This window comes from Lycium ferocissimum, chromosome 5 (assembly GCF_029784015.1).
Source record: "Lycium ferocissimum isolate CSIRO_LF1 chromosome 5, AGI_CSIRO_Lferr_CH_V1, whole genome shotgun sequence".
Taxonomy (NCBI): domain Eukaryota; kingdom Viridiplantae; phylum Streptophyta; class Magnoliopsida; order Solanales; family Solanaceae; genus Lycium; species Lycium ferocissimum.
The window spans coordinates 22,745,080-22,817,168 of record NC_081346.1 but is presented as its reverse complement, the minus strand read 5'-3'; the positions used below and the strand labels follow the sequence as shown (position 1 = coordinate 22,817,168).

General features: G+C 34.3%; 4 protein-coding genes and 1 non-coding gene across 6 annotated transcripts; 4 read left to right on the top strand and 1 right to left on the bottom strand.

Moving 5' to 3' along the window:
- Nucleotides 1-14,658: 14,658 nt before the first annotated feature.
- On the top strand, nt 14,659-17,240 carry LOC132056527 (scarecrow-like protein 8). The gene has a single exon (XM_059448768.1). It carries the CDS (start codon nt 14,883-14,885, stop codon nt 16,818-16,820), a length of 1,938 nt encoding a protein of 645 aa, XP_059304751.1. The 5' UTR covers nt 14,659-14,882; the 3' UTR covers nt 16,821-17,240.
- Nucleotides 17,241-34,507: 17,267 nt separating this feature from the next.
- Nucleotides 34,508-39,275, top strand: LOC132057657 (uncharacterized). Its single transcript, XM_059450277.1, has 3 exons — nt 34,508-34,573; nt 38,267-38,317; nt 38,433-39,275. Exons 1-3 carry the CDS (start codon nt 34,508-34,510, stop codon nt 39,273-39,275), a joined length of 960 nt encoding a protein of 319 aa, XP_059306260.1.
- An 8,494-nt stretch (nt 39,276-47,769) lies between these two features.
- Nucleotides 47,770-47,853, bottom strand: TRNAL-CAA (transfer RNA leucine (anticodon CAA)). The gene has a single exon. It is a non-coding gene; the product is annotated as a tRNA-Leu (tRNA).
- A 1,046-nt stretch (nt 47,854-48,899) lies between these two features.
- LOC132056526 (uncharacterized) lies at nt 48,900-51,678 on the top strand. Of its 2 annotated transcripts, none has more exons than XM_059448766.1 (5): nt 48,900-49,062; nt 50,383-50,465; nt 50,557-50,970; nt 51,063-51,121; nt 51,221-51,678. In XM_059448766.1, the coding sequence occupies exons 2-5, from the start codon at nt 50,423-50,425 to the stop codon at nt 51,443-51,445; spliced, it is 741 nt and encodes a 246-aa protein (XP_059304749.1). In that variant the 5' UTR covers nt 48,900-49,062; nt 50,383-50,422; the 3' UTR covers nt 51,446-51,678. The 2 variants fall into 2 exon arrangements, with proteins under 2 accessions (XP_059304749.1, XP_059304750.1); XM_059448767.1 differs by having other exon boundaries at nt 48,927-49,108.
- A 14,706-nt stretch (nt 51,679-66,384) lies between these two features.
- Nucleotides 66,385-71,080, top strand: LOC132057656 (uncharacterized). The gene is made up of 5 exons (XM_059450276.1): nt 66,385-66,463; nt 66,779-66,840; nt 67,426-67,710; nt 67,791-69,814; nt 70,028-71,080. Exons 1-5 carry the CDS (start codon nt 66,385-66,387, stop codon nt 70,836-70,838), a joined length of 3,261 nt encoding a protein of 1,086 aa, XP_059306259.1. The 3' UTR covers nt 70,839-71,080.
- The last annotated feature ends 1,009 nt before the right edge of the window (nt 71,081-72,089 follow it).

The following is a 72,089-nucleotide window of genomic DNA, read 5'->3' as shown; positions in this document are numbered from 1 at the left end:
CATTGTTAAAATGAAGATTGTTGGTGTAATTCATGAGTTTTGGAAGAAAGAAATGTGTTAGTATTGTTATGTTGAGTTGGGAGATTTCGGGTAAGGGTGGTGTGGTTGGATTGTTTGAAATATTGTGTGAATGGTTTAAAGTGTCCTTGAATATTGTTTGAATGATTTCGGATTAGTAATTGAACGTGTGAATATTGGTGTTAGTTTGATTTTATGCGGTTGAATTGAATATAAGTGAATGTCGTCGCATTATGTGAAAGAAGGTTGTTGATGTTAGAATGCGTTTTGAATTAATGGTTGACGTTGTTAGAATGTTTGTTGGTATTGTTGTTGATGAAATTGGCAGTTTAATTCTCGGGGTGGTGCATTTATAGGAGAAGTGCTGCCCAAATTTTTGTAGAATTGAGTGCTAGTTGGAATTGAATTCCTAAATGTCTTCAACTAATGTTCGATATCTATTGACGTTGTGTAGACCTTGGAGAGCCGAGACTTGAGTTGGATTAGCTTAGGGAGCGACCGAGGTATGTAAAGCTCACCCTTTCTTCTTTTGGCATGTCTTAGTGTAAATAGGCTATGACACGAGCTTCGAGGTAATTCCACTCCTAGATTTCGAGTACGTTATGTTTCATATTCGCTTATTGATGTTAGCATTCTTAATATGGTCATGCTATGGTCTTTATGCCCTTTACATGAATGGATTTCAAAAATTGCCTAAAAGTTTTGCCTTCAAAAAGAGTTTTGTTCCTAAACGACACCGAAACTACGAACGTCTGTAACTTTCGTAGGTGGAACCGGATTGCTTTGAAACGTCCGTAGAGGGTTTGGTAACGCATAATGATGTTAACTTTTATGGGCGGGCCCGGATTGGTTGATGCATATTCGGGGTTCCCGAGGTTTACTTTTGTATAATCCTAACAACTTGTTTTTTTGAAAGAACCTAACACGATTTTCCGTTTGGACTTTCGAGCGTCGGCTACTTACTATTTCATTGAGTCTATGATGATGATTTATGTGCATGTGGTCTCTCACTACTTCTACGGTCGTGCGGTGTTGCTATTTCCTTCACTGCGTCCCGGGCCAGGGCATGTATTCGTGCATTACTTACCGCGTCCCTCACTAGAGGGCCGGGGCATGTTATGTTTGCATATGTTCAAGATGATTTTCTATTTATGTCACTCAGACAACTTATGATTCTGAAATACATGATTTATGTTTCAAGGTAAGCTTTATGAGATTCTGGTTATTGTACTACCTTTCTGTTTTCTTTAGTTCCGTACGGTTCGATTCTTTCGTGTTTCATGCTTTACATGCTCAGTACATATTCCGTACTGACCCCCTTTCTTCGGGGGCTGCGTTTCATGCCGCGCAGGTACATATACTCGTTTGGGTGAGCCGCCAGCTTAGGATCCCTACTCAGCCATTGTGGAGAGCTCCCTTGTCCGAAGCCCGTGTTTTGGTACAGCCTCTTCTGTTATACATTCGTACATATTTGTTCAGGGTACGGCGGGGCCCTGTCCCGTCATATGATTCTGTTATTACTCGTAGAGGTCTGTAGACATGTATGTGGGTTATGGGTAGTATTGTTCGGTCGTGTGTGTTCTGTATATTTTCAGGCTATGTGTATGACATGTATATATATATGTATGTGTGATGTCGTGCCTTTCTGTACGCATAAGTTCTTGTTCTGTTTGCTACGATCTGATTATAATTAATAGGTGGGTACGAGTGTCCAGCTCGGGCACTAGTCACGGCCTACGGGGCTGGGTCGTGACACATACGATCAACCTCATCAAATTAGTAGTTCGATCAACTAGTCCTTACCAAGACGGAACGAGTTATATGAATATATCACTAACTAGAATATCAATACCACCAAAGGCATACCATGTCAATACTACCAAGGACATATATCGTGGGGTTGACATAATACAATAATGTCAATAAGTCAACATTTTCTGATTCTATCGAAATTTTCTGATTTGTGAACCAGAAACCAATATCTGTTACTATTGTTGGCATATCCTACGAAAACACAATTAACAGTTTTCGGTCCTATTTTTACCCTGTTAAGTTTGGGAACTTGCACTTTAGCCAAACACCCACACACTTTGAAGTAGTTCAAGTTGGGCTTTCTTCCTTTCCATTTTCATATCGAATAAATTGTGTTTTCTATAGGCACTCGATTGAGTATTTTGGTAGTCATAAGGCTAGCTTCCCACCACAAGTTCTACGGGAAACAAGAACTTATTAACAAGGCATTCATTATTATCAATGATTAAATGAACGTAATATTTATCAAACAATAGACAACGGGTAGCCTTTCACCAACATCCATGTCAATACAGATAATTGTATTTTAATAGACACGTATTTTCATGAAAAGTCACGACATTTCTAGTGACACCCTTTCATAAAAGAACATAACTCTTCTGAACAAGTATATATAACCATATCAAAGATCCTTTAAAGATTTGGTTTGTTTGGCGTAATATACAAAAATGACATCATTTTTCATATCTCTTGTTATTCTGAATTAAACACTCAGTCTGATATTGACTTTATCATAAGTCAGGAAGCCCCCACATTTCAGATATTTTAAGTACACTTTTCTTGGGAAACTCAAAATTAAAGGGCATGTGAAGAATTTCTCTCCATAACAACAAATCAAAATGCACATTAATGATCCAAAGTCAACATGCAAATAAAAAATACTCTCAATCATTTCTATGTTAGAATCTTATTAACCAAACTTCATGCTAAGCAATCATTCTCTACTGTTGACAAATATTTTGCATCAAGCAACAACTTTTATTTCCATCAAGCCATTTCAGTTATCTTGCAATGATATGACACAAAATACGACACAAAATAGTTTTCTTAGTAGCAAACGGTTTGAGCAATTTTCTTGAGGTGTCTTTACCTCATGATTGATTTCATTTGCTAGATAATAGCAAGAATGACTTGACATAGTTCTCCAGTATCAAATGCCAAAATAACATCTTGTCAAATTGGAACACTGAAATTAGTTACTAAAAGCATCAGGCCATCATTTTTTTTTTATGGTTCTACCACTTATGATTCAACCTTTCTATTTTATCAAATAGATTCAAGAAAATTCTTGTATTACCCGGATAAAAGTAAGGAACTTGTTAGAAACTTACCAAATTTTGCTAATAATTCCATGATATATTTTCCATTCTACATGGTCAAAATACCCTTCACATGAGACACATTTGAAATGGATAAAAAAATATTACCCACTATCAGTATACTTAATTGAGATGGTAGCCTTTACATAAGTATGAAACAAAATGCCTATTGTTCATTTCACTTTTAATTGCCGCTGCAATTTTGTCACACATATTCAACTTCCATCCATCACTGATCACTCTCTGTAAATGTGATGAACTACTCTGTCCAGACATTTAACCCCAAAGATAGTGGTTGTCTAGGAATCAAAGAAGATGTTTCATTCTTCTTCATCTTAAAGAATAGTTCTTGATAGATTTACAAAAATTGGCATACACCTAAAAACAAAATAATTTATTTTTTCAAAAGATTTTTAGGAAATTCGTTTACACTTTGAGACAAATAATATATACATATTACTTTCATTATCTCTAGAACAACTTCCAAGTATTAATGTAAGCCTAATACATGTCTTACTACCTTGAAAATAATATTCGACATATTTCAAGCATGCTGCCAAATTATATACCAACTAATTGATTTTGTGGCACGCAAATAGAATATATTTTGAGATCATCAAATAATATACGTCTACCCTAACATCTATAAAAACTAAATTTCATAAATCATAAAGAGTAGAAAATTAAAAGACGAGCAGAGTAAAGAAACTAGAACCCGATTTTTGCTGCTTTCTTCTTGAATTGATTCATCCTTGAAGAAAAGCAAATGTTTTTGTGACATGTGCTCCATTTGCACGAACTTTAAACCAGAGGGACGATAAATTTTCCAAATTTGATGAAATATTTTTTTTCCTCACCACAAATTGATCTGCACTTTTATATTAATATATGTACGTGCCTTTTGAAAACACAAATTTTGTTAGACCAAATAACAACTCCCCTTTGTAACAAGTCATGAAGACCCCTTATCACAATTAATTAATTCTCAATTTTCAAACCCTTGAATTCATGACCGAAGAGTCCACAGGACTCACATTTTCTTTACTTTCCTCTTATGTAAAGAGAAGTATTCTCTCCAAATGTGCAGTAAACGCACGAATGACATGCAGGAGTACTCTATGTCAATTACCCACTTTAATGGTTAGATTGATCATGGAGAAACATGATACCCAAACAAAACAAAAGATACACGCCTGACACCTTTTTCTCAAACGACACAATCAGTTGGTAATTCAACCAGTGCCATCAACGTAATTTGTTGGTGTCATAAAATTAATTCGACGATGTGGCTGGCCAATCAACATCATGTACAATAATTAATGCAACAATGAAGAAACTTGTTCCATGGCCGAACAGTTTTGTTTGATTTTTATCTACATGTTTTCTTAATCAAAGAATAAACTGGCGAAGTTTTAATAGCTTCAAACCGAATAATCTTTAACACAAACAGATTTAATAATTGTGAAGTTTTATCCTCTTCAAACCGAATAAACAACCAACAAAGATTTTATATGTACAAGCCAATTAAAAGTTACTAAATCGGTAAAGTTTTTATCTTCTTTAAACCGAATAGTAACTTGGAGTAGAAAATCACGCAGATTTTAATCTCCAAACAGGGGATAGAAAACCACAAATGATTTTGGTCTCCAAAAAGAGTACCGTTTTATCTTATGAAAATAGTGCTTTTTTATCTCTGAAAAGTATTTTTTTTCTTCTGAAAAGAGTAACTTTCTTTTCCAATCTTATCAAGAGTCTCCAAAATCGGGGTAGAAACCACTGAAAAAATACTTTTATTTCTGAAAGAATACTTTTATAACTCAGAAAAGAGTACTTTTATTTCAAAAATAAAATAAAATTACTTTCTTCTTTGTCAAAAGAGTAAGATTCTAGTAGATTTTTTTTTGCTGAAAGATTCTAGTAGATTAATAGAATACAGAATATATATATATATATATATATATATATATATATATATATAAATAAATAAAAAATAGTAATTTCCTTAAGATTGTTGTCAATCTGTATTCGGGGGGGGGGGGGGGGAAAGGGATGAAACAATCTAACCCAGAATTTGAAAAAAAAGGAAAATAAATTCGAGCCCACTGAATTCACAGTGTTTCCGTAAGGAAATTATTCCCCTCATGTACCCTAGGTTATGGAATATATCCTCCCAGGATAGAACCAATTAACTCACCAGCGTAGCGGTACCTCAAACCCCGGTGAACGGCGAACGCAAAAGACGGAAGAAATCACACAGAGAAAATTATTTGAAGTGCAGAAAAGAAAGAAGAAGTTGATCAGAATTTTTCAACCGAAACATCTTACGGAAATGAAGTATAGTAAAGGAATGAAAAGGTGTGAGATCTTTTCCATGAAAAGGTGTAAAGAACTATTTCCCATTCGCACCTATTCATAAAAGCCTAACATTTTATATTTCTATGATAATGTATATTGTTCTCAATTAACATTATCCTATATGTTCTGATTAGCTTTCCGTTTGTTGATGTTGATATATATGGCCAAACAAGCATTATACTCGACCAAAAGGTTTAAGGTTAAAGTGTCCCAAACATTTACAGAAGAGAACGAATTTTCATAAAAATATGCTAATTATGTTACCTCTGCATTTCTTTGTTGCAACTAGCAGGAATACTAGGAAATTACAACCAGTACAATTAAATTACTAATTTCGAGAGAACTTAAGGGTATTGTCCTAGTGATAATGAAGTGTGTATAGAACCATGAAATTTCAGATTTGAATTTCTGCAGAGATAGAAAAGACAGGTATTCAATGAAATACTTCTTCCGTCTCATATTACTTGTCCACTTTCCTCTTACACATTCTTTAAGAACTCATAAATAAAAATGTATTTTCACTACATTACTTTTATCTGTCTCTAATTAATTACGGTCTAATCAATATTGATTACTTTGAAAAACAATTAATGTTAAGGGCAAAATAGGAAAAACTTAATTAATTCTATCTTGATTTTGTAAATGGACAAATATTTTGAGACGAATATTTATAGTAATGTGGACAACTAATATGGAACGGAGGAAGTACTGTAACTGTGTAAGAGCCCGTTTGGATTGGCTTATAAGCTGTTTTCAGCTTTTTTTAAATGTTTGGCTGGCCAGCTTAAAGCCATTTTGTGCTTAAAATAAGCCTAAAAAAATAATTAGGCCCGTTTGGCTTAACTTATCTAAAGCAGTTTATAAGTTGAAAACGAACATAAGTCAAAAAAAAAAAAAAAAAAAATTGGGCTACCCCAACTTTTTTTTTTTTTTTTTTTGACTTATAAGCTGTTTTTAGCTTATAAACTATTTTTTTTAAGCCCATCCAAACAGGCTCTAAGTCCAAATGTAATAAAAAGGTCCATGCTGCCAAAGCTCAGAAAGACACCTAAAAAGCTTCTCCTTTTTTTTTTTTTACATTTTGATGGTGCATGTTTTTCTTTTTCCGGTTTTGTTGTAGTGGTGGTTGGGGTTGGTTGCGGGGGGGCGGGGGGGGGGAGGAGGCAGATACTATCTTACACAGTTATACTAGTTAGTTTGAATGATCAACAGTTAGGCTTGACTTTCTTCACATTTTACCCTCTATGAATTTAAAAAAAAAAAAGAACACGGAAGAAACAAGCAGAGTATATTGCAAGGAATACTGCCGCTTGCTTTATCATTTGACAACTTCATTGAGCGGATAATTGACTTTGAACCGAAGCAACTGAAACATATTCAAAGCTTCTATTATTATAGAGTAGTATTTGTTTCTGATCCGATGTCCTATATTTATTCTAAGATTTGACTAAACTTAAATTACATCAGAACATTTTACTTCAAAAGTAAACTACTTGCCGCCAAAATCGACTCTTTCGTAAGGTTTTGAAGGTTTCTACAATGTTTTTCACTAAGCTCGATACGTAAAGCAAAGGGACGCGTGTCAGTGCAATTGAAGAAGGCTGTGAGATGAGGAAGAGTTAACAGTGACTTCACAGTAATTTTAGAAAATATAACATAGAATGTGATGGAATCTAGTGGCAGATATAGCTTTAGCGCTAGATAATTGAATCCGTAGTTTTAAAGTTCTTAATACATAATTCACTAAAAACTTCAAAAATTAAATCCATTGAAATAAAATTTTAGGTTCGTTTTTTCTTGAAATTATAATTACTAGCTAAATATTTCGAGTTCAAATTATGAAAATAAATTTTTTTTTTTTGTTTCTTATTATTCCATAGAGGAATAGGAAAAACAATTTTGAGATAAAATGTGAATTTTACTTTGTGTTTGGTGAAAAAGATTATTCCAATACAGCTTAATTCAGAATTATTTATACCAAATATTTTGGTATTATTTGTTGGAAAGATTAGTATCTCAAAAGGAATGTCCATCATTTGTTGTTAGAAAACTTTTAAAGTAATACTGTATTATTTTTATATTTACTTATTTTTTAGTAAATTATTTTATTATGTACAATGGACTCGAACTAGCCGTTAACTAACTGTTGGAGAGACATCTATACATACACTACTTTGGTGAACTCAAATGAAATATAATTTTTCATATCTACTATGTTCTTTCTTCTATCTCCACTAATCTGGGTTCTTTCTTGAAATATTTGTTTCTACTCTCAGCTATGAAATAGTTTGTTAAATCGATCCCGATGATATGCCTAATAATACTATTCATTTGTGAGGACGAAATATCGTTAAAGACAGCCTCAAGCTATGCTATCTCTATTCTCCAAAATATTATTTATCTAACATTATTTATATACCATATTCAATTTGAAATAAAACAACCAAATTATAAATGCACCTTTTAAAAACATTTCTCCTAAAGCCCTTTAATAGGTCTAGAACAAAAGTTGAAAATAAAAATTTATAACATAAAATTGAACAAATGTTTCATATTATACCCCTTTATCTTATTTTTATTCAATAACCAAACATCTATTAAAGTTAGTTTATTCATTATAATTAATTTCTTGTATGAGAATCCTCTTCCTAAATATAACTAGTTTGACCTTAGACGTTTGAATATGAATGCTTGGAAAAAATTATGGGAGAGTTCAAACGTAGGGGCACTGTAGAAGCACGTATTAAAGGAGGAATTTGGGGGATTAGAGTGTAATTGTCTTTTGGGTTTTGACAAAAGGCGTCTCTATAAACTGTTGTGTTCAGGTCACTCCCCCGCGGACACCACGCGCTGCATCCTCCACATTCCCACTTACTTATCTTAGGCTTTTTTGTAATTAAAAATTGGAATTCCAATTTCATTCTAATTTGTCCTTTCCTCTAAATCTTTTTCTTTCCAAAATTTGAATAGGAAATTGATCCCAAACCGGTTCAATCAAATACTCCTTCCATCTCATAGTAAGTGTCACTTTAGCTAAAAAAATTATACCATAATAAGTGTCATCTTAGGAAATCAAGACATAAATTGACTAGTTTTTTCTAATTCTACCCTTAGATAAAAAATGACAAGTTAAAGTAACATCTAAATGATGATTGAAAAATTCACATAGCAATTTGGTATTGTTGACTTCCCAATGTCAAAAGGTTTGCTACTTGTGCATGCTCTAATCAAGAGAAAAACATAATTTATTTTTATTATATAAGGGTAATTAAGTAAACTTCACATTACATTATTGGTTTCTTAATCTGCGTGTTTTTGGCTAAGTTGACACTTATTATGGGACGGAGGGAGTATCCGAGAGGAATGTGCACACTTCTCTGTTTTGGCTCTAACTATAATTAATTCTTAGCTTTTGAGCCGAGGGTTTATCGGATACAATCTTTGTATTGAAAAAAAAAATCGTACAATACAATTGGATCTATGCTATAGTGACACGTGTCAAGGGGGATGAATCGGGTCCAAGTCAGCACTCGGTGCCCGCAAAGGTATTCACATGTCTCTGGAGTCTCTCTAGGATGCATAGCCCAGGGAGTTCGTGAATATGATAACGTGTTGGTTGAAGAGGCCAACGGTCAACTGTTACATGAAGACTTTGCGCTTCCCACGGGGGTATTAATGGGCATTTTTGTCATCTTTATTGTCCATCATTACTATAACATTAATTTGTAATATTAATAGGGGCATAATACGTGGTATGTGTACCCCTGCGTCCAAGTATAAATAGGGTCTCTCATTTCTATAACAGCCCAACCCACTAGTGATATTGTCCGCTTTAGGCCTAAGCCCGCACGGCTTTAAAATGTGTCACTAGGGTGTAAGGCCTATTTACTTATATAGCCAGCATCTCTCTTGTGTTTTGCCGATGTGGGACTTTCCTCCTAAGTTGGGGTATCACATACACCCCCTCTTATGGACTTAGAGTCCTAGCTGAGGTTTGCCCTATCGTATGAGATTTGCCTAGACTCAGCATTGAGGTTTGCCCTGCTTACTCGAGATTTGCCTAAACTCAGTTGAACTGTGACCCACCATCGACAAGGCTAACACAAGAGTGGCTTTGATACCATCTTTAACAGTCCAGCCCACTAGTGATATTGTCCGCTTTGGGCCTACGCCCACACGGTTTTAAAACGGGTCACTAGGGTGTAAGACTTGCTTACTTATATAGCCAACATCTCTCTTGTCTTTTGTCGATGTGGGACCTCCCTCCTAAACGGGGTGTCACATACAATACACACTTGATACTTGCACTATTTTCTAGTTTCTTATTTTAATTCAACTTATCGATGCTATAGCTGATAGCTTGCCCGAATACTCTAGCTCAAAGCTTCTCCAAGGCTCAAACTATTATAACTCTTTACTTTCGATTACATTTCATTTATATTAAATTTAATTGTAGATTATCTTGCTATTCTGGTCACTTTGATCTACGTGTCCTTGACCACGTATACAAATTCAATTGTACCAATTTACAGGTAAATAGTTTGGTGCCCACCATAAGGCCTGACAGTACTGGTATCGCAATGACCCTGTCTTTTAGACTAATCCTAATGAATTCTATTGTCTTTAGCACCAAATTAAGGTATGTCACAAGTTAATAACAACCCAATCAAATATTCCATGTACAAAATCGGACGCTACGAGAGCGGCTGTGAGGATTGGAAAAATAATGGAAATAAAGAAATCAGGCGCATGCATACATATATATGAAGGAAAAGGAAAGGGGCAATACAATAACAACAAAGTGTCCAGGCTTGCGTGTGTTACCCCAGGCTTCCGGAAAAGGATCCGGAGAGGCATGATGAAGAAAATATGTAAGGATCATGACAAACCTATCACACCAGCCGCGGTCAAAGTCATCCTTGGCATTGGTAATCAATCCACAATCGAGGAGAGTAGAGTTGCATCAGGTGGTCAATAGTGAAGGCCATTACAGCACAATCAGCCAAATGCTGAACATAGTAAATAGTTCTCTATAATTGAAGAGAAAGTTGGCTGAGGCAAACCTTGTACAGCGGAAAAAGTTCTCCACGATTGGTGGGACGTGAAGCGTGAATCCTATAGTAAAAGAATAAGTATGGATCATGGTAACGCCTTCAACGTGTTGCGTCATTCGGCCCTTTTTACCCACTTGAAAAGCCATGACTTCGACACCCTAGTTGCAATCCATTTAGACTTGCGGAAGTTTTTTGCCGGTGATCAGGGAACTGATTTCGCCTTCGAATTCGTGGTTATTATCGATTCAAAAATCCCCTAGGTATGCACAATTGAGAGGTAGGAAGTTGGGAACCCAAGTTAATTTCTTAGGTGATTGAAGATACGTAGGCTTTCCCTTGCCTGTGCTGAATGCTCCTTTCCTTGTCCCTTAGAATGACGAGAGAGGGAGGAAGACATGGGCGATAGTTGGGGGAAGCCATGGTCAGAGTAAGGTTTTCTTACAAAAGGAAGAAGGTATTTAATTTTTTACCAAAGGAGTGAGTGCGTAGAAGGAAAGAAGTAATTTGGTAAAGAATAGAAGATATTAGGGGGATCTTGGGTTTATATATGGTAGAAAATTATTTACGTTCGAAAAACAAAGAGTCGCTTATTATTATGAAACGTCAAGCATCGCCATTGTCAGTGAAAGCATGTAGTGGCAACCCTGGTAATTGTTGCATCGAGTGAAGAGATGGGACGTTTCGTTTCCCGCCAAAAGAAACGTATATGAACCTTTCCACTTTTCGGTCACGCCTATTCGAGTCCCCAAAAAAGTGGGGGGGACTATCTGTATTGGGAAAAATTCGTAGAATACAACTGGACCTATGCCATACTGACACGTCTCAAGGGGGATGAATCGGGTCCAAGTCAGCACTCGGTGCCTCCGGAGGTATTCGCAGATCTCCGGAGTCTCACTAGGATACATGATCCCAGGGAGTTCGTGAATATGATAAGGCACCGGTTGAAGAGGCAAACGATCAACCGTTACATGAGGACTTTACGCCTCCCACGGGGTATTAATAGGCATTATTGTCATCTTTATTGTCGCCAATCATTACTATAGCATTAATTTGTAATATTAATAGGGGCATAAAACGTGGAATGTGTAACCGGAGTCCAAGTATAAATAGGGCCTCTCATTTCATTGTAAGATCAACTAAGGAATATATACAATACACAATTGATACTTGCACTACTTTTCTAGTTTCTTGTTTCAATTCAGCTTATCGATACTGCAACTGATAGCTTGCCCGAAGGCTCTAGCTCAAAGTTTTTTCAAGGCTCAGGCTATTCTAAGTCTTTAGTTTCGATTACATTTAGTTTATTTTAAATTCAATTGCAGATTATCTTGTTATTCTTGTCACTTTAATCCACGTGTCCTTAATCACGTATACAAATTTAACTGTACCAATTTACGGGTAAACAACCTTTCTACCCCATAAGATAGAGGTAAGGTCTGCGTACATCCTACCCTCTCAGACCCCACTTGTGAAATTACATTGGGTATATTATTATTGTTTTAAGATTACATAGATAGAAGTTTGTCCGTTCGGGTATATCAAAGCATTTTAATTTCAACTTGTTAGATATTACTTGTGACCAAATAAAATACGAGAAAGTCGCTTGATATGATTTGATCATCTTCTACGTCGACCTAAAATGTAGTGATTCATAGGTTTGAAACTATGCGAGTGAAGGTGTTAAAAGAGACAAGTAAATCTAAAATTGCATTGAATTTGTTTTTATTTCGAAAGACCTGCAATTTTTAAAAACTAGTTAGCAAAAAAATATGACACAATGAAAGAAAAAAATCACATAGGTGACATGTATGAGAACGTATTTTAGTCTTATTAATCAGTACATTAATTTTGGACATGTTTCTTTCTATAAGTATTATTTGGTATAATAAGGTCATATTTAATTGATAAATATGATTCGTATGACATTATATAGTCTATCCCCAATTGTTTGGGACTGAACTATTGTTATTATAACAGTTATTATTTGTGAATTAGTTTCATATAGAAGTCCCTTGATTATAAGGTTTTATGTTGTTTATCATCATTATTATGCTGAAACCACTTATATACAAAGAATAAACATAATTTATTCCTTCTTTAAACTTTATGACATGAAAACAGTGTGTTTCCCTCAATGTCAATAGATTTCATGCTGCCCCCGCTAATGCAGAATAATCTAACAAGCCCAACAATTTTAGAAGCAAATTGCGTTTTAGTGTTGTCATTGAACAACATATTGTACTCCTTTAATCCCAATATATGTGATACAAATTCGTTTTCAGTCTATCACAAAAGATAATACATTTTATAGTAAGAAATATTATAATTTTAAAATTCTTATGTTACTCTTAATGAAATAAGTTATAAACAACATATATGTCTAAAGCTAGTATTAGACACAAATTTAAATTTTATTTATTTAATTTTTTAAATTTCGTATCCAATGAAATAGTATCAAGTAAGTTAGGATGAATTGAGTAATAAACTCAGTTCATTACAATGATAAAGGTGCTATGCAGCTAGTGACATGCATGTTAAAACATGATAGCTACTTGACTTGTACCGTCTACCTATTTGATACTTTAATCTGCTTTGTGATTTGACAACTGCTGTTCATTTCAATGAACAAAATTAAATTCTATTTACCATTATTATATTAAAAATATCAAATATGAATGTCACTGTAATTACTCTCACTCACCTGAGTTTGTACATCCAATGGTAAAATTACAATACGAGTAAGTTTCAAAATAGGGTGTTAACCACTATAGGATGGGACCATAAAAAATAATCATATACTCCCTCCGTTTCAACTGGGCACGATATTTAAGAAAGAGGGAAGACTTTTAAAATTTATGGTTCAAAATAAGTCTTGAAAATTTGTGTGGCTGTAAATCATTCATAAAGTGAATTTGTTTCTAAATTAGGAAAGAGGTCATTCATTTTGACACGGATTAAAAAAAAATTAAATAAATTGAAATAGATGGAGTATAAAAAACATTTTAAACACAGCCACCCTTCATTTCTGCTTTTTTGTTATTCTTTTGCGGGGTTTTTAAAAAGACCTTTTGGGTTAAATTTAGTGTTGGAACCTTGGACATGATTAATTAACAACTTTGTCAGTTACACTGACTACTTTAACATCATTCCAGATTCTCAGTTTCTTTGCCCTTCTATGCGTGTTACCCACGTCCTTTGAGGCGCGCGTGTTTCATGTGTCCCTATCCGGCCCCATCTCCAAAGACATTTGAAAGTTCAGCAAATAAGCCGGACATCTACCTTAACATCCAACCGTACATCATTTCTAGGATCAAATTAAAAGGCCTTAATCAGAAGATCGATGGCTGATAATGAAAGTGCACATACAAATACCACCAAACACAAGGAATTTGAAATTAAGTATTCCCTCCGGTCCAAAATATTTTTTCACACTGTTTAAAAAAATACTAACTTTAAAAAAAAAAAAAATATTTTGAGTAAAATGATAATCGCTGTTTCAAAATAAGTGATATTTTACTTTTTCATTTTATATCAAAAATAAATAGCGTTTTATATAATCAAGAAAGAATTTGCTTTTTTCTTCTAACCCTTATTTTAATAAATGGTTTTACACTATTAGGGGTCGTCTTTTTGCTAGTCGAAATAGTAATCCCGGGACTAATTTATCCCATATAGTGGGATTATTTTATAATCTAAAAGATGGTATAAAATAATATATAATGGAAAGAAGGTATAAGGTGCTTTTTTTTTATATCACGTTTGGTACTATAAATTTATTCTTATTTTATATTATACCAAATGGTTAAAATTACACTATATCTTGAACCAAACGACCACTTAAAGTACTACTAGTTCTTTTTCCAAGGCAATTTAGTAAGGGCATGAGAGTAAAATACTTTCTATATTCTAAGAGTGAGTAAATTTTTAAAGGTGTATCCATGTTAAAAACTAAACGGAAAGTCTTACTTATTTATTGCCTTACGTAATTAAGGATGAATGTGAATAAAATTATTTTTTTCTTAATCTTCTAAGTAGACACTTATTTTGTACAAAAATAAAAGGGCTATACGAGTGAGTAAGGCACACAAAAGACCACAAAACCAGAGGACTGAATAGCCGGTTGATTCAAAACTACCCAACTTATAATCATTACAAGAATCAATCAAATAGCTTAATACAAGCTACCCCCCTCTCTCTCTCTCTCTCCCCCTCTCCTCTCCCTCTATAAGGAAACTACCTTTTCCCCCTGTAATGCAGAATTTTGATAAAGATCCAAACTTTCTGCAATTGTAGTTTTGAGGTTTCTTTTAACAGATCGAAAAAGATGTCATCAGGTTTTTCCGGTGATTTCTATAGTGCCAATACTGGAAGATCCACCATGATGCCTATGAATAATAACAACTCTTTAAGGCCTCAGGCTCAAGTACAACTTCCTTATTCTTCACAACTATCTGGAATTTTACCCGACCCGGTTACTCAGATCGTTCATCAAGGGAGACCCAATTTGATTGGGAAACGATCTCTTGCTGAGTTTCAACAACAACAACAACAATTTCAATACCTACAACGACAACAGCACCAACAACAACAAAATCAACAACAACTACAATTTCTACAACAACAACAGCAACAGCAGCAACAAGGGCTTGGGTTTTATCTACGTAACGTAAAACCAAGAAGTTACCAGCAGTCTTCTCTTATCTCCCCTGTAGATTTTTCTGTTGCTGCTGCTGCTGCTGCTTCCTCAATTTCATCGAATTCAAATGCTTCCACGCGCCACCCTCTTCAACTCAGGTCACAGTCAGGGTTTTTAACTCCTAATATCCAGAATTATTCCTCTGGGGTTTCTGTTTCATCGCTAAATCCGGTTCAAAACAGAGCAACCATGGGAGTCCAAGAATTGTTGTCACAGGAATCAGAGAAAAAGATGATGAATTGTCTTCAAGAAATCGAAAAACAGCTCTTAGACGACGACGACGACGACGAAGGGGATACAGTTTCAGTTGTTACAAACAACGAGTGGTCGGAGACAATACAGAATCTTATAACCCCTTCTCAGAACCAAAACCAAAATCAGAAACTTGCTTCACTATCACCATCCTCATCAACATCTTCATGTGCTTCTTCAACAGAATCTCCACCATTAACTTGTCCCAAACAATCCATAATAGAAGCTGCTACAGCAATATCCGAAGGAAAAAACGATGTTGCAGTGGAGATCCTCACGCGCCTGTCACAGGTTGCTAACGTTAGAGGCTCATCCGACCAAAGGCTAACAGCATACATGGTTTCAGCTTTACGGTCGCGCGTGAACCCCACGGATTACCCACCGCCAGTCATGGAGTTGCAGAGCAGAGAACACACGGATACAATAACACAGAAGCTGTACGAGGTATCTCCATGTTTTAAGCTAGGTTTCATGGCAGCAAATCTAGCAATTCTTGAAGCTGTAGCAGACCACAACAAGCTTCACGTCATTGATTTTGACATAGGCCAAGGTGGACAATACGTGCATTTATTGCATGCACTTGCTGCAAAGAAATCAGATAAACCAACAATCCTAAAGATCACAGCTTTCACTGAAAAAATAAGCGGAGTTGACGAGAGAATCAGTTCTATCGGATTAGGTCTGAAATCTACAGCGAACACAGTTGGCGTTTGCTTAGATTTCAACGTAATGGCATGTAAGGTTACTGAGTTAACCAGGGAAAAACTTGGGGTTGAGCCAAACGAGGCATTAGCAGTGAATTTCGCATTCAAATTATACAGATTACCCGACGAGAGCGTAACAACGGATAATCAAAGAGACGAGCTTCTCAGGCGCGTGAAGGGTTTATCACCGAACGTGGTAACGGTGGTAGAGCAAGAAATGAACGGCAACACAGCCCCGTTTCTGGCGCGTGTGAACGAAGCGTGTGGGCATTACGGCGCGTTATTCGACTCGCTAGACGCGACTGTGTCCAGGGATAATACTGAACGAGTCAGGATAGAGGAAGGACTGAGTCGCAAAATGGCTAACTCGGTAGCGTGCGAAGGGAGGGACCGCGTTGAAAGATGCGAAGTGTTTGGCAAGTGGCGGGCCCGAATGAGCATGGCCGGGTTCGGGCCGAGGCCCGTTAGTCAACTCATTGCAAACTCACTGCGGTCCAAGCTTAACTCAGGAACACGTGGCAACCCAGGCTTCACTGTGAATGAACAAAGTGGTGGTATCTGTTTTGGTTGGATGGGACGAACACTCACCGTCGCATCTGCTTGGCGTTAACTTTGTCGTTATTCACATTTAAAGTGTTTCTCTTCTCTAATTAGTATAATAATTAGCTTATTAATATTAATCTTCAATGTGATTTGCTGTATTAAGGGGTTTTTAAATTTTGGTTATTGTTATTATCAATTCATGGAAATTCAGAAGAAGAAGTAATGGATGATGTCCCACATTCGAAAAAAGGCATGAATATTAATATTAATATTTAGATTCCTTTTTGTAAATATTGTGTTAGTGCATGTATCGCTGTGGAAGCATTTTTATTTTTTCGGTTTTTGGCAGAATGCAGACTTTGTGTTTGTGTAAACGAATGGCTTTAGATGTTGAAAACTTTGGGTCCACCAGTTTAGATTATTTTGCTAGAGTCATATGGTTAGTTGGGTGAAGTACGTGTATTAATGAATTTGGTTCTATGGTGCATCTTGCATTTCTTTATTCTTCTTCTTTTTAATTTTTTTTCCTTACGTGTTGTTGGTGTTGGTGTTACTTTTAACTAATTGAGCATCTAAGGAGGTTCACGTGTAAGTATTGTTTATCAGATTGGCCAGTTGCCACCGAACATTTTGCCAAAGGGGTTTGTTTCTCATTCACGCATGTATAATTATTGGGTGCCAATATACCAAATTAACAATTAAGCAAGCCAGTTTCATGTGAACTAGTCTTGCTTCATCTTTCTCCATAAGATTGCACCTAATTTTTGTAATCACCCTACTTAGGACGGATTACTATTAAAGTAAAATTAAGGGAAGGGTATCATGATCAATAACTAACTGCCTGAATATTTTCAGGATTTAATAAATACATGATTAGAGTAACAAAAATGCAATAATTTTGTTGTATTTTACCATATTATAGCAGGTTATGTGTTTTTATTTTACAAGTTACTAATCTCACTTATTATGAACGATTATATGTTGCACTAGTAGTATAGGTAAGTTCATGTTGTGCCGTTCATGTTTTTGTCGTCGACATCCCACGAGATATGTTCAACTAATCACGAGGCGTCGTAGTGAGATGGATGACACCGCTCCATCCTTAATCAAATACTTCATGTTCAAACCTTGAAAAATAAAAGAACCTTGATAAGGAACGTTTCCTCCTTTATTAGGCTTTATGTGGCTCTAATTTGAATTAGTTAATGCCAAATTAGGTAGTTGAGAAACCAAAAGAAGTTAAAAGCAAGCAAGAAAAGATCCATGTTCTATTACCACCTTAACAGTTGAGCTCATGAAATGTGTGTGTGCTTTTTTTAAGTATTATTATTATGTGCTGGTATAGTTTATATGGAATTTGAGTTCACTATTTTTGTTTATTTTAGTGATCTAGAGAAATCTAGGGTATGGTAGCTTGAAGGGTGAAGGCAAGTTGATCTGCAAGAAAAGAAAAGTATGGACTAATGGAATCCACGAGGCAAAGCAAAAAAATTTTGTGGTGAAAATATCAATTGGAGGGGGGAAATTAAGGACACCACAGAGAAGAGTTAAGGTTAAGCTCAGATAGACATAAACACACTCTGAGTGGGACCAGACCCCATTAGGTTTTGAAAAGTCGAATTGATCTGCACATACCCTCTATGCCAATAGAAAACTTTAGCCTTCATCCATGAGATCGGGGTATCACTACCAATAGGGGCCCGCTTCCGCCTCTCACAACGGACTCGACACCAATCATGATGGGGCTAATAAATAAAATAAGGAGCGGAAAGCCAGTTTACTCTAAGGAGAGAAGCGCATATTTCTTTTAGATTAAAATAGAACCAAATTGTTATCTAAAGGAAAAAAAGACTAACATCTTCAATTGTTATCTGAGAAAACGCGACATAAGACTTGACTTTGATTTTTGCTTTGTATTAAACAAAATATTCACGACATTGCTCTGTCGAAATGGTTTCCTACTTAACAAATAATTGAAAACTACCAACCAACACTGCCAAATCCTAATTCCTTTACCTCATTTTCGAATAAGATATTCAGTCCGTTTAAACAAAAATTACTGTTTATATTTGATAATTTTTTGTTTATAATATTCCATATACTTTCTCTAATCCATGCTAAGTGATTTTAGCCTTTCAATTTTGGTTCACAATAAGCATTTTTTTTTAATACCTAAAAAGTCTTTCAATACTTCTTAATTAATGTTGAGAAGAGATAAAGGATAATTTAAGTAAATAACTTCTTAATTATGTTATTAATTAATTTTTTTAATGGATGTGTTAAGACCCTTAAAAATCACTTATTGTGGACCAGAGGGAGCTACGTGTTTAAGATAACAAGATTTAATGAATATTGTGAAACATTATACACATCTTAATTTAAAACATAAGATTTTAAAAATAAAACTTTCTAAGATTTTATATCAAATCAAACTAAAATACGTAAAATGAAGCAGAGGAAGTAGCATTTATGTACTCTAGCATGAGATTAGGTTTTTCATTAGCTTGATGGTATATGAGTAAAACCCGGCCTTATCGACCAGCTCGAGGGAAAGAAGGTCATGATAGAGCAATGTAGGGACCAATATGATCTCATTGAGGAGTGGACTTGATCAGCATAACTCAAGATATCTGAAACTAGAATCTTTTTTTCATTGTACTAGATTTAGAATTTAAACTTAGAACACCTTCAACCAATATGAAATCAGAAATTCTAATAATAGAACTATTAAAAGAACAAAAAAAAGTTGGGAGTTTCAAACTTGTGACACCAAAAACAATTTTGAACTATTGATTTAAGTAATTGGAAATACCTCGAATCTGTCATTGAGAGGAAAAGGATTAAATCATTTTAAGAAATAAAGTTTTTGATCGGAATACGAATCAAACTGAAGGACCTGGTAAAAAAGCCAAAATAAGTGATTTTAGCCCTTATAAAAAGAAAGCCGATTCTTGAACCCCTTTCACGCTCATGTCACGTCGAGGTACTGCAGAAAAAAAAAACAACAAAATCCGATCCAATTTATCGTAATTGATCATGTTAGTTAACCGTATTCTGAAACACAGAAAAAAATCATTGGCTTATCAAATTATCTATCTAACCGTGAACAAGATTCAACTTAATTTTTTTTTGTCACTACATTAACAAACTTCTCTTATATCAAGGAATTTATGAATTTACATATACGCATATGAAATTTGTTTTTATCATATTCACATAGTTAATTTTTTGATGAAGGAACCCCCCCTATTCACATGTGGCTCTGACACCGGGTCTAATTTTAAGGGGTCATTTGGTAGAGTGTTAAAAATAGTACTGAATATGGTGTATTAGTAATGCTGAGATTAAGTATGTTGGATTATTTCTTATTCGTTGTTTGGTTTGGTGTATTAAGGGTAGATTTGTCTTTAACCGTGCTTATTCATGTATTCATAACCCTTATATTCCGAATACTGTGGTTTGTTATGTATAAGAATAGTACTGAATATGGTGTATAACTAATACAACGTAGGTGGAAAAACACTATCAAACAAGGGATTAACATATGTTAGCTAATATATGTCTTATTTTCTCTAATACATCCTACTAAACGACCCCTTGGTTTTTTTAAGTATTGGATACATTATACTTTTGAAATTATAATTTTAAAATTTATATTTAATTGAAATTATACTTGTTTGGCATTGAAACTAGCGAATATGGCAGCATACTTCCCTGTTTCTGCATTTTACGCAACTAAGAAAGATGTATAATTCCCTTTCAGATGTCATAGACTGTCACATTAAGCCTGCTGAGAATGCACCTATCGCTATGGTTCTAAAAACAATTTGAGAATTGAAACATCATACGATTAATAATTACAATGATATGCAATGTTAATTTCCTTTCAAATGAAACACAATGAACACTAGCAGCACTATCTCTTTTTTTCACTTAGCTTGAAAGTGTCAAGTATGGGCAAGCAAGAATTGGAGACAAGAGTACAATTTGCAGGCCATAAAGTAAAAAACTTTAGCCTACTACAGTTGCAAGCAATTGATAATTTGACAAAAAGTAAGTTTCCAGGATTTATAGAGGAGGTCCCCCACTTGATTAATTCCAATATTCCCCACCCACCCATCGTGGATAATAGTGATATCATCAGCAGTTCAGCACAGAGACTATATACTATACTAAATAATAAAATCGTAAATGCATATAAGTATTTCTCATAGATTTGGGATGAGGATAAAAACTGTAGAAACTCAAGTACAAATTGGAAATGAGAAATAAATGATATCCGTGCAATGAATTTATGAGATTCACAGACAACTCAGCAGACTAGAGCATTATGGAAGAATACACGGTTACTGTAATAATGTCTGTTAGAAAGGGAGAGAATATTATGAAACATAAATGGCTTTTAAGATGAAATTCAATGATCCAATTCTCTTTTATAGAAAATCAGTTTTTGCCTGGGGAAAGAGATTAATTTTGCATGGTTGAGACTCACCTTAGGAATATAATGGTTGATTTTATAGATGGTCGCTTACCTTTTGTTTTATTGTATTAAAATTATTAAGTAATTTTTTGTAATATTAAAATGAGGTAGCTTTGCTCAAATGCCATATAAAGTCACTAAATTATTTTATTTACAAAAATTCATCCAACTTTGCTTGAGATTCAGAACGAGTCACTAAACAATTTTTTTTTTTTGTAACGAAAAAGTTATTTAACTTTAATTACTTAAGTATCGTATAAACTATTTCTTTATTTTCTCTTAATAATTTTCTATGATACTTAGACAAAGTTGAGTGACGTTTTAGTTATAAAAAATAATTTAGTATATTTCGTAAAAGTTGAGTAATTTTTTGTTATGAAAACAATTTAGTAACTTTAATTGCAATAAACCGAGAATTGAGTACTGATCATCTGTGTAATCAATTCTCAAAATAATTGGCAAAGTAATTTACGTACCTTAAAATTGTTTCAAACTTTGACTAAATTAAGTACTCCCTCCGTCTCAAAATATTTGTCGTCCTTACCAAAAATACTTGTCTCAAAATATTTGTCATTTTATTTAACCATGACAAAATTAAGTAACTTTTTCCCAATTTACCCTTGTATTAATTAGCAACATTTAAGAGGTTCTCACCATTAATGAAGTAGAAATTTATTGAGGAGAGATATGTTAAGAGGGTAAAATAGTGAAAATGCTACCCTTATAAATGCTTTCTTAAGGGGCGTGCAAATGAAAAATGCAACAAATATTTTGAGACTGAGGGAGTATGTTAAACACACTGCATAGATAAGTTGTTTGACGCAAACTTGCAAACGAGATTAATTTCAGATCCTTTTTTCCGTTGTAATTATACCTTTTACGCTTTATAATTTAAATTCGCGTCGTGTAGGATCAATCAAAGAGGAAACATTCCCTAACAAGATTTTTTTACATTCATATGGTTCAAATCGGAACTCTAATTAAGGGTGAATAGATCTTATTCATCCCATCATAACCCTAGATTGTCCTTGAACAAGACTTGAACCTTGAGAACCGGGAAAAAACATGTTTTTAGAATAAAAAAGTGTAGTCCACTTTTAGGGGATCAAAAAGTTAAGGTCTCATAACATGATTAGTTTCCCATCTCTCTTTTCCAAAACTTCTTTTAAAAAATCTAAGTTTGTTGATTCTCCTGAGTTATTTATGATTAACCTGTGTTCTGTAGCTGATCAAATAGACGTCCTAACATTAACGTATCTTAGTAAACAGCTTTTGAAATTCAAACCTACCTCCACTCAATATCAAAAACAAAAAAAGGATATCGAAACAATAGGACGAACAGTTTACGTTGAAATCCTTCTTTTGGGGTGGTCTTTAAATTTTGCCCCTCATATTTGAAATCTTTAAATTTTGCGCTCTTCTATTAAAACCCAGGCTCCGGGTTTGAACCCCACACAAATCAAAATTTTAAAAAAAATTCGCAAGGCGAGTTTAAATTTCGCTATGCCCCCACCGCATACACTTGTGAAGGAATTACCAAAGTTATGCGGACCGCATACTTATGCCTTATGGGCGATTGCGTAAGTATGCGGGTCCCAAGATAACTTTGGTGATTCCTTCACAAGTTTATGCCGGGTCCGGCATAAAAGTTTGCCCATTAAAAGTATGCCCCCACCGGCATAAACTTGTTAAGGAATTACCAAAATTATGTCGGATCCGGCATAAATTTGGTAATTCCTTAACAAGAGTATGCCGGGTTCGGCATACATGCGACCCAAACCTTGCCTTGCAATTTTTTTTTAAATTTATGCTTGAGTGGGGGTTCGAACTCAGAACCTCATGATTTCTGCTTGAACGCTCAGAGTTGCAATGCGAAGGGCAAAAATTAAAGACCAGCAATATGGGGGCATAATTTAAAGACCACAAACATGAGGGGCAAAATTTAAAGACCACCCCAAAAGAAGGGCAATCCGCGCAAAAAAATGAAATCCTTGCCTTTTAAAAGTTGAAACTTCTATCTGGGCCCATGCTGAGATAGACCAATTGGGCTTTAAGCCCACCATGGCTACATCATCCAAAGAAAGAGCTTTTCATCGAAGATGGAAAGCTATATCTCATTTAGTGGCTTACCCAATGAGAATTCAGATTAGTTGGATGAATAGCTTTAGATACTGAATGATTAAATTAGAAAGAAAAAATCAGTTTCTATTTTTTTATAATCTTAATTCTCATACAAATATTGGGGAAGATATATTACTGCAAGAAATATTATGTCTCTTTTTTATTTTTATTTTATTTTTATTTTATTTTTGTTTCTTACTTGATGTACATTACCCACTTTGGGGCTCAGATAATCTAAATTTGTGCAAGGAAATCCCATTTCGGGAGGTAAAGCATTCCCTATCAAAGACGGGCTTCAGTCCTAAAGCTCGAACCCAAGAATTCTGGCTAATGATGGAGGGTTAGTTACCATCTCACCACAACCTTTAGGGGTCGTTTGGTAGCTAGTTAGAACTATGCAAGCATTAGTAATACATGAATTAGTTATGAGAGAATCTATGTATTATTTTATGCAGGTATTAGTTATGGAGGGTTTAGTTATTTATATATTAGCTATCCCACCTTTTGCCCTGCATAAAATAATACACAGATTCTTTCATAAATTATACATGTATTAGTTATGCGGGTTTCTAAACTGCAAAATAAACATCGTACTAATTTTATACATGAATAACTCACCTCATAGCTACCAAACAAAGCGTTACTTATCCATGTGAATAACTTGCTCCTAATATCAACCAAACGTCAGCGGTGAAGTATTTTAGATATTTATTAAGAATCCCATAAGATTTTCTATTTAGTGTGAATTATTTCATGACATGAATTGACAGCCCACTATTTATAATGTCTTAACATTTGTTGGGAAGGGAAAGCAAAGGAAAATAAATGTTCTCTTTATGAAATTTAATGACGAGTTCGTATAAACCCTTACTGGAATAGTGGAATTTACATCAAAGAAACCCTGATATGAATGCACCACATTTTTCCTATATTTATTGATACCTGTTTTTGCTCAGAGGAAATAGGATGGCAATAAGACATATTTGCATTGTTGAGAACTTTGACACTTATAGGACATTAAAAGCAAACTAAGTGACCGTAAATACTTTATCTCTCAGTCAATTTGGGATGTTAAATTAAATTTGAATGCATGTCTTGCTACTTCTTGTTTACTGACTCAAAAATCTTTCTTTCGCCTCATCCTCAATGCAAGTACACTCAATCATGAGATTAGAGTTTTTTTTATTTTTATTTTTTTATTTATTCTGTGTCCAATAACTATTTTGGCTCCCTAACTAATCCATTTTCACTTTGTAAGGCATACTAAAAGGGAAAGCGTGTCCTACCAAAATTTTCAAGACTCAATTCGAGACTTCTAATTAAAGGTGAAAAATTCTATTCATCCCACCACAATTTCAAGTGATAATGAGAATTGAGCTTCTTAATACATGCACAAACTACATTTTAGTAAAACATTTTCTAGATTTTTTCAGTTATACTTTTCCTTTTAATCTCTTTCCTGCTTCATCGTAATAGGTGTGGAACTCTAAGAAGTGAGTATAACCAGCTTTAGAATTTACTGAAGAGCAATTCGCACGATTGCCCCATTTTGGGGTGGTCTTTAATTTTTGTCCCTCAAAGGAAATGTCTTTAATTTTGGCTTTCGTCATTTTAAGTAATAAAAAAGTGGCCAAAAATATCTCTGAGATTCTGGGCTCGAACCCCAGCAGAGTAAAAAAAATCATAAGGCAAGATTTCACCGCAAACTATGAGCAGAGTAAAAAAAATTATAAGGCAAGATTTCACAGCAAACTATGCCTATTCTGGCAAAAGTTATGCCTTAAAGGATAGTTCTATATGATCTGTAGTATCCTAGAGAACTATGCCTTATGCCTTGTCTGATATAGTTCTGTAAATATTAAGTTATCCTATAGAACTATGGCACAAGGCATAGTTTCTATGTAGTTTTATAGAAATTAAGTTATACTACAAAACTATGCCGGAAAAGGAACTACATAGAAACGATGCCTTAAGGCATAACTTTTGCCCGAATAGGCATAGTTTGCCATGAAATCTTGTCTTGCGATTTTTTTTTTTTGGGCCTTTGCTGGGGTTCGAACCCAAATCTCTGGTTTCATAGACTAGTGAATAAGGATACTTTGACCCACAAATTTTCATTAAATGAGAAGTAGGGTCAAAAATCAAAGACCACCGATTTGAGGGGGAAAAATTAAAGACCAGTCCATATGAAGGACAATCCGCGCAATTTTTTGTTGGGTCATTCGCACAAACTTCCTTATTCTGGGATGGTCTTTAATTTTTGTCTCTCAAATTGCTAGTCTTTAATTTTTTCCCAAGTGCCCGAAAATACCCCTGAGATTCTGGGTTCGAATCCCAGCAGAGTATAAAAAAAATTCGTAAGGCAGAATTTCGTAGCAAATTAGGCCTATTCGGGCTTAAGGCCTAACTTTTGAAGAATTTCAGCAGAATGAGAAAAAAAAAATTATAAGGCAAGTTATGCCTTAAGGCATAACTTTTGCCTTAGGCATAGCTTAGAACTACAGAAGTTATGCCTTATAAGGCCTAACTTTCGCGAAACCTTGCCTTGCGAAATTATTTTTTTTTCACTGAGCCGCGGTTCGAACTCAGGACCTCTCGGTATTTTCGATCACTTTTTTGGGTGAAGGCCAAAAATTAAAAACCAGCAATTTGAGGGACAAAAATTAAAGACCAACGTGCTTGAAGGACAATCCGCGCCAAAAAATGTTTTTTGTTTATTGAAGTTTTACTTTCAGCCCATCAGCAAAATTCTACACTCTAATTGGGCTTTTGATGTGGATATCCCCCAAGATGCTGGAGATTAGAGTCCAAAGATTTATTAGTGCTCTTAACTGCCTCGGGGGCAATTTGCAGGATTGTCCTTCGCTGGGGGGTGGTCTTTAATTTTTGGCCCTCAAGTTGGTGGTCTTTAATTTTTGGCCCTCAAGACCACCAATTTGAAGGGAAAAAATAAAAGACCACCCCCAAATGAAGGGCAATCTGTGCAAAAAAAAGCTGCCTCGATCCCCAAATTGAACCAACAATTCGCAGGAATGCCCTTATTTTGGGGTGGTCTTTAATTTTTGTCCTTTGCTAGAACCTCTTGGTTTCTGGTTCGAACCCACGTCAGTCAAAGTTAAAAAAAAAATTAGCAAGGTAGAGTTTGGATTCGCAAGACAGAGTTTTGTCTGCAAGCAGAGATTTGCTACCTTTAGGTAGAGTTTGAAACTCTACTAACTTTGACCCGAACAGGCCTAACTTTACTATAAAATTCTACCTTGCAAAATTGTCTTTTTTTTTTTTTTTTTACTGAACTGGGGTTCGAACTCCAAACTTCATGGTATTAAGCAAAATGGACAAAAATTAAAGACCGCTAATTTGAGGGACAAAAATTAAAGACCAGTGCATTTGAAGGCCACTCCGCACAAAAATTTGAAACTGAACAAGGTACCTTCGCCCAAGTGCTTGGGTCAAAATGCAAAACAGAATGGGTCATTTGCACTTTGTCCCTATTTTGTGCTGATCTTTAATTTTTGTCCTTCAAATGGGCTAGTCTTTAACTTTTGTCCTTCAAAATTGAACTTATATCTATGGGAATATAAGTTACGCATTATAATATTCACAAGTTATGTCAGTGCCCTTAAACAACTTATGCCCCTATATGCATAAGTTTGATTTTGAAGGTCAAAATTAAAGACCAGCCCATTTGAAGGCCAAAAATTAAAGACCAGTCCAATTGAAGGGAAAAAAATTAAAAAGACCAGTCCATTTGAAGGGCAAACCGTGCAATTACTTGAGGCAGAAGTTCATATCCGGGTCATACGCACACATATCCCTATCTCGGGGTGGTTTTTAATTTTTGTCCCTCAAATTTGTGGTCTTTAATGTTTTTCCCTTCAACAGTTTTGGCGCGGTATAGTTTAGATTTCGCTCGATAAAGTTTACAGTTAGCTTGGCATATGTATCATAATATCACACAAGTTATGCCTGACACGAAAATACTTCCAACATTCAACATAATATGAAAAATGGCATAAGTTTAGATTTTGCTCGGCAACGTTTACATTTCGTTCGGCGTATGTATCATAACATCCCACAAGTTAAGCCGCAAAAACTTTCAACACTCAACATAATTTGAAAGTTTTTAAACAACTTATGCCGCATAACTTAATTCCTATAAAACTTATGCCGAGCAAGGCAAAAGTTTGATTTCCGAAGATAAAAAATATTATAGAACTTATGCCGAACGAAGTTGTTTTCGGATATTTTCATTAAAATAGTTTTAGCGTACGTGCATTGCACGTGTGTATCACATATATACTTATAAGAAGAAGGAAAAAAAATGCTAAAATAGGGCAAAAGCTTTGCAAAAAGTCGAAGTTGTAGACTTCAAAAATTATGCGACTTGACTTTTGATTACTTTAACGCGAATCATTTTTTTAATCAACTCAAATATAATTTCTGTTAGAAACCCAAATCCTATTATATTTGAAAGTAAAATCTTTTAACGGAGTTATCATATACTTAAAACACATTCAAAGTACTAAATGTGATCAAGGACTAAATGTAAGATATATTAAAATAATACAATTTATTATTCAAGAACAAAATTTACCATAATGCTATTTTCGAGTATCCCGAACTGAAAGGTTTGCGAAGATCTATCAAAACAAAAAATACGAGATAATTTGAAAAGATCGACAAATACTACAAAAGTTAATATTTAATTTTAAAATTTCATAAGATGTAGCGCATAACATACAATTTACCAATGAAGGCAAAGAATACACTATAGAAGTATAAGTATTACAGAGTCCTTAAGTATCTAAAAGATGAATAATTAAAAAAAAATTAGATGACAATATCATCTTAAGATAACAAACCTTTGGATGAGCTCAAGAGGAAAATATCGTCTTTGTGAAGTCTGCTATCAACCATGAACCAAATAACAACCTTTTACTGAAATATATAACTTCGTCTCCTATCAACCATCAACCGTGAGCCACATGTTAATCCCCATTTAATAAGGTCATTAATGTGGTAGGCATCCTTAAAGATTAAAATAATGTATGGCAGTTTTTTTATTTAAGGTTTAAACTTTTGAAAAGAAGTTATCCGTCTAGTTGATGATGGAAAAATCATTCAATTATGTAAAATTGTAAATTAGAACAATAGCGATAACATGAGTCGTAGTGAAAGTAAAATTAAGTTGGAGCTTAAATACTTCTATTATTATTAGTTGGACTCCAAAATCATACATATTGGGTAGTCCTAAATATGGGACTATTATATAAGGAAAAGTAACATGGAAGTAATTATAACTATGCTACATAATATAAATAAGTAAATTCTTTTTATCAGGTAAAATCTTATTTGATTTTGTCCTAAATTTTACGATTTCCTACGTAGTTCGAATAAGGAAAGACTTAATAATCAAAATTTTAGTAGCTTTCAAAGTCATAAATAGTAGGAAAATAATTAAATTACGATTTTAACCAATATGAAACTATTTTTACAGGGTTAAAAAGGCGAATGACATTTCGCTGAGGTGCTTCGTGCTTTCGCCTTTTTTACCTTTCATAATTGCAATTTATATTAGACAAAATAGTAATTTAATTATTATCCAATATTTAGGAATTTGAAAATCAACTAAAATTTTGATAATTAAGTCTTTCCTCATTTGAAATATGTAGAAACTAATAATATTTAGGAATTTAGAATACGTGCCTTGCACGTGTAGCAGAGCTACTATTGCAAAATTTATATTTAAAAGTAATGATCTTTTAAGATATGAAACTTAAGAACATTTAATTAACTTATAAATAAAATTTAAAGCTCGCAAAAGTGCAGATTTTAGACGCCAAAAAGGTTCCTAGAATGATAAAACAATCATGATAGCAATGTCTCACCTTTAAAATTACAACTTACTTCTAATAAATTATACGAACTTGAAACCTTACCAAAAAAGGTATTGAGACAGACAAAGGTAGTAAGGAAATTTTGTGGCTTACTACATTTTAGATTGCACGTCTTGAACATGCTAATATGAGATGAACTTGAGCTAGCTACTGCAAAAATTGCTCCAGCTAAAAGTTCAAGCACTATGGTTTTGCTATGATCCACTCCATGTCCGTTGAAGCGTTCATCTACCTAAAAAAGAAAAGACAAATGATTATATAATTCTTGAATTGCATATACCTAGGTTGACGCCTTCATATCCCGGGAAGGTTCCTTATATAGGTTCAGAAGTGGTGCAAGAGACGTAAAGAGAATCCAAGAAGATGAATAATTGTAGTTGAACAAAAGGACTCCTATATGATATATATGTTGCATGTACAACTAATAATAGAAGTTACAAAGATGTATATATGTAATCTATACTTCGACATACCTCTGACACAGGATTCACGCAGTGGACTTACAGACTCATCGTCATCTACTCATCATTAACCTTCGAAAATTTCCTCCTAGCTTTAATTGCAGTAGATTGACAAAATATATGGTTATATCGATCGCATCACCAAAATGTTGTCAGGATAATAAAATAACATCCACTGCAGGTTAGGAGAAAGCTTAACATATATCAAGCAAAAAATTCTCAATTAGGAACATAGTAAAATTAAACATGATACTAAACTTACAATTTTTAAAGCTAAACCAAGGCTTTATAAAACTTTGAAATTCTACCAATTCGGCAGTAACCATGAGCTCCTGAGTTTTGATTTCAATTCAATTATCTTCACTTTTTTCTTTACCTGCTTGCGATTGATTTTGCGATTGAAAATCTATTGATTTCTTGATGTGGAAGACTTTCTATTGTCGGACATTTATTGTTCCCGGTGAATTTCATCAAATAATGAGTAGGAATTGGAGACCATCACGTTTTCCTTTAATTTCATTGTATGTATCAAACTTAAACCTATTAATGAATATAAGGAAAATTAATGAATATAAGGAAAAAATAAAATTTAATAAATAAAAAGACCACCTACGTGCAATTAGGACTCCCACTTACTTTAAATAAGGAAAGAACGATATTCAATAAAACACTAATACCTATGAGGTATATAATTGCCGTCAAAAAGTGTTTGCACTTTGTATTAGGACATATATGACATAATTAAATAATAATTTTATAAAAATAGTAAATGACTATTTTTTCTATTGTAGAGTTTTTCAATGAAGAACAAAAAATTCAATTAACATTTCTAAGATCCTTCGTGCTTTTAATATAGTACTAGTCTCTATGAACGTGTCTCGCACGTTATCTCCTGTCAATCATAACAAATGTTAGATAGTGTTATTTGAAATTATATATTATTTATTTTATGTGATACAAAAATTTGATCATATTCACTTATTACTTTGTCTCTTACATAAATACATGACACTGACATACATAAGAAGTAATGAACTTGACAACAAAATATGTGCTACGACAAGGTCATTTGTTATTAATGTATCTAAATATTCTTTCTGGTAGTAATTATTAGTATCATCTTTTGTTGTGTCGAAACTAAAATATAATGAGCTTTCACCATGAAGCTTGGCAATCAACAGATTTATTTTTGTTAGCTACGATAGCTCTTTATGTCATGTAACTTTGCACCACTTTTATTTTCCTTTAATAATGAAACATTTCCCTTAGCGATTTTCACCCCTAATATCAACATTAGTCTTGATAATCAATTGTTCTAAGAGAAGGACCAAATCATCTTTTGTTGTGTGCTCTTCTTCATTTCGACAGGAAGCAAGAATAATTGAATACTGGAGTTGTTCTTGCTCTCATATTTCTTGATAGCTGATATATACATTTTCATTTGAAGTCATAAGTATGATTTACCAAGCTAGCATTTATGGTCTACCTATTGTCGGTTGTTGATTATTTTTTCACCAAACGACACATTGACATCCATTATATCTCTGAAGTTCCCGCCAACTGTTTCGATCGTCTTATGCTTTGCCATAGGCGCTTTATCTCATATTCTCAATTTTGCTTTTCTTTTCAATTTGTCACTACCATTCTGCTTTGAAATATTTGTGATTGTTGTTTCAATTGTTTTAAGACGTATGTCGAATCTAGAGTGAGTTGTACGATCCCCTGGTAAAATTATTGTTTCTACACCGCTTGTTACTATTTCTAACACCGTCATGCCTCTTGATATGACATTTGCAAGTAATGCACGATATATGAGGTTTTTCCGGTTCCTCTGGGCAATTTATAAAGAAAAATCGTGCTCTACCAGAATCGACTCTTTGTCGTATAGTCTTAAAAGATAGCTCTTGTTTAGGGTTTAGATTGTGCAGTAAAACATGTTTTACCTATTCTTCGATTCTCTTCATTCTAAGGTAACATTATCATCTTGACCTTGATCAAGTTTAGCTAGAATATGTTTTTTTAGCACTCTTGTCCATGCTATGTAGGAAATAATTAATGCTCATCAGTGTGCACTGTCGTTGAGTGTTAGCTGAACTATCATGTAACCTTCTAAAGTCGTTTGACAAATCTTCATAATATGTATCCCACGGCTTTCTTATGTTAGGTGAATTATAGCATTGTAATTCAACTATGCTGATGAAATAGTTGCAAATAAATTTCAGAGAGTTGATGACCTTTTGAAGAAAACAGCCTCGCGTAAGCATTTAGAAATGTTGTTATTTGATTGTTATAGCCCTCTTTCTCTTCAACTTCCTTAAGTGTTTGGTACTCTCTTCCATTAAAAGTGAGTAAGTCTTCAAATGAAAAGAGTCTATTACAAACTCTCACGTTTAGAAAAGATATATAAAGCTTAGCGTAAAGTTCAATTGATAAAAAGTTAATTGTGAATATAAAAGATTTTTGATATAATACTATATTGATAAGTTTACCCTTTTACGTCACAAAATACTATGAATAATTTCTCATTTATCAATCCTTGTTGTATTTCACTATATTTTTATTTTAAGTTAGATCACTCAATAAAGTCATAGTTCTACGATCAATCCTAATCAAATTTGACAATTCGCATATGTATTAGTTACGTTAAATTAAAATTCTATTTATCTTTAGTTACTTAAGATAAACATTAAATATCTTATGTCCAAAATCATATGTGTATATATATTATAAAGCAAAGTTCAATCTACTTGGCTTAAAAATTATATTGTTTAATTGTTACTCTGATACCTCATTCACCGGTTAGTTAAGTAATTTGTTAATACTATCATATTTGTGTTGCACTCCGTACTTTCGTACGTTAAGTTTCTTCATGAGCTGGTTGCTATAGATTCGGAAGCGGAATTATTTTGGAGGATATGTGAGATTAGACGTGTTCATCTTGAGTATACGAGGGTTTAAGTCCATGCTTAGTATGTGTTGAGAGGATTAGAAGTTGAACGAATCGACGAGAATATGTTTCGGAAAATTGGGTTTTACGGTTGAGTATACGGACCGTATAATTTTTACGGTCCGTAAAAGTGATTGACCCCCACCGTAAATCGATTGCAGTGGGGGTGAGCCACTGATGTGATTTTACGTTCTAATTATACGGACCATATAAGTTTTACGGTCCGTCAAAGTGGATCGTAAATTTAAGTCGGTGCCTTTCGTACGCCCTCATTTTTATTTCAATTCCCCTCATTTCCTCAGACTCCAAACACCTCTAGAAACTTCTCCAACATAGATAATCAACCCCAAGTGAAACCAAGGATTAAAAGTGAGAATCAAGTGCTAAAGGGTTCCAAAGAATTGTTGAAGCTTGTTCCTCCTTCTTATAGAAGCTTTGGAGGATACTTCAAGGTGAAGTAGTTTTGGAATTGAAGTGTTCTTGAGCTCTTGAGGTAAGATTCTATCTTATTTCCATGATTATGAGTTTATGTGATAGTTATGCTAGGGTTTGAAAGAAAGAAATTGGAGTAAAGGTTCAAACATGAACTTGATGTTATTTTGAGTTGTAATCTAATTTGAGCCATGATTGTTAGTGTGTTTTGAGCAAAAATCATGTCGTGGGGATAATAGTTGATGTTAAGCATGTGTTGAGGTTGTTGTACAAGTATATACTGGGCTTCTTAATTGTATATCTTTAAATGTTGTGGATATGAGTTTAAAGAAGATCATATGAGGTTATTGTGTTGATTGTTGGTTGTGAGCTTTGTGGTGATGATTAAGAAATAGGGGAAATGCTGCCTGTCTCACTCTAGAATCGAGTTATCATTGATATACGTGAAATACTAGCGCCATCTAAGTTGAATATGTATTCCTTTGTTATAGGATTGGCGCCCTAGTTGTGATAATCTTGTTGTTGGATTGCTTGGACGACTTGAGGTATGTTAAGGTTAATTTTCCTTCTTTTGGCATGATCCTTATGAATAGAACGTACATGTAACGTTATTCCATAATGATTCTACTCTTAGTAGCTAGGGATGCTCTATGTTGATTCATGTTCTAGAGTATTGTTTCCATTAAGTCCTTCTATTTCAGTAAGGTTCATAGAGTCAATTATTGATGGAAATGCTTTCTCATAATGATGTTCGGAGGTGTAACGACTTTCCGTCACTCCGACAGATTCAGGATGTACTCTTGTCATATTCACATTGCATTTATATATATATATATATATATATATATATATATATATATATATATATATATATATATAGAGAGAGAGAGAGAGAGAGAGAGAGAGAGAGAGAGACCTATGACCCCTCAGGCATTACATACGCGTATATTATGTATTATATATATGTATGGGGTATGGAGAAGGTGACGACGTTATATACACACTACCACCTGATCGCTGACCATCTGATGATGATGATGATGATGATAATGCCCACAAAGGCCGATATGATACGATGGGATGCCCACAGAGGCTTGACAGGCGTTATATACGCATATAAATGAGTATTTATGTATATCATTGGCCCACAGAGGCAGTTCACACATACAGGTTGCTTACATTTCATCCTATGTTCTTTTATGTCTTTTTCATATTAATTTCATGTCTTACATACTCAGTACTTTGTCCGTACTGACGTTCTTTCTGGGGGCGCTGCGTTTCATGCCCGCAGGTACAGATAGACAGGTTGACGATCCGCCCCCGTAGCTTGCCGTTCAGCTGATAGTGGAGCACTCTTCTTGTTTCGGAGTTGTTGTTGTACTTTTGGTACGTTATTCTTTTGATGTGCATACGGGTATGGAGGGGCTCTGTCCCGACCCTATTATGCCAGCTACTCCAGTAGAGGCTTGTAGACAGTCATGGGTTAGTAGACGCTGTATGGTCCCTCCGGTTTATATTTTTGATGCATAGTATTTCATGATGGCCTTGTCGGCTTGCACAGTTCTTGTCCAGCTTAGTCATATAGTATGTTACGGGCTCTTCCCTTTTTTAATATTTCTCTCATGATTTAGCAGATCTCCATTTGATGACCCTCGAGGTCCACTCTTGTTTATGATTATGATATGAGAGTATGATTAGCGGTGCTCGGTAGGTAGGCCCCAGGTGCCCGTCATGGCCTTCCAGTTTTGATCGTGACAATTTGTTTCAAATGTACTGGATAAAGGTATGTCTATAATGTAAACTTGAGAAAATTAACCGTATTAAATTTAAGCGTGGATTAAGGCGTGACTATAAAACATCAACAACTTATTATTTCTAATGTATGCTTAAGTAGTCTGGCTATGTCGAATAGGAGAATGCAACAATTTGAACTCACGTATTAATGCTTTATTAAGGATTTCTAATTTTTTTGTCTTTAATAATAATGTTCATAAAGTAATAGGATTTAGATTTTTGGGTTTAAGAATTATGTTAAAAAAGTAATAGGGTTACATATGGCCTAACGTGTATATATCAAGAAGTATGTCCAAAAAGTAACAGGATTACATGTGGTCTAATTCCAGTTAGTATCATTTTCTCATAGGTTTTTGTATTCAATATTTTAAGGATATTTTGGTCAACCAATATAGAAGTAGTATTTAAAGACTATATTTCCCAAAATAGTCAATAGAAATATTGTAGAATTAGACTTAAAGGGTATAAAAGTCGCTCAATATTTAAAGAATATTTTGATCAACCAACATTTATATTTATGCTTTTAAAATAATATAGATAGATGAGCAACAGAGGCAAAAATTGAAGACCACATATATGAGGGGCAAAATTAAAGACCAGTGCGTTTGAAGGGAAATCCGTGCAAAAACTTCGTTCATAATAGATAGTCCACATCCACGACGCTCCTTAGGTCCCACAAATCCCTCTAGCTCAACAAACGATAAAACGAAAGAAAAGAACGTCGTTCGTCGTAGAAAGAATAATGTCATAAAATGAGAGCAAGCAAGAAATATAAATAAAGCAAATAAAGAGATACATAGGATAAAAGTGAAAAGATGCTTTTACGCTCTTCCAAGTGTGTCATGCATCACATCATATGCCTCCATTTATACTACTCCACATAGAGGGCGGTTACAAAAGATTGCCATAAACATGACATTAACCGTTGAAATCATGGAGAAAGATCAACGGGAAATATTATGGAGGTGTGGAATGTTATCTACATATTGGAGAAGAGTAATTGTGTTACTCCTTGAAGAGTTAATGGACATCCATCATATTCAAATATTTCATAACAAACAACAATATTCGGTACAATCTGATATATAAATGATTTCAGAATATAAGATAATAACAATTTAAAACAACATTTAACATAAATTTCGATTAGACGTACCCAAAAACAGTCTGAAAGAGTTAACAAGAAAAATTTAGAATCTTAAATGTACGTCTCAAGCTACAAATAATATATGCATTTAATCACAAGAACGATAAATTAGAACCCAAAATATAAGGATTAAAGTAGAAGATTACCTCAAGAAATTTCAATTCTTGAAAATAAGTAATCTAAAATTGAACACAAACCAAGAGGTCTCATCCTTTCAAGAAACTTTTCTAATCCCAAAATATACAAAACTACCCTAAACGTGTTTATGAAGTATATATAGATATTACATAAGTTGAAAAAGACAAAACTCCTCGTCATCGATTTAGTGTGGCATGCTGACTTAGATCAATCAGAGACCTTATGTGGTATGCCTGATGTACTCAGGTGTGGCGCACTGACTCGTATTCTTTAACTTTTTTTTTTTTTTTTTTTTTTTTTTTTTAATTTGCTTCAATTAACATTGTACATCTCAGCTTGTTTATAACTATCCTCGAGCCTTCAAAACATGAAAGTCATTAAACACGCTCTTGATCTTAGCACAAGTCAATGGTCAACCAAACATCTTGAATCATTTGCTATACGCTCTGTAATAACCGAACAATCCAGATTTGAATTATTATTCGAAGTACAAGAATCGACGCTTCAATTTTTGGTAAGCACTTGACAATTATTTCTTACTAGATTCTTAGTTAATAAATTGTATACATTCACAAAACTACTTAAAATTGTAGTTGAAAAAAGAAAAAGGAAATTGCTTGTTCAAACACTAACATAATCAAAAACAAATTGCAAAAAAGAAATAATAAGCCACTTGACTTGTAATCTATAGGTCCATTAAAGCGGGCCTCATAACATAACTAATTTTCCCGGGCAATTTGCAGGATTAGCCTTCGCTGGGGGGTCATTAATCTTTGTCCTTCAAAATAGTGGTCTTTAACTTTTGCCTATGCAAATTCTACCTTTGGGCCTTAAAGACAGAATTTGCATGGGTTTTGCGATTTTTTTTTCTTGAAAAGTTCGAATCCATAATCTCAGCAGACAGTATTAGAAGGCAAGAAACTTAAAGACCACCAATTTGAAGGACAAAAATTAAAGACCACCCCAAATGAAGGACAATCCACGCAAAAAAAAAAAAAAAAAAAGGATTGGGGTTGTTGCATTAATTATGTCTAAATATTAATTTGGAAAAAGGGTCATATTCACCCTTCTAAAATGATTCAAATATACCCCTACTCTGTTAGGGTTGTTCTAGGTGGAAGCCAAATCCTACGTACATAACACTGACATTGTGGTGAAGTGGATGCCACGTGATATGCTACCTCACCACCCTCACTCATTTTAGCCCCTCCCCTACACTTTTTCTTCCATCACTAGTACCTTCTCCCCCTCTACCACCACTGCCACAATTAATAGCACGAGGACAACCACCATTTTCATTGGTGTTCAATAAAGTTTGATTTGTACTTCCTTTAGATTGATAATGTGTAAATTAATATCAAGAATAAGCTTGTGATCCTCTAACTTGAGCAGGTATGGGATCAAAATTGAAGAAATCTAGCATGGATTATGAAAATAGATATTCTAATGAATTATGAAACAAAAGTGAGGGAGAAATGGAGGAATTTCAAGTTGCATTAATTATGTATCGAACTCAAACTACAATACAGAGAGAACAATCCAATTTGAGAATAACCCACTTTCCTTTGGTGGTCAACATGCTATTGATTGTGTTGCAGCTGTTAGCAGAAAAAGTGAGATGCCAAGCCTCTTTCACCCTCATCATAATGTTAGTATCGCTTGTGAAGAAGTAAAGTTGATTTTTTGGAGGTACAAAAAAACCTAGATACTTAGTAAAGGATCTAGAATAGTCTAGTGTAGGATCTTGGATAATTATCTTAAAGAAAAATCTAGATATTCTAGAGTAGTGTTAGAAGATAAGGCTAACTAGATATTTTGTAGATATATCTCTAGATAATTCTATCTAGAACCATCCCTAGACAAGTATAAATAGGGGTGACCTTGAACATTTGTAATCAACCCAAGTTAACCCATAAAAACCCAATACAAATCCAATTCATAGCCAATTCAAGAAAGTCTTCTTCCATAACCAAATTCTCCTTTTCATAGCTTCCTCTTCTTTAGTTGAATCTTCCGATCTTAGTTAACGATTTTGGGCTAGCAGAAGGTCTCCTCGATTTACTTTTCTTCTGCTATATTTCTCTACATGGTATCAGAGCCATAGCCATAGATTGGCTGCTGGGTTTTGTTTCAAGATCGGGTTAGTGGTAGATTCAACTGGTTTCTTTAAATGGATTTGAGCGGCCGTGTTAATGGACGGGATGGAGTTGTTGAATCGGTCCAATTACAAGGTATGGAAGACATGTACGGAGTCATACTCAGGGCGAGGATTTGTGGGATGTTGTGAATGGGAGTTACACAAGTCCTCCAACTGACGGACCGAAAAATAGCAGCGCATACAAGAAGTGGAAGCAGATTAATGTGAAAGCGGAGTTCATCCTAAAGAGGTCCATTTCTCACAACTTGTTTGATCATATTATTAGGTGCAAATCAGCTACGAGATATGGAGGACCCTCGATCGGCCGTTCAACAAGAAGGATGAAGCTTCCATTACGTATATTAGAGAATGAATTGGCGAACACCACTCAAGGTAATCTATCTATTGCTGAGTACTTTTTGAAGATTAAGAATTTATGTTCAGAGATCTCTTTATTAAATCCCGACGAGGCTATCTCTGAAGCACGAATGAAAAGAACTATCATTCGTGGTTTGAAGTCAGAATATATTCCTTTTGTTACATCAATTCAAGGATGGGCTCAACAACCATCCTTGAAGGAGTTTGAGAATTTGTTGTCATCACAGGAGCTACTAGCCAAACAGATGGCTGGCGTATCGATCAAAAAAGGGGAAGGAAATGCTCTTGCAGCTAACCGAAGAAATCTTAAAGTAAGGCAAGAGCAAAGTAGCTCAAGAGAGATGGCGTATTCTCAATTCCAAAAAGGTTTAAGCTCTCCAAGACAGAAGGAGGAGTTTTCTAATTATGGTAAGAAGTCTATTAAATGTTACCGATGTGGTCAAATAGGACACATAAAAAGATATTGCCGAATAAAAGAGACCAATATGGCTCAAGTTGAGAAAGTTGCTGAAGAAGAAGAAGACTCAAGGTGTCAGAAGCTGAGACTCGAGACTCGAGCAAGAGATACCTTAGCTTTCTCTCAATTTTGAAAGACCGGATCATGAATTCGAGAGATAATACGGTCCATCACGTGGAGAAAGAATGCATTGGTGTCATCAACAAAAGCAAGAATATTCCAAGACGTTCGATCGGTGACGTGGCAGCTGCCATCGAGGAAGTCAACGAAGCAGATCCTGAAATTGGTAATAAAAGTCTGGACGTGGAGGATGTTGAAGTAGATCCTGAGCATGAAGTTTCTAAAACTATATATGACAATGATGACCATTCTGGAGAAAGCATTGAGGGAGTTATAGTGGAAGTTGAAGTCTCTGGTCAATCATCTGCCATATGTAGTCAATCACTAGCTCGAGATCAAATGCTCGGAAGCCGACAACAAATAAAGGAAGAGGTTGACCTCAAGGCTCAATTTCATATGGAGACACAAATGACATGATTTTTGGAAAGCTCTGAAGTCGCCAAACAATTTATCGAGGAGTCGGAAAGGAAACGAGCGGTGGATCCTATGTTAGTGTCGAGTCTTCGGGCGGTATTCATGGTCAGATCGTCATCGACTCAGATGGTTCTCCAGATAACACAATTGTCAAGGAGCTAAGAGAAAGGGGGAGTCTGGAAACTCAAGACCGTAAAACTCAGTATAGAGATGATTCACGTGATTCGCAAAGGCCAAAAAGAAATATTGTTAAGCCATTGCTATAACGATGAAAAATTTGTTACGTATTCATGCTTGACCAATTAATGGCGGAAAACCTTCGTCATTTGAAGAAGCAAAAGGAGACAGGAAAGTATGTCTGAGATCTTCACCAGGGCACACCTAAAATCTTCGTCTGAGTTCTTCTACAACAAGCTTGGGGTAGTTTCCAAAAAATTACTTTAAGGGGGAGTATGAAGAAGTAAAGTTGATTTTTTGGAGGTACAAAAAATCCTAGATACTTAGTAAAGGATCTAGAATAGTCTAATGTAGGATCTTGGATAATTATCTTAAAGAAAAATCTAAATATTCTAGAGTAGTGTTAGAAGATAAGGCTAACTAGATATTTTGTAGATATATCTAGATAATTCTATCTAGAACCATCCCTAGACAAGTATAAATAGGGGTGACCTTGAACATTTGTAATCAACCCAAGTTAACCCGTAAAAACCCAATACAAATCCAACTCATAGCCAATTCAAGAAAGTCTTCTTCCATAACCAAATTCTCCTTTTCATAGCTTTGTCTTCTTTAGTTGAATCTTCCAATCTTAGTTAACGATCTTCGGCTAGCAGAAGGTCTCCGCGATTTACTTTTCTTCTGCTATATTTCTCTACATCGCTTAGGATTTGTCTTTCACCTAGGGCAACCCTAACATACGAGGGTTATATTTAAACCAGTTTGATAACCTCAAAGTATTTCCTTTTTGCATAGTAGAGTGGTGAATTTGACCCTTTTCCTTGTTAATTTTGATACGATATATCTATCAAAACCCCTATCAATAATTGTCTAAGCAAACAATTTTTGAAAGTCAAAAACCACATTCAGCTCAATATCCAAAACTCTTACAAACTCATTTTTTTTGGTTCCGTATATAAACTTGCTTTTGACCAATCATATAAACTAGTGAACTTGCCGCGCTTCGCGCGGTTATGACTGATTTCGTTATATTTATGATTTTTTTTCTAATGTTCAATTTTTTAGAATAATTAAGATAGGTTGTTTCACCTATTTTTTTTTATCTTCTCATTCTCTTATATCATGTTTGGTTTGACGAAGTGAAAGGGAATTTAACGGAGAAAAATTTCATTGATTAATTTTCTTTACATAAAATATCTATAATTAACCTTTTTAGCTGTTTGACAAAAATTGCAATAAAGGTTAGATATGTTCTCATTTCGGTCTAATTTTTAAGTAATATAAAAAATTATATAGTTAGATACGTTTTCACCAGGAACATGGTATCTATTCATGTAACTGTATGTTATTTGATCTAAACTTATTTAAAGCAAGTTTTGATGCTAAGATCCCTTGCTTTTAAGGTTTGAACCTTTTTTGTTTGATTAATGCTTCATTAGCACATTTTAGTTAATTGAGATTTGTTTGGGAGAGGATAGCTTATGAGTTGATTTTGGTATGTTATTTGTCCAATGAAAGACAATTTGGTGATATTCTCATAATAAGTTATTGGTCCCTTCAAGTTATAAGGTGCATAAAATTTAAAAAAAAATCTCTAAAAGTTACAACTTATTTTGTTGGCAAGAAAACCAAAATGCTTTTATTAGAGATCAAAACAAAACATTCTAAATGAAAAAAATAACTTGCCGTTGTTGGGGTAAAAGTCTATTAAAAGACAAAGTAATTTTACAAATTCAATTAATAAATTTCTCCTATAGAAATATTTTAAAAAAAAGTGTCCAAAAGCTAATAGAACTACACCTCTATCTTTGAAAACATGATTAAGGGGTGAAACAAACATCTATCCTTATATTCGTTTCAAATAATTACTGATCCTTGTTTTAATACAGATTACAGCAACATTATCTTTCGTTCTTCCTTTTCATCCGTTTTTTTTCTTCCTTCTCTTTTTGCTTACTTTCTTCTTAGTTCTTATCTACCAATTAGTCACCAAAGTATGAAGTCACTGCTTTAAATATAGGAAAATTTCTTTTCCTTAAAAAAATCGTACTAAATATTCTATATTTACAAATCTCATAAAATTCATGTTTACCAATTTACAATTTTCACCACGTTTTTTGCATATAAATCCGCAAAAGAAACGACGTATAGAAAATAAATCTACAAAGTTCAACTGAAAGAGAAAAGAGAAAATAAATTAGAAAATTAAGCGAAACTAAAATGCGAGACTCCATATTCATGAAGTACAGAATACTAAGGATTAATGACATATAACAACTCACACACATACCAAAATATTTCTGCGGAAGAATCCAATGCTACCACGCATCTCCACGACTCCACCTTTCTACTTCCACCGACATGACCACTTTTGTCATCTTCATCGCCTCATTATATAAAGTCGTCATTGTTTTGTCCATTTGATCGGGGTCTCTCCTCATCTACGTTCTTCAGAGTTGATATCTTGCAATTTTCCTTTCTTTCTATTTTTAATGATTCACTTCTTTCCTCTGCGCTACATATACTACCGAGATCTTCTATTTTCTCCATTTCATTCCCTTCCTCAAAGAACACTATAAAAATGCTTTTTTCTATTTTGCTTACTTATATACGTTGTCATAGCTATAAAATATTCGTCCTCAAAACAAAAACAGTTTGGGATGATGAAATGTCCTAAGAAGTGTTGTCTTTATATGTTTCATTTTCCTGAATGTTTTCCTCTTTTAATGTGCTTAAACACGTAACGTTCATACGTGTAAATTCTAATAATAAAGCAATTAATGGTAGAAATTTAAGGTAAGAAATGATTAGAGGGTAACGTACATGAGTCTTCATTTAGTCTTAACAGAAATAATCTGTTCATTCACTTCTTTTTTGAAAAATATATACTACTACTAACTTAAAAATAAGTAAAAATAAGTAGGAAGTGGTGACCCTTTGTCTTCACCCGTTTGTTGACATATTAAAGATCTTATTTAGGGGACTTTAATTATAATTAATAAGGGAAAATAAAAAGAATCAGATTATTTGGATATTTTGGAGCAAAATGAGAAGGTGAAAATTTCAAAAAAAGGAGAAAAAAGATAAATAGGAATGGTGATCATAGAAAGGTGCCACATCACCTTATTTATGCCTAGCTTTATATTATTACTATATAGAAGCATGGGTCTCAACCCATGCTTCATCGTCCGTTAAGCGCTAAAAAAAAAAAAAAGTATGGTCCCCATATTAAACACCAACCAATATTAAAAAATAAAAAAAACACCAACCAATATTAAAAAATAAAAAAAAAGTAAAAAAAGTGGAACCCACCATCTCTAAACTCATGAGAAAAAAAAAGTGGACCCCATATTAACAAAATCAAGCTATATAAAAAAAAAAGTGAATCCCATATTAAAAATACAAACAATGTCAAAAAAAAAAAGTGCAGACTTTGTATTCGTAGCAAACACTAATGTATTAAAGTTATAGATACGGGGTACAAACTACAATGTTATATTAATCGTGTTTTGAACATAGTATCCCATATTGACAAAATCAAGCAATATAAAAAAAAAAAAGTGAATCCCATATTAAAAAAACAAACAATGTCAAAAAAAAAAAGTGCATTTTGTATTCGTAGCAAACACTAATATAATAAAGTTTTAGATACGAAAGACAAACTACAATGTTATATTAATCGTGTTTTGAACATATATATATATATATATATATATATATATACGTGCATAAAAATAGTGCAAACTAATAATGTCCAAAAGGGTGGGCCCATACTAAACAACACCAAGCAATATAAAAAAAAAAAAAAAAAAAAAAACTGTATAAAGCAGGTTTAGTACCATGCTTCGTTGTCCGTTGTCCCTTTAAAAAAAATAAAAAGGGTGGGCCCCATACTAAATAACACCGAGCAATAAAAAAAAAGCGGAACTCACCATCTCCAAACTCATAGGAAAAAATAAAGTGGACCCCATATTAACAAAATCAAGCAATATTAAAAAAAAAAAAAGTGAACCGCATATTAAAAAAAAATATAATGTTAAAAAAAAAAGTGTAGACTTTGTATTCGTAGCAAACACTAATATAATAAAGTTTTATATACGGAGCACAAACTACAATGTTATATTAATCGTGTTTTGAACATAGTATATGTATATATATTATATGCATAAAATTAGTGCAAACTAATAATGTCCAAAAAAAAAAAAAAGTGCACCCCATAAAGGGTGGACCCCATACTAAACAACATCAAACAATATAAAAAATAAAAAAAATAAAAAAAGTGGAACCCACCATCTCCAAGCTCACGGTAAAAAAAAGTGGACCCATATTAACAAAATCAAGCAATATTTAAAAAAAAAAAAAAAAAAAAGTGAACCCCATATTAAAAAAAATAATGTAAAAAAAAAAGTGCAGACTTTGTATTCGTAGTAAATACTAATATAATAAAGTTTTAGATACGGAGTACAAACTACAATGTTATATTAATCGTGTTTTGAACATATATATATATATATATATATATATATATATATATATATATATATATATATATATATATATATATAAAAAAAAAAATGCACCTCATATTAACAAATCAAACAATATTCATGTAATTTTCAAAGTATCTCATTAAGTCAATAATGATGGATTCATTGCCACGTGCGTATCAATCCATTAGTGAAAGAAATGAAATCGCTTTTCTTCAAAAGGTTAAGTAGTCAAACCATACAATTTTCTTTCTTTTTTTATATTAGCCTGAGATCTAATCTAGTTATTAAACTGTTGTAGTTGTTATTCCGCCATGTCATTTATTTGTTATGTTTACTAAAATAAATATACTTAAAATATTTATATTTTAAAATAAGATAGAATTTAATTACTTTTTTATTTTTATTCTTACTCTAATAAATGTGAAAAGAAATTAATGTCGTAAAAAAAAAATATATCAAATAATGAATAAGGTAAATTAGTCAAATTATAATTCTAATCGACGTTTTCTTAAAAAACCATGCAAAAGACAATATGACAAGTAAAATGAGTTAAACCGAGAATATTTACCAAAAATTAAAAAATAGTATTTCTTCATTTAAACAGAAAATCAATTTCTACTTTGTTTCGTTTTAAACATGTAAAATTAATTTAATAATTTGAATTAGAATTATCCAAATCGAATTTGATAAAAAATAATAAGTATTTTACACCTTTAAATTAATCGAATTAAAATTGAAAGTATCAACTGATGCTTAAATATTGCTATTATTTTATCTCAAAGAGAGGAAAATAGTTTCCTTTTAAACAAGTCTTCTCTTTTAAAAAATAATAATAAATTTGCCGATTTTGTATTCGTAGCAAACATTAATATAATAAAGTTTTAGATACGGAGCACAAACTAAATGGAGATCAAATAATTAATAAGGTAAATTAGTCAAATTATAATTCTAATTGACGTTTCCTTAAAAAACCGTGCAAAAGACAACATGACAAGTAAAATGAGCTAAACCAAGAATATTTACTAAAAATTAAAAAATAGCAGTTCTTCATTTAAATAGAAAATCAAATTTCTACTTTGTTTCATTTTAAACATGTAAAATTAATTTAATAATTTGAATTAGAATTATCCAAATCAAAATTTGATAAAAAATAATAAGTATTGTTTAGGTCCAATCTACATACATTAACAATAGAATATTTTACACCTTTAAATTAATCAAATTAAAATTCAAAGTATCAACTGATGCTTAAATATTGCTATTGTTTTATCTCAAAGAGAGGAAAATAGTTTCCTTTTAAACAAGTCTTCTCTTTTAAAAAGTATTAATAAAATTTTGCCAACTTTGTATTCGTAGTAAATACTAATATAATAAAGTTTTGGATACGGAGCATAAACTACAATGTTATATTAATCATGTCTTGAACACACACACACACACACACACACACACACACACACATATATATATATATATATATATAGACACATAAAAACAGTACAAATTTATGTATGTTTATTAGCAATATAAAATATATATATTATTACTACCCAAACCCAACTACATACACATAGATACACTATAATTCAAAGTGTTGGGTCCGTGTGCAGCACGGGCATAAATCATAGATACACTATGATTTATGTATGTTTAATGATATGTACTATCCAATCTGATATAACTCATTACAATACTCCCCTAGTTATATATAGATTACGCTATGTTGCCTCTTTGAATTGTTTGACATTGTTCTTTAAATAAAAGGGAAAAAGGAATTATATTATAAATAACAAATTTTGAAAGTCAAAACCAGATTCTGCTCACTATCCAAAACTCTTACAAAGTCATTTTTTGGTTCCGTATATAAACATGATATAGACATTTGAATTGTTTGACATTGTTCATTAAATAAAAGGAAAAAAGGAATTATATGTTTGACATTGTTCATTAAATAAAAGGAATTATATATAAAATACGCTATGTTGCCTCTTTGAATTGTTTGACATTGTTCTTTAAATAAAAGGGAAAAAGGAATTATGTTATAAAATAACAAATTTTGAAAGTCAAAACCAGATTCTGCTCACTATCCAAGACTCTTACAAAGTCATTTTTTGGTTCCGTATATAAACATGATATAGACATTTGAATTATATTATAAATAACAAATTTTGAAAGTCAAAACCAGATTCTGCTCACTATCCAAAACTCTTACAAAGTCATTTTTTGGTTCCGTATATAAACATGATATAGACATTTGAATTGTTTGACATTGTTCATTAAATAAAAGGAAAAAAGGAATTATATGTTTGACATTGTTCATTAAATAAAAGGAATTATATATAAAATACGCTATGTTGCCTCTTTGAATTGTTTGACATTGTTCTTTAAATAAAAGGGAAAAAGGAATTATGTTATAAAATAACAAATTTTGAAAGTCAAAAAAACCAGGATTTCGCTCACTATCCAAGACTCTTACAAAGTCATTTTTTGGTTCCGTATATAAACATGATATAGACATTTGAATTGTTTGACATTGTTCATTAAATAAAAGGAAAAAAAGAATTATATGTTTGACATTGTTCATTAAATAAGGAATTATATGTTTGACATTGGTCATTAAATAAAAGGAAAAGAGGAATTATATGTTTGACATTGTTCATTAAACCCTAGTTTTTGAATGATAATATCTTGTTTAGATTATAAGGATAAGTGTTAGAATTGAGTTGGAATAATTAGAATAGGCTTACCTTGGTGTTCTTGATGAAGGAAGAGGGTAGGAAGTCGTTCTAGTGGCTTGAAGGAATGAAAAATAATGATTTGAACTAGTATGGACGAATATATACCGTCCTCGGAAAATGCAATTTACGTCCAACACCGTCTTGGCCGTATTTTCAGTTTACGGGTCGTAAACTCGCTATACGGGTCGTATTTTGCGATATGGACCGCACCGCGTCTCTTCGAAATGGCCATAACTCTTTGCACGATGTCCGTTTGACCCCCGTAAGATACCGTTGGAAAGGTATTTCAATGCTCTACAACTTTCATCAAGGAAGTTTTCTCAAATTCCAAACACGTTTTGAAATACGGGCCGTAAAGTGAATTACGGTCCGTATTTAACCATATGACCTCAAAATGTCAAATTCCGTAACGTTCGTAAATTCTTGGTTTCGCCACGGGCACCGTTCATGGGCGTAAATTGAATACGACCATCGTTCATGGGCGTAAACCACCATATCACAACTGAACAGAAAAATCTCAATTCCCACATTCTTTATCTGATTTTCTAAGTCTAGGATCGTGGTCAAAACTTTCATTAAAGGTACGAGGTGTTACAATATGTTTGACATTGGTCATTAAATAAAAGGAAAAAAGGAATTATATGTTTGACATTGCTCATTAAATAAAAGGAATTATATATAAAATAACTGTCAGAAGTGGGATTTGAACCCACGCCCTCTTACGAAGACCAGAACTTGAGTCTGGCGCCTTAGACCACTCGGCCATCCTGACTCTATGTGAGAGTGCTTCTCCATTTTAATTATTGTATGAAACGGACTCAATTTAAGTCCAGATTAAATTAATCCAAGTAGTTGTAGACTCATTAGATTAGAAGAAAGGGATCCTTACACAAATAGTTGACCGGTTTCAGTGTTTATTTTCCTTAATTGATATATATAAATTATTACATACTTATTTGTCTGTTATATTTAATTTTAAAGGGTTGGGTGTGCAGCTATTTAGGTTAATTCTTTTAAGAGAAATTATTCTCCTTCGTCTTTTTGTATTTCATTTATTTACCATCTGTGTGCAATTCAAATTGGGAAAAAAAAGGAATTGGAGAAAAATCCTGTGGGTGCATAGAAATCGAAAAAAAGATGTAGTAATACTCTATTACAAATTCCCCAAAAAAAAAAAATCTTAATTACTTGTCATAGAAAGAGAATAGTTGGAAAAAGAAGAAGAAAAAATTCAAACCAAATATCTTCCAAATTGGCGATTTAAGTATTATATATTTATCGTGTAAATTTTTAATGTACTTACTATTGTTTAACCTATTATTAACAAGAAAGTTACTAGTTCTTAAACTATCTGTACGCAATTACTGTAGTAAAAATCATTATAACAAGTACGTTATCACTTTTATCAAGTTATTAATTAATGTTTGTTATTAAGTTTCTCTACAATTATCTTACTGCTTATTTTTTTCAGACTGCTCTATCATAATTTTATTGCGTTTTGCCTTAGCTTATTTGGTTTCGTTATTTCTTTTGTAATGTTTTGAATTTACTTGTCCTTATACCGAGGGTCTATCAGAAATAACTTTTTTACCTCCCAAAATAAGAAAGAAAGTTTCTCATGACACTCTACCCTCCCCGTACACTCTTACAGTTTATGTGTTAATAGCTTAACACATAAACTGCAAATGAAAAAGAAAGTCAGGAATACGGAATATCACCACTCGTAGTAATTACCATTTTTGTAATTAGAACCTAAAACCAGGGCAATTTAGGAAAAGGGGCAAAATATGACCGTTGGCAGGGGCTCCTCTAATAACGTCCCTTTATATTTAGTTTGGCCAGTTATGCAACTTCAAAACTTCTACGAAAAAAACACAAAAGAATTTTGAGAAATCATCAACACATACCTTACGAACTTAGAAGAAATCTTGATAACATTGTGTGTGAATTCTCCCAAGAAGGCTGTAAATTTCTCTATTCTGTGAGTATTTTTTGTGTTCATCTAACTATCATCCTGATTTTAATCGCTGAGAAAATTATATATTTACTTCAAGAATGATGATTCTAGTTTCTTTCTTTTAACTGCTATATGGCTTTATGTTAAAACCTTGACCTTTTTTACATTTCCTAATTGGGGGTTCTTCAACTTTTCTTGTATCATTATCCAGGGTTCAAGTTGAAGACAGATTTTATACTCAAATTTTTGCTGTCTACTTAGGTTCTAATCTTGTTGACCCACTTTTCCATTTGATTAAAGTTCTGGTTCATTTTACTGAACTAAAGATGTATGATTCTAGCGTTTTGGGTTGTTTGATTAAGAAAGTATTCTTGAAAAATTGAAAGGGACTCCTACTCAACACTCCTCGAGGAATTTTCTCCATACAGGAGAATTTTAACTTTAGAAGGTTAAAAACTCTACAAAAAAAAAAAAAAAAAAAAAAAAAAAAAAGATTTGGGTTTATAGAAGCCTTTTGGATAAGGGCAAGTTTAGTGATGTGATCTTGATAGAAAATCTAGGTACTTTAGTAAGATAATAACCGTACTCCAACAACTCTAGAAGTAATCTTTACCCTTTACAAACAAGAATGTCAAAACAGAGACATTTTTTACTGCAATATTAGCAAAAGTAGAATGATAGATTATATCTGGTAATCATTCTGTTTAGTTTGGTGTTAGTTTTGGCATATCTTTTTCGCACCCCCTTGTCCCTGATTGATAGGAGCATTTGTTAGTTCTGTTTCTTGCTATTACTGCAAATGGTCATCTTACATGGTTAGAGTGAATATAAAGCTATACACATTGAGTAGTTCTATCAAATAGTATCAGTATTTAACTTGATTCTTGCAAATAACACTCATTTCTTCATTTGAAAACAAGTTATGAGAAAAAAACTATGTCATCAACAGTGTATTAAACCGTCTATTTTTTAATTGCCCTCTTGAAGATGGGATTGCAGATGTACATTATAGAGAATTATTTCTTTCCAACATACACATGCCCTTTATTGGGCAGAATTTGAACTGCTTATATTGAAAAGCAATTAGCAGTTTTTTTTTTTTTTTGCTAATTCTGTTCCTTGCTTCCACTGCAAATGTTATTCTAAATGGTTGAAGAGAGAATATAAAGCTATAAACGCTGAATCGAAATGTGACATCCTAGTACACTTTCGAAATTCGTGGAGTTAAAACATTAGTGAAACTTCTTTGTTTCTTATAACACTCATTTCTTTGTTGTTTTTTCTTTTACTTTCTGTATGTGATCAATCATGTTGACTTTCATTTCATGTTAACCTCATTTACAGGGTGCAGGATTTTCTTCAAATTTTATTAGGACACGAATACATGGCTACGCTTCAGGATCAGAATATCAGTATACATTTTGATGGTAGAAACCTCACTTCATAACCTCATTGTATAACCATTGACATAATGCTATGATTTACTACTGTTGGTTAACTAAATTTTATCTTCCACAGGGGCTTCTTTGTTTGGAAAGAATGATACTTCCAAGGCCCTGAAGAAAGGAGGAGGACTTGGTGGAAGAAAAGCACTTAATGACATCTCAAACTCAGCAAAGCCTTCTTCTCTGCAGGCATCAAAGAAAAACTACTCCACGGGTGTAATTTCCATCGGGAAAGATCTTAATGCCACTAAAAACTTTGCTAAGGGTGGCAGGAAAGCGCTCGGTGATCTTACAAACTCGAGCAAGCCATCAACGCAGCAGGGGTCCAAGAAGGGACTTGATAAGAAATTGAGTGCTGCTGCAGCAGCGAATACTCCAACTTGTATAGCTGAAGAACAATTTCTGCATGATCATCAGAAGTGCATCAAAGCACAGAGAAAGGTGATGGACATGGATTTTTTTCTGAAGGAAGTTGGACTAGACAATGGTAAAAAAATTGAATTTGAGCAACCGTGTCTTATTGTTTTATGAAGACATATATCTTCCATGTCTTAGTTGATAATCTTTTTCATATGACAGATATCCCTGTGCAGCTAGTAGCATCTCCACATGCGCCTAAACTGCCAATGAAATCAATGGTGAGTAGGATTTGAAGTTATCTATAACTCATGTAGTCTTTTGATTCTGTGTGATTAGAGTTGTTTCTGAACCTCTTGTGTTTTTGATTTGTGAATCAGTCTTCGATGTACGAGCTAGAGACCCCTGTGAAGAAGCACTTTGAGGTGGAAGAGATGCCAGAACTGCTGATGTATGATCAGTGTGAAAAAAGGGGAACTTGTGGAGATTGTTCACCTTCTCTGGGATCTCCTATATCACCAAAGCTATCTTCATATATGAGCTGGAAAGATGTAAGCGCTCCATGTTTCGCCTTGACTGGAACACCCAACCTACCAAAGCATTGATCACAAGCACCCTATTTCTTCGTAGTCATCAGTCAGTCGGCTAAATGACTGTTGAACTAGTTAGTTCTTTCTGGTCTTGTGGAAAGAGGGCAGACTAGCTCCTTTGTTGTCTCAGATGATTTACATTTTCGTCATATTAACTGATGTGTTTTGGATTCTGTTCCTCCTATTGTAAAAAGTTAATTTCCTGTTTCGGATGATTTTAGATGAATTGCTGGAGTAGTCATTCTACACCTTCTCTTGTTCTTCTGTTTTTTTCTTTATTGTTTATTATACTACTATGCTCATTATCTATAAGGTTGTGTGTAGGAAGATTGGACCAAGAAACTGCTGCAGGGGTTGGGGGTGATGAAACGAGTAACATGTTGTCCAGTTTATGAGACATTCTATCAGAGCTCAAATGGTTAAACTTGAACTACTCCAACAGAATTAACTACTCTAAACAAATTATCCAGGGGAAGGGAGGAGTGTAACACGAGCCTCGGGAGAAGGGTAACACGAGTCTCGGGAAAAAGACCATTATGTACAAGTGCCAAGTACAACTATCCAGAGAAGCTAAATTAGAATTCACTCTACTAAACCTTCAACACAATCGTCTTTCTTAGAGTTTTTTGCTTCTCCAATCTCAGCAAAAATCTCTCTCAGGATAAATATACCATAATTTCTCCCAAATCCCAGTTATGGAAGAATACTTTGTACCAAACTGGTTGTAAACAGTCTATAGGGAAGATGCCAGAAAATAGGTCCAGCCATTCTAAAGGGTAAAGGAAGATATTATGGAGGAGTACAGTACACATCCATCAGCCACTACAAGGGAGTCAAAGAATGGGCTTGTTGGAACTATATCAAGATATTAGAATGATAAGGAATCCTTTATTAACATAGTAATATAAAAATTATCCGGGGGAAAGGGTGGGGGGTGGGTTAACAAGTCTTAGGAAAAGGAGCATTATGTTTCCCTTTTTCCTGAGTGGTCGTTGTAATTAATTATGTCTACCAGTAAGTGGTTAATTCTCAATCCAAATGTAAATGTGTCTTAGCTGATGGAGATGGATTGTTTACAAGAAGTATGGGCATGGATTCGTACAAGCATATTTCATTTGATCCCATGGGTGCTCAAACACAATTGGCTTTCTTAAGAGTGTTTGCTTCTCTAATTTCAGCACTCCAAAGTTGTTAATTCTTGCCGTAATAGCACCTGGACATTCCTTCAATCCTCAGACGAAATCTACACTTGCTAGATTGATCCAGCCATCTTTTTATTTCTGTATGCAGTAAGACAATTTTTATAACATATCAGCTACCTAAATTTTGTCTGACTTTTTAAAGTAGTTGCTGGTGTGGACCCAGAGCCTTACTTTCAATTGATTCATTAAGCATGTTGTGGACCCAGAGCCTTACTTTCAATTGATTCATTAAGCATGTTGAATGAAAGCTGAAGTACAACACTTTGTTGAGGGATCACTTTCTCATGTTCTTTTTAATTTTATTCTTTTCTTCATATGATTTTCTCATGTTTTATGGAAGCTTCAGATCAATGTTTGGTAGCCTTGTTTAAGAAACTTTTGACTTGATGGAAATGTGCTGTTCAGGTTTTGGTTTGTATTTTTCTGAAAATTGAATGATTTGATTAGCATTTTTCTGCAACAGAAACCATAAACTTCGTCTCATATGGTTTGTTTGCTTGTATCAAAAGGTTCAAAGATCTCAAAAGTTAGCATCTGCTGATCAATTGATTTTCTGCTTGCTTTTGCTCAAGAGGAAAGATCTGCATCTGCAAGCCTACGATATTCTTTATTCTGTAACATCAATCTTGAATTGTTGCTATCATTGGTCAATGCGGAAACCTTCTGAAGTACACATACGTAGTTATTGACATTAACTATAAAACTGTGACAAAATTAATGGTTTTACATTGGATTAGCCTCACAACAACAATTCAAGTTTCCACACCCATAAAGTGTCTGACTTATGCTTGTCATGCGAGTTTGCTTAATTAACTGTTTCTTATTTGTTCCATGTGAAGTCTTATCGTGATGGTTTTTGTGATCCTTCCTGGTGGTTGCATGGCATAATAATATTTGTTGTTCATCACTGCATCCATGTAATTTTGGGTGTTTCAGATCTTTTCAGTGTTGATCATCAATATAGTGAACAGTTGCCCCTATACCAATTTCAAGTTTGATTTGAAGATCACTCTCTGCCTTAGCAAAGTTGCTCATGTCCTTGTTGTAGTTTTGACTTGCTCTTAGGCTACCATAATGAAGCCAAAAGATGTGTGTTAGGCGTCTGTTCCAAAATCAAAAGCCTCTTAGCGTGCTGTGACGGCAGTTGGATGGCCCTACGTATGCACAGGCAACAACAGCACTGGAAGGCTTTGCTAGCAGTGTAAACATATTCCTTTCATTTTAGTAGCTGCACTTGTTCTTTTTTATATCTATCTTGCACATAATGATTTGTAATGGTGTCTACCTATGAAGGAACTAAATGTGAAAGAAAATGAGATGCTCCTCTCTTGGGAGCGCTGAAAAGTTCCAGCAGATGAAGTTGCCATATCAGTTGAATCTTAACAATTGGTTTGTAAGGATGCTAGATTTTGTTTGAGATATGGTTATATCGGTTAGGGTCAGTATTATGTGGTTACGATTCTATCATGTATGTCTTTTCCGAAGATAGATTTTACGGCATAGTCACTTATGACCTCTCCTTCTGTGCCTTGCAGTAATGATTTCTCTAACGTTACGACCTTTACCAGGACGTGTTCATAAATACGTAGTTTTTTATGTCACTTTGATTCTGAATTGGTCCATGAAATTTAGAAGCTCCCACGTCAAACTTTGTGTTCTTGCTATACAATTTGCACGACTGCTTTTATTCGGGGGTGGTCTTTAATTTTTGCCCCTCAAATTCTTTGATGCTTTAATTTTTGCCCCTCGCCTAAAAATTTATGAGTTCTGGGTTCGAACCCACGCTCAGTTAAAATTTTAAAAAAAAAAAAATCGCATAGCAGAGTTGGTACCTTAAGGAAGAGTTTGCCTACAAGCATAGAGCAAACTCTGCCTACAAGCATAGAGCAAACTCTGCCTTGCGAATCTAAAACTCTGTCATGAGATTATTTTTTTATAATTTTTGACTGAGTAGGGGTTCGAATCCGGAACCCATGAATTTTTAGGCGTATGACAAAAATTAAAGACCGACAATTTGAAGGTCAAAAATTAAGGACCGAAGGACAATCCGCGCAAAAAATTGATATAGGATTGAATGTGGTTGGTGGGCTTCCTTGTTTCTTTTTTAATTGTAATGTTGAGGAGTCCGGAACCCAAATGACCCAAAAAAGGTGGAAATGAACCAAAATACCCCAAGAAAAAAAAGTGATATCAAAGTACCCTTAACGCAGTAAATTACTGCATTAAATAATTGTAACGGCTTAGTTAAGTCCAATAACGCAGTAAATTACTGCGTTTTTTTTTAATTTTAAAATTACTCTCTTTCGTTTAAATTTTCACACTTTTTCCGTACTTTGACCCATAGATTAATCATGCTTCGAGACTTCAAAACTTCAATAGTTTATAGAACTCGATTTGTTTATGTGCGATTAAAAATGTAGGCTCAATATATCAAGTATACGCAAAACTTCAGATCGTCGTTTTAATGGTTGAAAAGTGCTCGATTATCAGTGATGTTTGATGGTACATTTGTCTTTGAGTAGCAAGATTTATGAATGTTTGATTTAAACAATGTGGCACTTAAGTACTTATACAAATCCAATTTGATAAGATAAAATTATAAAATAAGGAGTATAGGGAGAAAAAGTAGTTATAAATTAGTGAAACTTTAAATGGTCATAACTTTTGCAATCGGACGTCCTATTTACGCGATTTTTTTTTCTTTTTGGTTTTGGGTATTTTTTCGAGATCTAGCTTCGCAAATTTGGCCAGGCCAATTTTTAGAAAAACGTCCTTTGTCCCATTAATTTTTTGTTTTCCTCCAAATTGGTGCACAATTTCCATTCATCTTTAGTAGAAATCTAATGATAAAAAATATATTTCAAGATGGTAATCCAGCGGTAATAATGTTTTGAATGTCAATTTCAGGGTTCGAAATTCAATTTATGAAAACAAGTTAGATAGCATTAGTGAACATTATAACTAATAAAAAGTGTTTGCATTGTCACTCTCACAAACTTGGCTTGGTGGTTTAGCCTTCTCCTTTTGACTTCTTTTTTATCCAAACCACCAGGGATCAAATCTAGGCGGGCCTTGGTTGGGTGTGTGATGCATGGTTTAAGTAAATATTAAGTATATTTTTTGCGTATCTTTTTTTTAATGATAATTCTTATTTTACTCTTTGTTATCGTTTATAACTAACTCGTGTGACATCATAAACTAATTATAAAAAAATCGCAACATATTCGAAATAAAGTTACGCATTAACTAAAAAATAACACGCTTAAATCTAAACCGTAAAAATAAAAAACTTAAAGCTATTGATAACAAGTTTTCAAACTAAAACTTACTTCAAACACTTTTCAACTACTAAAACGACGACCCGAAGTTTTGCGTATCCTTGATATATTGAGCCTACATTATTAATCGCACAAAAAAAAATTGAATTTTGTATAAAATATTGAAGTTTCGGAGTCTCGAAGCATGATTAATCTATGGCTAAAGTACGAAAAAAGTGTGAAAATTTAAACGAAAGAGAGTAGTTAAAAAATAAATAAATAAACCAGAATAACGCAGTAAATTACTGCGTTATTGGACCTAACTGAGCCGTTACAGTTAAGTACAATAACGCAGCAATTTACTATGTTAAGGGTACTTTGGTATCACTTTTTTTTTCTTGGGGTATTTTGGTTCACTTGCACTACTTTTGGGTCATTTAGGTTCCGGATTGTAATGTTGAGTCGTGGGTGGTGGGTGTGCAATTGGGTCCCCTAATGTCGCTACTTATGTGGCAGTTGGAATGGTTGGTTTATTTTGACTGGATTTACTTAAAATTAAAGCTGACTCAATTTTGGATAAGATCTACATGTTCATTCTAACAACTAGCAAATCTTAATTGGACAATTGGTTTTATAACTCTTTATAATTTTATTTTTAAAATTTATGACTTTCTTATAAATTTTTCTTATTTATCACATAAAAAATCTGAAAATAAATACAAAATATAAGGCAGGGTCGTTTTTATTGGTTAAATCATAAAGAGTTATGCTCCCCTTGCGGGATTAATGTGGCTAGAAATTGGAATTAGTAGTTCACAATTTTGTCCTATACTCTATGTAGGTGGAGTGTTCAAATCGTACTTACACATTATTACTCTCTTTTCGTCACTTCCAATTTGTAATTGCATACAAAGTGATCACGGTCTAATCGAATTGAGTTATTGATCACGTTAAAATAGAATAAGAATTAACATAAAAATCACCTACCCAACCACTTAAATTGAAAATAACCGGTGAATGTATGATATAGGTATAATTCTTGTAAAATATATGTATTACCGTATATAATTTATATCTATCAACTAAGAAAAATAATCAATGAATCTGACTGACTATTTGTGTAAAGATCCCTAAAAAGAATCACTCCAATAACATATGGATTATATTAGTCAAAAAACTATGAGCAATGGAACCCTGGTCTAGTTGTTACCAAGTCAATGTGGAGGTGCAACCGTGCTAGCTGAGATTTAACCTCGACTAAACTCTGAGTTTATGCCTAAATTCTATATTAATAATATGTCTACAGGGTGTGCTAGAGAATAATAACTTGCACGGTTGCAATTGCACCATTTGGTACTGTGAAGATATTATAAAAACCTCTTACCTTGTGAGTTGTGTACGCACACTAAAAAAGAAATGGATACGCTCAGTGGCGGATCCAGAATTTTCATTCAGGGTGTTTGAAAAAAGAAAAAAAACTAAATATACACTGTCATTTTTTACCGAGGGTGTTCAAAAGTTAATATATGCACATAAACACAGAAAATTTATCATATATATACACTGTAATTTTTTACCGAGGGTGTTCAAAAGTTAATATATGCACATAAACACAGAAAATTTATCATATATATACACTGTAATTTTTTGCCAAGGGTGTTCGGGTGAACACCCTGGCCTCCAAGTAGATCCGCCCTTGGATACGCTATTGGACGTCACAATAAGAATCAGGTGAATTGAACAAATGGCCTTTTTTATGCGGCTCTTTATGTTTTGTGCTCTTATTTATTTAGGTTTGGTTTTAGAACAAATATTCATTGTGTATTCCAAGGTAAACTCTAACTCCAAGTTTAAAGACAATTATGCAGGTTAGTAGTTTTTCTGATAAGGTAGTTGTGCAAATATGGTCCATTTTAGTTTAATGAATAAAATTTGAACTAAATATCTCATGAGCTATTCAGAAGGCCACACAACGCAATTAACTCGGCATGATTTGGGGTGGAACCCCGCGAGAAGTGCACAAATACCACTTTAGGGTTATTGTTTAAAGTTAACCAATGTTTACAATGTATTTAAAATGTAGCCATTGTACCAAATGGAGCAAACTTCATGCTTGAGGTCTGAAAACAGCCACAGGCAAATTTCTACAAGCGTGAATTAACAGCATTGTAGTTTAAATATTAAAGTTCTATTTTCTCCTTTTGGTTTGATGATGACGGTGTTTCTTATACTTCGGTGAAATCTAAATTCAATCATGTATTCTAAACGAGCAAGTGTAAAATTAATTTTATTCACTTTTTCAGATAAAATTATATATGTATATATATATATATATATATATATATATATATATATATATATATATATAATTATGAGTAATCAGATCGTGAATTTTCTTGAAAAATGCCCAAAAGCTAATGTTGCTGAACTGAAAATAGGAAAAATTACGCATCGTGGCAAATATTTAGACTGTATTTATGCTAAATAGTTATAGTTTCAAAAAAATTGCGAAATGTAGCTATATTTTGGATTTTGTAGCAAATACACAATACACGCGCGTAATTGTATTCGCTAATACATCTCTCTCGTGCGATTTCAATTGATACAGTATGAAGTGACATAGTTGATACCCGCGATTTCAGCACAACTATGTGCGCTGATATAACTCTTTCGCGTGTGTGGATACACCGTATCGCTATATTCTAAAACAAAACCATAATTACGTTTCATAATTTCGCTCTAAACTATAGCTATTTATGAAATTAATCTCTACTAGTAACCCATTTGAAAGTCTGGGCCGCGAAGAAACCAGCCCAAAAATGGGTCCATCACCACACGTCTCTACTATAGTCAAAACTTTAGCACCCAAAATCCTTAGCAGGAAGAAAAGACTGAAGTAGACAAAAAAAAAAAAAAAAAATTAAAAAAAGGAAGAAAAAAGTAAAATAAAAAATAGTTCTATTTTGAAGAAGAAGAAGAAGAAGATCCAAACGGAACAAACACGGATGGCATCTCTTGACTTTTGATGCCCAAACGTGGGACCCATGAATGCAAGTGGTGGGGTGAGTGATGATTGGGACCATTCTCACCGTGTAACTAAACCAAGAAAAAGAGGGCAGCATCCAATGTGATATGTCAGAACCAAAAAGCTTTTTCTATTCTATTCTATTCCTCACCTTAGCTTAATATGCACCCTATGCTTTTACGAATACTAGTACATTCTTTCTTCTCTTTTCTGTTTCATTCTTTATATTTCTCCTTCTATGTTTGAGTTGTTCTTTTTTTTTTTTTTTTTTTTTTTTTTGGGGTAAAACCTTCTATATTTGAGTTAGTACAACAAGCACCTTTAGAATTGGCATAGAATCCAACTCTAAAACGCAACACTTTCATTAATTTTGGGGTTTTTGCACTATATAACTGCTCGCCAATTTTTTTTTATATATATAGAGAGAGAGATTTTATACATGACTTGTGCATATTTTTTGTAAATATGGCTAGAGGTTCTAATTATTTTTTAGAAACAGCAAAACGTATAACTTTCTCTTAATTATTATGTACTAACTAAAACAGAAGGATCAAGCCCATTGGATTTGTTGTTGAAAAATGAAAAAGAAAATATCTATCGTAAAGAGGTAACTCAAAAATACATATTTTAATATGATCAAGGCTACTGTTCTAACTATGTCTGACTATCATAACATTCATAAATTATTTTTATAAATTTGTTCGACGGATTAACAATAATAAAAATCGTCATTGGGTGATCAGTCATTAATTCGAGTCGTGAAAACAATTCTTTACCAAAAAAAAAAAAAAGTAAATTAACACAGTATTGTTTACCCCGAATTCGGATAATCAATTAAATTTGTGAGTAGGTATAGGATATGTGGTTAAGCCTCAATCTATTCGATGGAAAATATATATATAGGTATGATACGAAGAAAGTAATAATAATCCGAGATCCGTGTATTCGTGTATCTAATAACATATGAATATTGCTTGATTGGATAGATTTAGATATGAACACAATGAATCCGACCAAAATCCGATATTGAGGAGAGATTTGTATATATTTGCTAATACAAAGTGTTCTTTGTCTCCACGGAGCTTGACCCTCACAAAGGAGGGGATGCCCCATATTTATAGTGTTGCCTCCATGGGCTTAGACAACGAACTAATAAAATAATAATAACAAGACGACAACGAACGGATTTGGTGGGGATTAGGCTGATTACTCGCGCCTGACACACGCACGCGTAGGGGTGGTTGACCATGGCGACGCCATCGACGCGTGGCTCACGTGGGCACCCGCTTATACGACCAACGGGCCACCACGAGTTGCGGCCACACGGACCAACTACCGGTGCGGACCAGCGCCACACCCCCCCACCGCGCCCGACCGTTCCCGCGATAAAGGTGGTGGACCAAATGGTGTCCTGCTTCATTTCGTCCAAGCGCTCCTCCGGCGCTCGAATGTCATCAGCACGTTCCTCTTCCTTCCCCGCCCTCGTTTACCCGTTTACGTTATATCCGGTTTTTACCGTATACAAGTATAATTTGATCCTTTTTCGGACCCTGCGGGCGAAGGAGGAAAGCATATGGAGGGAAGTGAAAGAAAATGGTTTCAATCAAACAAAATTTCCACATTTATGATGTGAGGGTGTAGGTCTACTAATTGGTATTGAATTGAAGCAAATATTTAATATTATTGCAAAATATGTGGAGTTGTATTTTGAGGTTTGTTTGTTGTAAAACAAAATAGAGAATAAAACTTATACTGAAAATAGAGTATATCCTTGAAACTTCTTTTTACTATGCCTTTTGTTTTAGTTGATAACTAATTTTTACATTACAATCTCTACTCTATAATCCTTGCATTTTTAATGTCTAAATAACAACTATGGTATTATCAATAATCTTTGTATAACTTAGTTTCAAACCAAAATATCCCTTGTAATCATAAATGTACTTGGTATAGATCCCAAACTCAAGAACCGATGGCATATACCGAGAAGAAAAATATTCCATTAATTATGATTTATATAATAATATTTTAACGCATTAAAAAATAATGACACTTTTAAAATATATATCAAGTTTTAAGAAGAGTTTCAATTGATTGGCATCACCCTTCGAACTTCACTAAAAAAATTCTCAAAAAAAAGCAAGAAGCACGTCCGTCTACGCATAGCATACTTTCTCAATGGTTCTCCTTTCCTTTTATGAGTGGTAGAAAGGCATAGAAAATGTTAGTCAAGGAGATCACTATCAGGACAGATATGCATAAGCGATTAGCGATAGTTATAGTTTTCCTTTTACTTCGAATGACTACTTTAAAGTCAGTCTTGTCAGAATCTCCTTGAAAGGGGGTTAAGACATCTAAATTAGGTTCCGGACTAAGGGACTGAATTGACATTATCCTGAAAACAATTAACTTTAAGCTTTAACCGTTTTACTCTTAGGGTGTGTTTGGAACGAAGGAAAACATATCCATTGGAAATATTTTTTTACTTTTTGAAAAAAAAAATGGTTTACTTACTTATTTTTGAGTTTGATAAGTAAATAATGAGCATTTATACGTAATGTAGACAATTACTGTGAGGATGAAGGTGGAGTGGGAGTGGAGGGCATGAGGAATGGGAGAGTGAGGAAGTGGTTTGGGGGTGGGGGTGGAGTATTGGGATTAGGGAGACACAATCAGCATTGAATGTCACTTATGAAACTTGTTTTTTCTATATTTATTAAAAAGTTATTTCTTGTTTGTTTTAAAAAAAAAATTATTTAGTTTTCTCTAGAGAAGATATTTTTCAAAACATTTTGAGCAATGAAACACGAAATTTATATACCAAATACTCCCTTAGCGAGACTCTTATAATCATACAAATGTTATGGGCATGTTTAAGGCCACAAATTTCAAGAGTATGTTATCGCCAAGCAAATGTGTAAGCATACATAAGACCACAAATTTCGAAAATTTTATTTTTTCTTAAGTTATGTGTCAATTCAAATTATATCATATAAATTTCGACGATGAGGTAGGAGGGTGGAAATAATCTCGGTCAAGCTCACGAAGCTAACAACATCGTCCATTAATTCACAGCCACACATGTCCAATCTCTATTTTCTTCCTCACAACTCACTTGGTTGCCACAACCATTTCATACGCAAAACAAAATTCTCATAACAAGAAGTCTGAGTCCAAAAATCAAGAATCACATAGATATTATCTTCATAGAAGATATATTTTCACCTCTGAAATTTTAGCCATTAACATTATTGTTTTCTTTAAGAAATATGCCAAAAGTGTACTATAACAATGGTTACGTATAGATAGCAGTTCTTCCGATCAATAGGAAATTAATGGCTTCAAGGAAACCTAAAGCTAATGAAACAAATTGCCCATGTACAACAACCATATAGATGAGTTATCTTCCTTCTTAACTTCAACACATATTTCTTCAACAAATATACGTGTATATAAAAAAATATATTAAATATTAGGGTGCTTATTAATAGGTATTTAATAAAATACACATTCTTAAATTACAAACAGATAACTAATTTCATGAAGAGTAATCTGTATCTCCAAATCATCTGAGAGTATAATACAAAATTCAGCTTTTGTTGAATTATTTTAAATAACAAAATGACAGATATGAATTAGGAAACAAATATTTATATTAACAAGTGTTCCTTGTATATTTGGATGGAAGAGGAAAAGTATAAAACATATAATATACATAGAGAATTTGAAATGTTACATTCTATACAAAGTAATTATCAACAACTCTCACCTCACTTAAGAATTGATAAGCAAAAACTGTTTACCGAGACTAGACCCCCGGTATACCTTAACTGCATAACTGACATGAAATAATTAAAGATAAAACCCCAAATGAGTTGGGGCTCACCAATAGTTGATACGTACAAAGTCCTAACGAGCTTATCCGTCGTCCTGTAAATACATCGTGAAACGCGCGCCCCAGAGACAAATAAAAGGGACATCAAGATATTTGAATAGATAGATCAGACAAGTAAAGAATCCGAATGAAATAAGCATGGCACATGAAATAATAGAACTGAAACTGAGACTGTATATGTAAGTTGAACATGAACATGAGCATCATCTGACATGAATATACATATATTTGTATAACATGAGTAAAACATTTTAAGTGGGAGAATCTTAGTATAAACGACATGTAATCACCACGTATGTACGTGGCGTCCAATCTCTGCCCGACCAGCTAAGCCATTTTGTACCTTGCCGGGGTACAACACATGAACATGAACATGAATGGATCCAATAACCCGCAATGGGTAAACATGAAGGTATCGTCCTAACTGGGCGGAGCGATCCTTATCTTACGATGACATATGTAGTTTCAGGCTATCTGAGCCTCCTCGCAGAATCTGTGCAACTCCCAAAACATGGACATGGGTATGATTGGCTTAGTAGGCCATGAGTTATATAAACATGATTGTAGACATGATTCATGATTGTATTATAACATGATCTTGAGCAATTTAACATAAGGCATCCTTTTTCCGTCTGAGGTAAAATTTCAATCTCAACACCTTCCGTCTTGGTTTTTAAGTCTTGAATCATGAGCGTAGCTACTTTAAGGGTACGAGTTGTTACAGATAGCTAATGGTGGTTGTTGTGGGTGTCTATTGGGGGTGGTTAGGTAAGAGTATTCGCTTACGAATTCGGCAGAACTCAATAACTTTGGATTAGAAGATCCACTTAATATGTGTAAATAATTTATTCAGAATCTAGGTGATGGTTGATGGTGATTTTTATGGGGTAATAGCTAGCGCCTAATGGTGATGATGACCTGTAGTAGCGGTTAACAATGAGATGATAGTGATAATTAGTATAGATAATTATGGTGGAAGAATAGTTATAACTGATACTGTGATAATGACAAATGATTGTGTGATTGGCGAGATACAGTGTTGGTTGATTGATGATAATTGTGGGTAGTAATTGGTGCATATTGTAGTAATGATGGTTGGTGGTCATGATTATAAATGGTGACTCATAATAGTGAAATGTGATATTTGCGTTAAATTTTAAATGTAACATCTTTAATAATATTAAAATTTTATTGTACATACTAATCATTCATATATTTTTTTTTGGTAACTAATTGTATTATTATTTACCAAATGAGTTGTCTCAGTCTGATTCATGGACAAAAAGCCTCACAATATCAGTAACCTATATGCAAAACAAATCTAGCACATTACATGTAATGATTCAACTGGCTAATTCTACTAGCTAACTTAGGCTTCATGGTTCCTCGACATATAACTTATTGGATTATCGACTTTGTTAGCACATCTGCTGTCGTCATTTTCTGCTAGAAGATTCTGTAATTTCTTTCTTACCATAACATATAGATGCAATCAGTCAAAGTCACCCTGTACATCTCATTTGTGAGGTTCTTTCCATTAGCATACAATATTTTCCATTCTTGCTCATTTTTTCATGCTAGAATTGATCCTGAGCACCCCTACCATTGGAGTAGCTTGCACCAGACTGCTGCAGACAATAGGCATTTGAAAAATAAGTGCTCAGTTGATTTAGTTTCCAAACCACACATAGGACATTCAACATCATCGATGATCCCCCATTAGAGTAATCTGTTTCTGGTGTACAGCTCACCCTGTATTGGTGGGTTTGTGATGAATAGCCATTTAGATGCCCCTTGGTTATTATATATCGTCTTTCTCCAAGGAACTTTGGCAAAATCCCCTTTGAGCTTGTTGGACGTATGTTTGATGGCGAATCTATCCAAATGATTGTAATTAACTCCAAGTCTCCTCCAGTATCCTCTTTACTTCGAAAATCCTATGTATAAGCCAAGAATCTTGGTTTGGCATAGATATAATTTATCATTCATATTTATTCGCACCCATTAAGTGATCCTAAGAAAAAATAATTGCTCCTAATTATGAATGAATATGCCAATGAAATTTAGACTCTCATTAAGTTTAAACGATTAATGGTTAAGACAAATCGTCTAAAATTATCCAATTATACTAAAGTACATCCTAACATTAATTGTGGTGGATGAATATAGGGGTGGGGTCGTTTGGTAGAAGGATAAGTTATCGCATGTAGATGGATTGGGTGGGATAAGATAGTATTACTAATTCCACCCTTTATGTGCGATTACTAATCCCACCTTATCCCACCTTTTATCCCATTTACATGGGATTAGATGGGATATCAAAAAAGTTATCCCACCAACCAAACATAGGATTAATTCCAATCCCATTGGATTAATAATCCAGCCCATCCTATCCCTCCTACCAAACTACCCCATAGTGCCTCCATCCTTAATTACGGGAAGTTTGGAAATCCGAATTAATTGAAACCTCAAAAATACGCGACACGAAATAAATAATAAAAAAAGGAAATAGGAATTTAGTAGTTCAGTTGGTTGGCGACCTAAACTATCACCTTGTTGGTGAGAGTTCGAATCCCCACATTGTAAACCTCCCCCTCCCCCATTTCCCGTTAAAAAAAAAAGGGTAGATTTGTGCAGATCTAGAGGGCAAAAAAGTGGGAGAGCGCCGCTCTGTCACTGCTGATTGCAATATTTCCAAAAAAGAAAAAAGAAAATAGGTTTGGGCTTTTTTGGGGCTAGGGCATCCAAGGTAAATTAAGGACGCAGTCAAGGGCAATTTGGTCACAAAGATAACCATAAATACGTGGTGTTTCACGACTCCTTAGACTTGTGCCATATCTTCCCAACAAGTGAAGAAATATTACAATAATAAAGGTCGACTCCGGCGGCCGATCGAGTTTTCCGGCTGAGTGTTTTATTGAAGCAATATTACAAGAAGAGATCTGCCATTGTTTCTGTTAACGAGACCTGAAGATCTCTTTCTCTTTCTGATGAGAATCGTCAAGTTTTGAGTAGGTCATCGCGGAATCTGCACTTGTCGGCGAGTTTAATTTTGTTGGAAACAGGTATTGAAAACCCTAGCTAATGCTTTTCTGCGATTATCTGTTCATTGTTTTTGGAGAATCTACAATGTTTGGGACTACTACCAGATATGACAGATCTATGGTTATTTCCTTGCTTTTGAAGTTGTCAAGATCAGGCCGGAAGTGCCATTGTTTTGTTTACTCTTCGAGGCAATTGAAGTTGCGATTGGGATCTTTTTATATCCATAGATTTATTGTTTATGTGGCCGGAAGTGCCATTGTTTTGCTTTCTGCTGCCATAGGATTTGTGCTTGACAAGTCAACCGAGCGGCCTAATTTTATGATCTACCTATTCACGGAAAGCTCGCGATGAAGGATTCATGCAAAAATTAGGAATCTACAGACATGAAATAATGCAATTAAGTTACGGGTTTAACATTACGTTATCCATCGGAACGCCTATCCAATCTAGTATTTCATGATGTAAATACTAGTTTAGAAGACTTTAGGGTTTCTCCTTCACCGAAGCGGATCGTTGGGTTTCCTCACAAGATGGATCAACTCCCTTACTTCTCTAAAATCCCTTCGCTGCAGACAACTCCTCCAAACCCTAGCCGTTTTATTATAAACCGTACGTGGCTCCCCCCCTTTATATCCAGTAATTTACGCGTTTTCAAAGCTTCCATCTCTTTTACAATGGCTCTCTCTGTTTCTGTCTATGTTAATATGGTGATTCTAGATTTTTGTTTTTCTTTTCTTTTTCTGTGTAGAGATCACGTTCTAGGTCTACTTCGTGCATATGATAGCGTAGACTTGGTTTCCTTCTTTTATGTTTAGAAGCAATAGATTAGGAAAAATTAGACACTAATGCATAAAATATGGATTTCCTGAGATATCCCTTTAAAGATATGGTTTAGTTGCTTATTCATTTTATTTACCTGTACAGGTAGACGTTTTGCTGGAATCCTTCACCGACGTGGGGTTCCAATGATAAGGGTTAAGCCAATGGTGAGTTTTAACATATTTAATGATTATAAATTTCTTGTACCTTTACCTTGTATATTCTGGATGATTTTCCTGATGAAACTTGAATGTTAAATTATGTAAACGACAACATGGCTGGTTACGCGTAAACAACCTCTCTACCTACCGATGTAGGGGTAAGGTCTGCGTACACTCTACTCTCCCCAAACGCCACTTTGTGGGATTCAACTGTGTATGTTGTTTTTGTACTTTGAGTTACGCGTAAGTGGAGATGAACTTTCATATGAAGCAAATTTATGCTTTTAAATGATAGTTCTGATGTTTGTGTTTAACCTTATTTATCAATATAGAAGTATCGATATTTGTGCTAATCTTTCTTTCTTTGGTTCTGCCCAAATATTGATATTTATTTTCTTTTTTGTCGCATTGCCCAATTAATGTGTTGTGATGAGATACGCTTCTGATTCTGAGTTTGTGAGAAGCAATGTGATTGTGGTAAACCTAGTCTAAAGTATTCCTATAGTTTGTGTATAGTTTACACATGAAAGTACTGCAGTTGCGAAGTCTGAATAACTTAACGATGCTAAGTAGAATGTTTTAATTATGCAGACTCGCTCGTGTAGTTGCCATGATAGTTTAAAATCAACATCCCAGTTGTTCAATAAGAGAAATAAGCGAGCTGCGTCATTATGCAAGACCTGTGGAGGGAGTAACATGCTTAATACTGTTGGTCTGGAAGTTGCAAAATCTATAAATCCTGAGTTGAGTTGGAAGGCCGTGACAAAGGGAAGGCGCTCTAGGAAGGCAGTTGCTAGACGGTTGAATGAGGGTGTGAAGGTGGTAAATCGGAGTCCCAAGAGGGTTGGAGATTTTTCAGGCTCAGATTCTGACAAGGTACTTGTAATTTTTTTGTAATGATTTTATCAAATACAATTTTAAGTATGTCTAATCGTTGCATCTGTTAAAATATTTAGCAGATTGGTGAAGCTGGCTGTTGGTCTTCTGATAAAGTTGATCACGTTCCAATTAAGAAAAGAAGGCATTTGCTTCAAACTTCATCAGCACACTCTCAAAATCCCTCTATTGACCGCGAAGATTCACTATCACCACAATCTCTAGCAACTCCTATGCCTTCAGAAGACTTCTCGGGAATTGCACTTCTAGCTGATGCTGCTTGCATTAATGACATGGATGATGACCTTGATGAAGCCAAGGAGGCACATGCTATGATTGCATATGCAGCACCAGTGGGGTCTGCTGGGTCTACTCCTCATTCTAAGGAGATATTGGTTTTGAAGGAATCGAGAGATCCTGGTAGAGGAGATATGATGCATGCAAGCATCACGGAGGCCTCCATTGTTAATGAATCTGCGGTTGCTCCTAAAGGTTTTGCTGAATTCAAAGAACCTTCAGTTGTAAATAGACCAGTTTCACCAAAGGTAGACAGAATGCATTGGGATCTCAACACCTTAATGGATACATGGGAGCAACCTCCCAAGGATTCTTCTATGGAAAATGCTTTTGCCAAGGGCTTAAATGATGGCGCACAAAAGGAGAAACTCAAAATAGAAATTTCTGATAAAAAGAGGGATTTTGAAGACTATAAACAGAGCTTTGGGGAATGTGCGCCTCCTGGTAAAAGTGGAGCAATTTCTGAGTTTGCCAGTGTAAAAGCAGAAGTATGTAAGCTCGAATCAGCCTCAGTTAATGAAAGAATCTTTGGTGAGGAGATGTTCTCTGGAAACCCTGTTAGCCATTGTACCAAAGCCTTGGACTCTTTATCTGCACAAAGAGAAACATTAGGTGAACTTGTCACTGGAGATGCATTAGCTGATTCTTCTATTGTTAAATCACATAATGCCTCATGCATGCTTGTCTCAAATGGATTAACTACCACTGCTGCTGACGGCCTAATTTTGACAGAGATTACAGATTCTTCTGTAAAGGCTGCAGGATGTAGTAAAGCTGCTTTATCTGAAGTCCCATTCCCAGCAAAGCCTGGCTGTGAGAGTGCCTCTAAATGCATTGACCGTAGTGATCCTATAATGACCAGTGAAGTATCTGAGACTAGTATTTTGAATGCCATGGATGTTGAAAGTTCTGATAGTAATCCTACAGAAACAGATTTCTGCGATCATTCATCTAAGTGTGAAGATTTGTCTGCCTCAAAGGTCTCTATAGCTGAGGGTCAGTCTGTTGCCATTGAACCCGTTGAGCAACATGGCAACATTTTAGCTATTGATTCTCGAATGCAGTTGGAAGGGAATGGAGTAATTTCTAAGTCCAGTGGCAGCAATAATTGTGATCAAGTGGAAAAATGCACGACTTCTGGGAAGGACTCTTCAAGGAGCTGTAATGAGGGATTGCAGATTGACGATCCTAGTCAATTCACAAAGAGTGCTTCGGCTTTTGAAGATAGCCATAAGTCTGATATCTCTCAGGAAGATAGTCAAATGATTAATCGAGACCATGTGACTAGAATTGAGGCTGGCTATGATTCTCCATTTGAGGATGGAGAATTAAGGGGATCAATTATGTACTCTTGGGAGGACTATGAAATTGAGGATGGTGAAAATGAATGTGTTGATTATGAATTAGATGTTAGAGATGACATGGATTCTGATGCCGGTGATTTCCCAGCCTCTGAAGTTGTTGAAGCCGGCTCTGAGGGTTCACGAAGTATAGAAAAGAGAATCTCGTCAACCAGCGGATATCCAGAAGTAGATTTTGTGAAGGGCAGATCTCCAAGAAACTTTATGAGGAGGCAATTCAATAGGGCTGACAATAGTGGTGGAAAGAATGGGTTGGGTACAGGATCTAGATCTACGACTCAAAGGTTCAGTGATAAGATTGGAGGGAAAGAGAATGATTTTAGAAAAGGACATACATCTGATTGCATGGCAAGATATGAATTCAGAGGGTCATACATTGAAGAAATTGGTTCAAAGACAAATAGAGGGAAGCTGCAGTCACATATTGAAGGACCGCACCGAAACAGGTGGGTATTTGTTTTTGAGACTAGTGTCCTTTACGATGTTCTTTCCTTTAAGTCTTACATAAAGTCTTGCTTTCTTATAAATTAGCTGATAATTTTAGCACCAAGTAATTTAAATATTTGTTTTTGTGACTATGGTGCCTCTTATAATGGTTCTTTCCTTCAAGTCTTGCATAAAGTCTTGCTTTCTTTTAATTTTTTTGATAATTCTTGTAGGCCGCATAACCTTACTGGTTCTTACCAGAGGCCTGTAAGAGGAGTTACTCCAGATAAATTTGTTGGTAGATATCGATCTGGTTATAATTCACGAGATAGGGGTGCAACGGATGGCCAGTGGAATAGCTGGAATTCAAGAAACCGCCACCCATCTACTTATCATTGCTCTGAGAGTCATAACTACTCAAGGCGCCACAATTTTACAGGTTCTGCTGACAAGTTTGGTGGGTTAAACTCTCGAGTTCATCAGCAATCTATAAAATTTTCCTCAGAAGGTGTGCGCAGGCCACTTGTGAGGAGGAGATCATCTGTTGAGAGGGATGACTATTATGATGTCCATAATAGGATGGTACCAGCGAGAGGAGGCTATCAGAGCCGCAATGGTGGTAGAAGTTTCTCACAGAGGGTTGTAAGAGGAATCAGGGATGAAGGGTATGAGCCTATACCTGGTGATGGTGATTTATCTTCTGTAGGCGTGCCTCAGTATTTACACAGGGGAGAAAGAACCAGTACTCCCACTTCAGGTAGAGCTACTCATATTTCACGGCCCAGGAGGAGATCTCATTCAAGATCCAGAACGCCTTCACCCCATCCGTGGCATACACGGAGAGAGCGAAACTTTAGCACCAGAAGGCGTAGTAGATCTCCAGATTTAAGGTCTCATGCTAGAACGGAGCGAAGTTTTGGTGAAGATTTCTCATCTCCACAACAAGGCCACTGCCCCCCTGAACGGAGTTCTAGTAGATGGATAGATGTGCGAAGTTTTGGAGGTGAACAATCAAAGAACAAGTGGTCTCGTAAAGATAATTAGGCAGTGTCAAAGATTTGATCCCAGTTTGCACCGTTTTAGTGTCTAGATATTTTTGTTAGGTCTAGTTTTTTGATATTAACGCTGGGGTGCTTTAGTTTTGATAATTTTTTTTCATTTTTAGTAAGTTTTACTTGTAAAAAGTGAAAATTACAAAGTGGACTCGCGTTTTATGATACAAGTTATGTTTTCATTTTCAATGAAAAGAAAATTTATAAAATAAAAGAATAGTTGTTCTTATTTCATTCAAGTTTTGATAAATAATACCGTTAGAAGCTTAGGGACATTTTAAGGATTTAGTACTCTGATATTTTTCTAATAATATAATAATATACTAGAAGCCAACAAGGTGGAGTACGAACACAGCATCAACATATTGTACACAAAGTTATCTGAGTTGTACTACAAATGTGTATCTATTTGATTGGCTATTGATCTCTTCACTTTTTGTGGCCTGGTTATTTAACACGTATATTTTCTTCTTTTTCTTACTGCAAACCGCGTGTATGCCAAAGCGCTCCATTTGGGTTAGTTATCAGTCGCACCGAAAACTCAGAAGGTCCGAAACACAGGCTTGGGTCAGTTCAAAGTTCAAACTCTCTGCAATTTTTCTTCTTCACCGGTGAAGAGAAAGGCATCTTTTAGCGTTTTATTCTCGATATATTCACGTTGGCAGGGAGATATTCATCTAATTTGGCATGATTTCGTTTCCGGCGTCCCCTTTTATGTCCAGGAATGTAATTTTTCGACTCCAGACGCCCAAGTGCTGCCCATCGGATGCCGCGAAGAGACTGTTACCGGAGTTATCGCTGTGGTAGCTGAAGAGCTTTGGTAGGATTGCAGCTAATACAGTACTATTACCTTTGAGTAAACTGTGGAAACTTTTTATTTATTTTCTTTTATTATATTTGTGCTATTTGTATCATGTTTATGAAGGTGGCAAGTGGCAAGCGGTAGATTATGCTTGGTTGAATCACAATTTCATTCCTCAATTACTTGAAACCGGAAACAGCAACTTCACGGTGGAATGGCGTCAGTTTAAATGCTTCCAAGGTATTGTTTACGTTGTACTTTCGTGATTATTGATAATCAAAAACATAGGCTAACCTCAGTTTATGAAGACTTTTTGTTGTTAATAGGATTAATCACGTCAGTTTAAATGCTTCCAAGGTATTGTTAAAAGAAAAAGATCCATATTTTCGTTCATGGACTAATTGTGCAAGAATTATAACGCCGTGATTAATTATAATAAAT

What these genes read in the sequence shown, in the direction of transcription:
- LOC132056527 (XM_059448768.1), top strand. Translation starts at nt 14,883, where the DNA reads ATGTCATCAGGTTTTTCCGGTGATTTCTATAGTGCCAATACTGGAAGA.
- LOC132057657 (XM_059450277.1), top strand. Translation starts at nt 34,508, where the DNA reads ATGGAGGGGCTCTGTCCCGACCCTATTATGCCAGCTACTCCAGTAGAG. An exon ending in AGGCTTGTAGACAGTCATGG is followed by an intron (nt 34,574 to 38,266) that starts GTTAGTAGACGC and finishes ACATGGTATCAG; the next exon opens with AGCCATAGCCATAGATTGGC. An exon ending in GTTTCAAGATCGGGTTAGTG is followed by an intron (nt 38,318 to 38,432) that starts GTAGATTCAACT and finishes AGTCATACTCAG; the next exon opens with GGCGAGGATTTGTGGGATGT.
- LOC132056526 (XM_059448766.1), top strand. Translation starts at nt 50,423, where the DNA reads ATGGCTACGCTTCAGGATCAGAATATCAGTATACATTTTGATG. An exon ending in TATCAGTATACATTTTGATG is followed by an intron (nt 50,466 to 50,556) that starts GTAGAAACCTCA and finishes TATCTTCCACAG; the next exon opens with GGGCTTCTTTGTTTGGAAAG. An exon ending in GGAAGTTGGACTAGACAATG is followed by an intron (nt 50,971 to 51,062) that starts GTAAAAAAATTG and finishes TTCATATGACAG; the next exon opens with ATATCCCTGTGCAGCTAGTA.
- LOC132057656 (XM_059450276.1), top strand. Translation starts at nt 66,385, where the DNA reads ATGGATCAACTCCCTTACTTCTCTAAAATCCCTTCGCTGCAGACAACT. An exon ending in TAGCCGTTTTATTATAAACC is followed by an intron (nt 66,464 to 66,778) that starts GTACGTGGCTCC and finishes TTACCTGTACAG; the next exon opens with GTAGACGTTTTGCTGGAATC. An exon ending in GAAGGACCGCACCGAAACAG is followed by an intron (nt 69,815 to 70,027) that starts GTGGGTATTTGT and finishes TAATTCTTGTAG; the next exon opens with GCCGCATAACCTTACTGGTT.